The sequence below is a fragment of the Spinacia oleracea genome, chromosome 3 (assembly GCF_020520425.1).
Source record: "Spinacia oleracea cultivar Varoflay chromosome 3, BTI_SOV_V1, whole genome shotgun sequence".
NCBI lineage: Eukaryota > Viridiplantae > Streptophyta > Magnoliopsida > Caryophyllales > Amaranthaceae > Spinacia > Spinacia oleracea.
The window spans coordinates 14,374,144-14,446,232 of NC_079489.1; the positions used below are offsets into that span (position 1 = coordinate 14,374,144).

The 72,089-nt window shown below is 35.3% G+C and overlaps 3 protein-coding genes and 1 long non-coding RNA gene across 6 annotated transcripts in view; 2 read left to right on the plus strand and 2 right to left on the minus strand.

The window, feature by feature from the left end:
- LOC110798330 (WRKY transcription factor 23) overlaps positions 1-1,411 on the plus strand; it is a 2,480-nt gene extending 1,069 nt beyond the window's left edge. Inside the window, exons 2-3 of the mRNA XM_022003510.2 lie at positions 206-349; positions 448-1,411. Coding sequence (XP_021859202.1) covers positions 206-349; positions 448-1,036 — 733 coding nt within the window. The 3' untranslated portion in view covers positions 1,037-1,411. The remainder of the gene's footprint in view (positions 1-205; positions 350-447) is intronic.
- Positions 1,412-12,232: 10,821 nt separating this feature from the next.
- On the minus strand, positions 12,233-14,148 carry LOC130470670 (uncharacterized). Its single transcript, XR_008931390.1, has 3 exons — positions 13,540-14,148; positions 13,089-13,150; positions 12,233-12,458 (listed from the first exon to the last, which is right to left on the minus strand). It is a non-coding gene; the product is annotated as an uncharacterized lncRNA (long non-coding RNA).
- A 6,680-nt stretch (positions 14,149-20,828) lies between these two features.
- LOC110798333 (peroxidase 40) lies at positions 20,829-22,876 on the plus strand. The gene is made up of 4 exons (XM_022003512.2): positions 20,829-21,206; positions 21,316-21,507; positions 21,620-21,785; positions 22,255-22,876. The coding sequence occupies exons 1-4, from the start codon at positions 20,916-20,918 to the stop codon at positions 22,650-22,652; spliced, it is 1,047 nt and encodes a 348-aa protein (XP_021859204.1). The 5' UTR covers positions 20,829-20,915; the 3' UTR covers positions 22,653-22,876.
- A 770-nt stretch (positions 22,877-23,646) lies between these two features.
- Positions 23,647-41,673, minus strand: LOC110798328 (flowering time control protein FCA). 3 transcript variants are annotated; one of them, XM_022003505.2, is made up of 19 exons: positions 40,978-41,673; positions 38,692-38,762; positions 37,427-37,505; positions 33,399-33,481; positions 33,270-33,327; positions 32,895-32,956; positions 30,721-30,787; positions 29,570-29,649; positions 29,421-29,485; positions 28,622-28,678; positions 28,249-28,423; positions 27,463-27,543; positions 26,833-27,384; positions 26,232-26,426; positions 25,948-26,133; positions 25,809-25,847; positions 24,325-24,390; positions 24,191-24,242; positions 23,647-24,084 (listed from the first exon to the last, which is right to left on the minus strand). In XM_022003505.2, the coding sequence occupies exons 1-19, from the start codon at positions 41,390-41,392 to the stop codon at positions 24,077-24,079; spliced, it is 2,391 nt and encodes a 796-aa protein (XP_021859197.2). In that variant the 5' UTR covers positions 41,393-41,673; the 3' UTR covers positions 23,647-24,076. The 3 variants fall into 3 exon arrangements, with proteins under 3 accessions (XP_021859197.2, XP_021859196.2, XP_021859198.2); XM_022003504.2 differs by having other exon boundaries at positions 32,895-32,962; positions 40,978-41,662; XM_022003506.2 differs by having other exon boundaries at positions 24,191-24,233; positions 32,895-32,962; positions 40,978-41,647.
- Positions 41,674-72,089: the final 30,416 nt, after the last annotated feature.

Here is a 72,089-nt window from a genome sequence, read left to right on the forward strand (position 1 = left end):
TTAAAAAAATGATGAGATAATAATAAATTTGGTCAATGGGTTTTGGTATTTTGTTCTGAATTTATAGCCGATTCCTTAACTATTAAGGAGTTGGGATTAAATTTTATAAATAAATCAATTTATTTATTTTTGTAATTATTAAGCAGTATTTTTCTTTAATTTTTATTTTAATTGTGTGTTTGTGTACTATTGGGTATGAATCCAGGTTGAAGCCGAAAAAGAAGAACCAGAAGAGGCCGAAGGAGCCGAGATTTGCGTTCATGACAAAGAGCGAGGTTGATCACCTTGATGATGGCTACCGTTGGCGCAAGTACGGCCAAAAAGCCGTTAAGAACAGCCCTTTCCCACGGTACTCAATCTACGCGTCTTATTTTCTCTCTCCTAATAAGGAAATGCATAATAGTACTGTAAAAACTAATCATTTTGCATCATCAAAAACATTTATAGGAGTTACTATCGTTGCACCACGGCAGCATGCGGAGTGAAGAAGCGTGTGGAGCGTTCTTCCGATGATTCAACCATTGTGATGACCACCTACGAGGGACAACACACCCACCCGTGTCCGGTAATGACACGGGGAGGCCTTGGTATTGGCATCGGGATGGGGATGGGGATGGGGATGATACCGATGCCAAACCATCTGAATCAATGCAGCACCGCACCCACCACCCCATCTGCTTTTGGTGGAAGCGGTGCTGCATCTTCCACTCTTCTTTTCCCACACCCTCAACACTACCTCCATTCTAATAACATCTACACTCATCACCAACAACTACAACAACAACAACAACAACAACAACAACTACAACAACTTCCGAGTTACTTTCTTAACCCATCTCCAACTTCCTTGAGCTTCTCATCACCTAGTGGCGGTGGCGGTGGTGGTGGCGGGCAACAACCTAACCCGATATCTATCCAGAGAGAGATGCGTCCTCCTGGTTCATCCTCGTCGAACCAGGTTAGAGATGATGGACTTCTACAGGATATTGTGCCATCACAAATGAGAAATGATCAACCAACAACTAAAGAAGAATAGAAAATCTCGATTTTTTTTTAAAATATTTTCTCTATTCATATGATTATAATGTTGGGATTTTGTTACATAGTAATAGTATAGTAGTAGTATATCCTATTTTTGTGTCTTTATTATTTGCTTAATTAGTTTAAAGTAGGTATTAGCGCGCTAACTTTCCGAGGAGGAGGAGGAGGAAGGAAACCCAATCTAGCTTCATCATTTCTCAAGAGGCCCTCATCAGTAATCTTGGTTGTGGATTATAGTTGATCAGGGTATGTAATTTTTCAAGGTTTGGGTTCATGAATTTCCTATATTCTTTTCTTCTTTTATATTTTCTGTATATCAAGATTTTTCCTTAATTAAATCATAATTATATTATGGAGAATATTCAGTTAACTTTTGGATTATTTCCCTATATTTGGAACAATCATGTTGATACATTTTTCATTTTATCTATTTATGGCGTGCCATTTTTAGGGTTAGGGTTTTGGAATTGAGCATAGATATATTTGGGTGAGTGCAACTTTAAATTGATCAGATAATGAACTTCTCTTTTTGTGTGCCTGAATCTTTTAGTTGGAAAAATGAGGACACTTGTATGAATTGCCCCAAGCTTTGGAACTTGAACCCATGGCTTTTTATTTCTTTGTACAGAGTATGAAAGCTCAAGGAACCCTAGATGATAATGGCATTTTAGTCATTTTGTTAAAGGTAATGTGCAATAAATCAGTAATCAAATACAAAGTATATTTTCTATAATACATTAATAATCAGTATTAGTAATTGAGAAATGAGAATACATGGAAATCATGGTTTTTTTTTTTGTTAGCACCCGGTTCACCCTTAGGGCTAATCCGGATTCGGGGCGAGTTCTGGGTGGATATGTTTCAGTCCCCTCCCAATTGTTGTTGCGGGGGATCGAACACGAGTTCTCCCTACTAAGTTCAGCTGAACCAACAGGCAATTGGTAATCATGGTTTGTTAAGTGTTTGATATTTATACTTTTTAGCGTCCGTACAAATATTTTATCTAATTTTAGATGAAGATCCGTCGGTTTATTCTCTATAGAATTCGAATATTTCTTACCTTTCACTACTTTTTGGTAAGAGGTAGTACTCTGACCGTATAGTAATTAGATTTTGGGTAGTGAGTCTAGGTTGCATTAGTCCTTAATATGTGCAAATAGGTCTCAAACCACACATATCTCTTAAACGAGATGGAGTATGTTGAAATCAAAAGAGAATTAAAAACGAAGTATTAAGTAGGAGAATGTAGTAGTATTCAAGAGAACACCGTGTCTCCCTGTTCTATGGTACATACATTATTTCCTTCATAATAGTGATTAATTAACATTGATAAGATGTGAATTGGCCAAAATTAATGAAACATGCTTAATTATATAATCGTGTACGCTACCTACATATATAGTTTAATATACCAAACTATACGTATCGCGCCCAATGGTATGTATACACGTGGTGTTTTGATTATAAAGCTATGGAGCTATTCAAAATTTAATTTATGGTGTGATGTTTATCAATTAAATGCATTGCACTTTTTAGCTTGTTTCTTATTATTAAAGGAGGAATGGTCTTGCATTTAGGTTGAGATGTTTTAATTGCTTTCTGTTAGCTCGTTAGCTAGGTGTAGCCGGTTCTCTAATTATGAGTCATGTATGGGGCTATACAAAAAAAAAATGTGGGAGAGATTCGAACATGTAATATATGGGGGAGAGATCCGAACATGTAACATATCTTATACAGACTCTTACTCTTAACCACTCGGCTAAGGTATGGGGTTTATGAATATGGTATATACTCTATATACTAATGATAAAATATGAGAGTGATGGATAGCTCAGTTGGTTAGACCTTCCATCCCGGTTCCAGATAACCTGGGATCGATTCTCATCCCCGCCCTTGTGGCTCATTTGCACCAAAAAAAATAGATAAAATATTCGTGTTAAGTATATTTAGAACGATTGTGTAAATCTAAGGGGCGCGGTTGCTTTTTGATAGATCTTGCTCTTAGTACAACGTACATAGAATAAAAGTAGAGGAAAGGACCTTTTATTTATCAATCTTGAATAGAGAATTCATTTCACAACTCTTTTCAACCTTAGAAAAATCAGAAGTTGTGTTAGGTTTTTGTTAGTTGCTTTTCGTCCATTTATGTATTCATACCCAACTACTTAAAAAGCAATTTAATTAAACACCTTTTTGTTACAAGCCGAATATCTTAAACGGAGTATAGCACATTCACAAATACATGATAAATAATCTTCAATACTTTCAAATGAGATACTTATACAAGTGGGTTCAATTCGATTACTACAACAAAAAGAAATACGTAGTACAACTTTAATTTCAGTACTTTCTCCATTTTTTACAAGTATAGAGTTGCAAATTTTGCACAAGTTCAATTATTTAAGCGAAATTGTGAAACGATAAAACTATTCTAAATTCACATTTCTTGAAAATAGAAACGTAGTAAAAAGATATTTGTTGAACATATAGAAACAATTCAGGAAATTACAAAAATCACCGATAACTTAGAATAAAAGTACGAGTTCATATTGTCACTATATAAAAAAAATTATGAAAAAGTGTAATTTATGGGATTTAGGGAATGAGAACATATCCTCCTCTCTGGATTATAGGAACTAGAATGTTCAACTAATAGATCGAATATATAAAAGTGTAAGGAGGAAAATAAAAGGGTTATTTCGGCTGTTTTTCCTGTTACTTATTAAGGTGTTACGTAGTATGATCTAAAAACACTACAAGAAATTGTACTATTAACGATGGAAATCTCGTCGCGAAAAGCCAATAATAATTGATTAACGACGAGATTTCCTGTCGCGAATTCGTCATAAAAGAGGGTCGTCGTTAATGGAAAATTCCGTCGTTAATCCGTCATAAAAGACATTTGCGACGGTTGTTCCCGTCTTTGTTTGGTTGTTATCCCCGTCGCAAAAGGCTTTTGCGACGGGATTTTTAACTCGTCGTTATTAGGTTGTCATAAAAGATATAGAATTTTTGTAGTGAAACATCGAGATATGTATTAAGGAATATAAAGAAATGACTCGTTACCCGTTTCAAAAATTGAAATTGAACCTCCTTTTTTTTTGTTGCACATGAGCAAGCAATACAGGTTACAATGGTGGTGAGGGGGATACAAACCAGAGACCTCGATCATATATATATAGTCCCTCAGTTTTAACAACTACACCAAAACCTTATTATTAATTAAACATTGATTTTGACGGTGAAAGAAATGCAATGCTAACACCACAAGAACTTTGTACGTAGAAGATGATCTAACTAGTTATTAAGAAGTTAACTTAAAGTTATTAATTATGGATTTAAATAAACTTTTAAGTCTATCTCTAAAAAGGTAATGCTAATATTGGTGTTTTGGGGTCATGTCTATCTTTTCATTCATATAGTCGTCGTTGGAGACAGACTCTAACTTTTCAGACAAATGATTGTTGTTCGATCATCTAATATTCCATTCAATAACTAGCTGTACACGCTTCCTTTTTAAATGCCCACCATTTTCCCAATTATTCCATTTTTAAGTTTTCCACCTTTCAATTTTCTACTTGATCATTTTGAAATTACTTCCGTTTGAAAATATGTTTTCCGAGATTACTATACGCATAAAATCTCTGATGTCAATATTAAAAGTATAACTATACTATGATAAAATATAACTATTTAATTAGAAAACATAACAAATTAATTGATTAGAAGGTAAAACTTAGTATTTGATTGTAAACCTACTATAATTAATTGCACATAATAACATAACTATTTAATCGAACATAATGAATAACTTTTTTATTAGAATTTATATTTTAAAAAAAATTATTTGATAAGAAAGTAAAACTATACATCCCTCAAAATAATAATAATAATAAAACCGTCTCCTATGAATTTTATTTGACATCATAACAACATTATTTACTCCGTTTTCTCTATAACTCATACCATGCATATTCCCTCTAGCTAGCTCATAGTACTACGTATGAGGAGTGTCCATTTTGACTCATGTCTCGACTTTGATTCTTGTATACTCGTATTTCAAACTATGTACTCTCCCGTCAAAAAAAAAAAAAAAAACTATGTACTCTAGTACGTAGTAGTACAATTGTATATACAAAGTAATTAAAAATAAGAAAGTAATGTTTTTTTTAAAAAAAATTCAATAAAAATCTACAATAATAATTTTTTCTTTTCATCTGGCTAAGTCGAAAATATGTAAATTAATCACCTCAAGTGTTTTTAGTCATTCATTATATTATGTAATATCAATAATTTGACTTCTCGAAGGAAGTAGGTGCAATTTCACAATGGAAATACGCAGTGTCTTGTTCACCTAGGCACCTCTAGCCTCTAGAGGGTCATAGTGGTGGAGATTAAAACCCGCGTATATAGCTATATTGAGATTTTTCTTTCTAAAATCAATTATTTTAAATAACTCCAAGATAATTATTACCCTGTAGTTCAGTAGTTCATTTGGTTTATAAACTGAAACGGTAACACCCTGTGTCTCGTTTTACTTGTCCTATTTAATAAAAAAGCTCTCATAAAATTTGGTCAAAGGGGTGACTAATTGAGGCTTGGGGAATATTAAACATGTGCGATGCACGATTTTTTCTTAATTTTAAAATTTGGTCATATTCTAAGTAGTAAAGAAGAGATGAAGAAGAAATAAAAATGAAAGAATGGGTCATGATGAGTTTCAAGTATGATAAAAAGCGGAAATTTCATGAAATACCCGCGAGTTTTACCATAATTCACCAAACGCCCATCAAGTTACAATAATTCATAAAATACCCCAAGTACCCCTTCATGACGTCATCATCCCTAATTAACATCTAATTAACCCACCCATTTACCCATTTTCCCTAATTAACCCATTTTTTTCCTAATTAACCCATCTTCGATCTTCCTCTCCCTTCTACTCCACCGCCTCTTTTTCCTCTCCCTTCTTCCGCCACCACCTCGCCATTGTCTTCTCCTCCGCCGTAATTCCTGCTGAACTAGACCCCGCCGTAGTCGTCGAGTCAACCTGCCGCAGCACCGCCAATAGTGGCGGAACGACGTTAAAATTGCTTCACGCGAACACCAATCGCAGTTCAACAATGGCGGCAAAACAACCTCCACCACCATTAAAGTTAAACTCAAGAAGCGGCATCACAGAATGCTCCAACACCCAATGATTTGCTTCAAAAAATCAGAGGCATATTCGATTTTAATCAGCCTCTTGCTTTCCATTTTCCTTAAATTGATGAACTAGATAGAAAACAGGAAAGAGAAAATAGGAAAGAGGGGGAAATATATTTAAGTTATTATCAAATTAATTTCAGTTGAAAGAATCAAGAATGCTTGAATTGAAGAAATAACATCAATTCAAACAGAAATTCGAAGAAGCAGCATGAAAGAATGCTCCGAACGAAGTTAATCCAAATGCAAGAAACTCACTAAATTGGGAGTACCCCCAAATTCGCCAAATTCAAATAGCACCCCAGAAATTTAATTTTCAGATTAACTCACTGAATTGAGAGTATCAAAGTGCGAGAAAGTGGAGGGAAAGCGTTCAACTCCAACACCTAGTGATTTGCTTAAAAAAATCAGCGAATTGTAACATCATAATCGAAACCCTAATTCCATTCTCCATAATTTCATTTCGAAAATTCCAGCTAAATCTTCTCCCTCATTTTTCATTTTGAATTATGTTTGAAGAGTTCAGTCGTTCGATTCTCGTAGATCTTTGCAATGGCCGAGCTTACTGCAAGAATTAAGAACTTACTAGTGGAATTGAATCTTGTTGTCGGTAGAGTTGTCAAGGGAGATGATGGATTTTTGAGGGAGATTTCGCAATTGTTGATGGCGTTGATGGCATTGTTGATGGAGATGGACAGGTGAGAAGGAGAAGAGAATGATAGTGAGCAAGGTGGGCAGCCATGAAAAAGCCCTCTCCCTCGCTGGATAATCAAAATCCGGTGGAATCCTTGAGGTGGGTGGTGGGTTAATGGAAGGAGGAAGGGGATAGATAAAAGAAAAAGAAACGGGTGGGTTAATGGGTGGATTAATGGGGAATTAAGTGGGTAATTAGGAATTAGGGGAGTTAATTGGGGATTAGGTGGGTAATTAGATCGTAATTGGTCGATTATGAGGATGATGACATCATGAAGGGGTATTTGGGGTATTAAGTCATTTGTAAGGGGTAATTTATGAATTATTGAAACTTGATGGGCGTTTGGTGAATTATGGCCTAACTCGGGGGTATTTCATGAAATTTCCATAAAAAAATTGTAAAATGGAAATTAAGATGTACTGTACATGTGAAAATAATAAAATTAATATCTTGGGGAAAAAGACAGAAAGGGGAAAATTTGGGAAGAGAGTGAGGGGAAAGCGCATAATGATTTCTATTTTTCAAAAAAAAAAAAGCCGAAAAATGTTCCATTAACGATGGAAAATTCCGTCGCTAAAGGCCAATAGTGACGAGATTTCCTGTTGCAAACTCGTTATAAAAAAGGGGTCGTCATTGGTTAAACCCGTCGTTACCCCGTCGTAAAAGGATTTTGCGACGTGATTTTTGGTCTGTCATTATTGAGTTGTCATTAATTAATGACTCAAATTCTGGTAGTGTTAAATGGCATGACACGTGACATCATGACATACACGGAATTCCAGTAGTATAGATATCTTTTATACCGCTCGGGTGTATATGTGTTGATTTATTGAATGTACGACTCTCTTTCTCTTCTCCTCATCATTTATTTTAGCTCTCACCTCTTCGATTCCCAGTCTAATATACAAATCAAGAATCAAACTTCTAAATCATTTGACGACAGGTTTGAGAAAATCAAGCTCGAACTTGTTGGGATCACACAAATTAAATAAGCTAGGGTAGCTTAATGTTTAATTTTATTATAGTAACTTTTATTGAGAATAAGGCTCGATTTTCTTCGATTTATTTTGTTTATTTTAAGTTATTTTTACTGAGTAATTATTATTTTACTGATTAATCATTCATTGATATTACTGAATTTTACTGATTAAAACTTATTTTTACTGAAATTAACATAGTTTTGATGAACTTAAATTATTTTTACTGAATATTATTTTTTAAGGTGAGTAGAAAATGGCCTTAAGGATAACTTTTGTAAATATAAGGTACCATAGTAACTTTTATGTCTAATAAGTTGTGCCATACAATTGGTATCCCACGAAAAAGACAAAATTTCATCGGTATAAATCGGGGCATGCAAAAGCTTTTCCTTCGTTTTTAATGTGAAGACAACATAGTAGTAGTCCATTTGGAATGTTTATAGATCCCAAATCAAAGTGCATAAGTTGGTATTCCACGAAAAAAAACAAAAAAAAACTCATTGGTACGTAGTGAATTGTGATATTCTTTCCCAATTTTGCTAAATAAAAGATCATTGAAGTATATAGTTTTCTGTTGCAATAAATAGAGTGTATTCTCTCATTAGTCGTTAGAGATTGAATTGTATACTCCTCGACATATATAATAAACCATGCATGCACGATATTGGAAAATGTTTATTCCCCTTGAGAAAAGACATGCATTTAGGTCAATCCACTGTGGGAATTAGATCCTTTCTACTCCCATATAAGTGTATAGGTATATAAGTGGAAAATGTCGTAAAATTTCTGATAGGATACTAAGGGTATACTCGAAATTGTATACGAATACAATATATATACGGCAATTTTTGTGTAAGGTTGAACTAATTGGTTCCACTGGTTAACTAATTAGTTCCAGTGAGTAACTAATTGGTTTCAGTGCAAAACTAATTAGTTTTAGTCCTTAACTAATTGATTCCATTGCTTAACTTATATGACACCAAGATGGTCTTTTGTGTAAGACCGCCTTATATAAAAGTTTGTAATATTTATATGCGAAACATATAAGAATTAGCTCGTACCATTATTATTAAGTAAGTCGTATCATTATATTCAATACTCTATCCTTCGAATTCGTTGAAATTTACTACGAGAGTACTCTTTAATTTTAATACTCTGTTCGTTTCAAAATAATAGTACTCAGTATAAGATTCATTGTCACAACTCATGAGCCCATAGTAAAAGAAGGGCGGCCGTGGTAGACCTAAATGGTGAAGGACTTTGGGTAAAGCAACATGTACCATGCAGTTGGAACAGAAAGACTAGTTGTCTCCTATTCTCCTTGATTTTAATTTTAAGACCATTAATATAATTGGTCCCACGATATAATTACAGAATTTAAAATTAGTGAGTGAAGGATGCTGAAAAATATATCAAGACATATAAATATACAATATACTATTCTATTAGGAGACCGTGATTAAACAAGGCCTACAACAAATGTGCCAAAATATTGTCAAATCTATCAATTTTAATAATTATCTAAGTACACAAAATATGAATTTCAAATTGCACTAGACAATTTATATCAAATCATACCGACATCCTTCTCTTTTTGTGGAGGGATAGGTCCATAAATAACTAATTAATTAATTATGATTTATAATTATCTCGTTTATTATTGGTTGGCCAGGTAATTAGCCTACAAAATGTTTTTTCTAAGAATTTACTCATAGAGTCTTGGTAATTTTAGCCTACAAAATGGATCAATTACATAATCTTGAACATCACCAAAAAGCGAGTGAATATGTTTAAAGACTATATATATATAGATGGATTCTTTTGGATCAAAACACATGTATTTGTCCCCTTACTAAAGTGAGAACAACTTGTATCCGTACCCCCTTTTTCTCTAATTTGATTTGATATACATTATGAAGGGATATATGCATGATCATAACCTAGCTTGTTTTTTATAGAATGCGCTAAAGAGCATAACACAACTGGCAAATTTTTTTGGGTAAGAAAAACGACCCTCTTAGATCTATGTGTTACGTGTCACGATACGGAATATCGAGAAATATATGCGTTAGTGATTCGTATGATACTCTATAAGGAATCAAATGTTATAGAAAAAAAAAACTCATAACACTTCATTTTGATTGGAATATGTCACACTTAATTAAATTCTTCCTATAAAAAAGAATATCTTAAATTCAATTTGATCTTCAAAATACTATTACAAGTACATTTCAACATTATTAATGATGTAAAAACTGTTGAGAATATTCACAATAGCTGGAGATTATCAGTAATTGCTATACGGTTGCCATCAACTTTCTTTTCTTGTGTCTTTTTATTCTTTTGGGGCATTATAACACGTATTTTCATTCAAAATTAATTATACAAAAATTTCTAAATCTTTTTATATGGTGGATAATCGAATCCTTGAATTTTTTTGAAAAAGGGGACATTAAAATGATGATGAGTGGGAATAATTTTAATATTTTCCCAATTAAGTCAAAAAGTAAGATCCTATAAAAAATTAAAATGTGATCCTTTTTTTTATAAGCAATAGATTTGGATAATCAAAATAATTATAATTAATGAACATTAGGGAAAATATAAGTGGTGCTTTTCTCTCATGCATACTCTTTGCAATTACGTCCAATATGGTTTTATGCTCAATTCAGCTTATCAAGTTTAGATAATATCGTGTCGGCTTCATGGTCTTCAATAGAACATTATATTTCAGGTGCAATAATGATTACTACATTTCCTGTGACTTACTTACTAGTGTGTTCTGTTCACCCGATTTTCACTTATTTAGACTTATATTAATTAGTTAAGAATTGTGCTTGAGAAACTTAACCCTTATTTTTTATACACTTAATTATATGAACTCATTTTTCTTTGAAATAAGTGAAAAACAAGTGACATGCATAACACGTATAGGATACTGATACAAATTAAAAGAGTCTTCTGTGAATATGGAGAAATAAAAGAATAGAAAACAACGTTAGTAGTTACGGAGTATTAGTTAGTGATGCCATGTATATACACTTTAATTTGTAGAAAAATAATTGCGCGATTTGTGTACTATAAATAGTATTCTAATTGTGCCAAGCCTTAAATTTGTTAATTTTGTGATCCACCGTCACTCCTTCGACTCCGGCATGTTGACACACTTTCTATGGTTTAATATATAGGATACGTACGGCTACCCTATCACTTCTAATACGAAGTACTACTAGTACTTCTTTTATTTGAACTTTTTTGTTTGATTTTTCTAATAACCCTACTTTTAAGCTTAAATAATGATATTATCAATTTATCATAGACAATTTCATAGTGTTGGATATGGTTCTTTAAGTGTGTACGGATTATTAAAAGGTTTTCTCACTACAAGAAAGTATATTATTAACGACGGGAAATCCTGTTGCTAATGGTCAATAATCGTTGACTAATGACGGGATTTCCTGTCGCGAACTCATCATAAAAGGGGGTCGTCGTTAATGGAAATCCCGTCGTTAACCCGTCGTAAAAGACATTTACGACGGTTATTTCTATCTTTGTTTGGTTGTTAGCCCCGCCACAAAAGAATTTTGCTACGAGATTTTTGACCCGTCGTAATTAGGTTGTCATTAAAGATACAAATTCTTGTATTGTTTTATTGGAATTTTGCATGTTGTTTCTACTTTCTTTTTAATACTAGCAGTTATTATTACTATTATTATTATTGGAATTATTATTGGAATTCAATCCAGTGCATTTTCATTAATTGCTTCAAATGAATTAGTTAAACTAGATTAGATAAGATTAAGGCTGTGTTATATTCACCTGATTTCCACTTATTTTTCCTGAACTTATCTGAACTTAACTTAACTTATCTGAACTTATCTTGACTTAATAGAACTTATCAAAACTTATTTTAGTTATAAATTGTACTTGCCCAACCCTTATTTTTCCTGAACTTATCTTATCTGAACTTAACTGAACTTATATGAACTTAATTTTCCTAAAATAAGCGGAAATAAGGTGAACAAAACATGGCCTAAGTTATCATATTTTTATAATAGATTAGATTATTCTTATCGTCATACATCAGTATTTCACTATCTTGATTATTAACCACGGGGAAAATATCCACAAAGAGTTTTGTAACACCCCCGACTTCTAAACATCATTAATTAGGTTAATTATATTTAATTAGCAGCGGAAATCCTAATTTAGTCGGAGCGTCACTTGCCGTATCTCCCTCGTGGGAAATACAAGGCGACATAACCTTTTTACATTTACTGACTACTGTTGAGTAACAGTAATTATACTTCACTTCGATTAATCCTTTAAAAATTACATTGAAATCTAAGTAACCTTAATAAATATTTCTAACACGTTTAAACATTAATTTGAAGATCTAACTCAAATCGTGAAATCAAACTTAGAGTTTAATTAATACATCCCTTTATTACTAATGACATAGTTATCTTTACTAAACATCGATCGTGAATTTGATGGTTGCATCCTCACTCTAAGGCATCCCATGATCTTCTTCGTACCTAAAACAAAAGCAACATCGTGAGCCGAGGCCCAGTAACATACTACCCTAACAGCGTAAACTCATTTCAATTCATTTTATTTAATTTGCAATCAGGGAGAATAGAACATAGTAAAACATTGTCATAAATGCAATAAAACATCATTTATAACTTGATACTTTGATAGTTCCCATTATCTTTCATAAAACCTTCTTTTTACTTGGTAACTGACAAGTTAGCCTTGCGGGACGTCTCCCACCTTGCGATAGTCCTCAAGGAGCACTCTCCCTTGTTGGACATACGCCCGTACCTAAATAGTTTCTTTTTTTAGCTTGCGGTAACCCTCGAGGAGCACTCTCCCTTGTTGGGTGTCCCGCGGTACGGCGGTACGTGCACGACCTAGAAATAGTAACCCCACTAACTGCCAGAACCGGTTACACTTTTATTTATCATGTTTCGTATCTTATTCGTAACTCATCATTCTTATAAAATCATTCATAAGCACATTTGAATATCATCATGCATAAAACACACTTTATAAATACATTTCATATCCCACAATCCAATAAAAACATATCATTATAAACACATTTCATAATCTCATAAAACACATTTCATAAGGGGATCGTGGGTGTTAGCAATAGATGTTACCTCAACCGTAGTTTATACTTCATGTTCGATGGATCGTTCTTCCTGAACTCCGAGTCCAATTTCTTTCAAAATATTAAATAATTGAATTAGTTATTAATATGGTAATAATTTAACTTAGAAATTTCGAATAACGAATTTTCTAAAAAAATAAAGTTAGAGATATATAAATTCATAGTTTTAATGAAAATATAATTAAACACCAATTTTAGTAATATATAATTTATGGAAATTTCAATCGAAGTATATATAAATTCTAAATCAATTACACAAGATTTATTTAATTATGTCCTTGATAAATTTAGTACGGTAATTTATTTTTCTTAAACTCGATAATCAAATTTATTTATTTCCTGAAAATAATAACAATTCATTAGTAAATAATTTATATCATAAAATTTATTAAAACATGAATATTAAGGAATTGAAAATCTGAAATTCATGTTTGTCTTACCCAAAGACCAATTGATTGGCCCAACTTAAATATGGAGGAGTAAAAGAGGTTTCAATTTCAGAAACAAAGTTTCTGAAATTGAGCAGCAAGGGGAGCAGGGCACGAACGAAGCAGGGCACGACCAGGAGGAACACGGGGAGGAGGAAGAGAGGAGGGAGGCTGGGGGCTCAGCCTGGGCGGTGAAACCGCGCCGAGAGGCGACAGTGATGGTGGTTTGAGGCGGCAGAAACAGGCGAGGGAAGGGGGAGAGGGGCGCGAACAGGGGAGAAATCAGGGGAGGAGAGGGGTGATGGTGACCGGAGGTTTGGGCGGAGGTTCTGGGCGGACTGGGAGGCGGCGCAACAGGGAAGCGCCGGAGAGACGGTGGTGGTGGTGGTGGTGTGATTGTGGTGGCTGCAGCAGGGGAACGAAAAGAGGGAGGCAGGGGAAGGGGGTTGCGAAACAGGGGAGGAGCAAGGGTGGTGTTTCTCGGTTGGTTCTGGGAGGAGGGTGAGGCGGTGATTGGTTTGGTGCGGGTGCGGGTGGCTGGGAATGATGGAGGAAGCAGGTGGTCGTGGTGGTAAACGGTGGTGGTTGATGGTGGTGGTTCGACAGAGGAGAGAAAAAGAAGTGGAATTGGTCTCTTGTTTTTGCAATTAAAAATTCTGAAATTGTTGAATTTGTAAAGGATTGAAGTGGAAGAAGCAAACTTGATTTTTGTTTTGAATGGAGACTGAAATGAGGGAAGAAGGAAGGAAGGAAATTTCCTCCTTACTTTGTACGTGGGGAGCAAGGAAGAGAAGAAAGGAAATGGAATCTTGGTACTCCAAGGGCATTTTCGTAATTTCACATGGTTGACTAAAATTCAGAAATTGTGTTTCTATTTTCGGAAATTACTAAAAATAGAAATGTTTAATTAAAACAAAGTCTCGTGAAATATATCGTTAACGAAAAATAAATAAATTTTCGTTTATAAATTTATCGTTTAAAATAAATCGTAAAAACGTTTAAAATAACGAAAATTTTAAATTATTTCTAATAATTAAAACGAAATTATGTTAATAAAATATTATTAATTTTAATAAATCGAGTTTAAAAATTTCGGGGTATTACAAGTTTACTGGAAGACTCCTAGTACTGTATGTCTGTATCACCGATTCTTAAATAGACTTGGTCCACACTAAATATGTTGTGGATCATGCCTAAAATAAGGTCAACAACTTGTTCCTAATTTAGTTTCGCTTGTTTATTTGGATAATTATGAAAAAAAATATCAAATTGGTGCCGTCAATTCATGTTGTTCTTGAATAGTGTGATTTTAAGTTACGATTCACTTTTAAAAACACAAGGTTATTATAATTTTAGTGTTTAGTTTATTATAGTCATCATATGAACAACTAAGACCCCTACGTATATGGAAAAGGTGCTAGAGAAAATTATTGGTCTTGTGGTCCACACTAATATTATTGTGAACCAGGTACATGCAAGTATTATCCTTATTGCATTCAACCCTATGGGTATGTTTGGAGTGGGGCTTCTGGGGGTGGATTAGGGGGTAATAAAATTCAAACCTACCTTAATAAAAAAAAAAATTAAAGTAAATTGAAGTGGTTGCAAAGAGTGTGATGTACTGAAGAAGTGCTGATATGATGAGAAGTGGTGGTGTTGTGAGGAAAAGGAGGAAGGGCGAATCTATTACTCCAAAATAAAGGAAATTAACCCGGTAATGAGGGTTCCCCCTTTTCTTTCCTTCTTAAAAACATTAGCTTATTATCTTTATCACCACTCCATCCCTTTGTCATCACCTCCAATGACATTAATTTTTCTTAGTTTGATTTTTATTACTAATGCACTACCCTCAATCCAAACATGCCGTATGTGTTAATTATTGGTGGTGTAGCAAGTGGCCATACATGGAACTAAGCGTACACTCTTTGTATCTATTATCTCATAGAACGATTGTACCACATCAACTAACAAATCCTCTTAGTAAGCAAAAACAAAAGTTACCTATGCACACTGATTTGAGACTACAAAAATGCCCAATGAAATGTGTTTTGATATTATCCGGCCCAAAAAGACTCGATAAGACAACGAGAAAATAAGCCCAAACTACAAAACTAGATTTTCATTTTTAGGGGAAACTAATTCGGAGTATTAGGCATTGCAAATCCTTTGTACTCCTTCCGTTTTTTAGGAGTCATAATTACTTTCGGCCGTATTTATTAGGAGTTATAATTTTATTTTTGTTAACTTTTATACCCACTCACCAATTGTTTATAATTTTTTTACTTTTCTATAAACCCACTTGAATCATAAATAACTTTTACACCCCACTTGTATTTTTATACTCCGTATTTCGTTATTGTCAACTACCCCACTTGCATAATTTTTATATCAAACTAGTGTTGAAGCTCGTGCGATGCACGAGTTTTTCAATGTGTTATTAATATTTAAAATGTTTATGTAGAGCAACATCAGCACCAAGTCTTAAGACTTAAAATTTTGAAAAACTAAGACTCAACTTAAGACTCAATGTGTGAGTTAAATAATTAAAAACTTAAGATATTGTTTATTTTAGATGTTTTAAATGAGTTTGAGGGGTGAAGATCTAAATTTGGATGAGTTTGGAGAAGTCTTTACAAAATTTAATTAATTAAATATTAGTGGAAAGCTGACATGGCATATGAGAAAAGTCTTAAGATAACATTCCATTGATGTTGCTCTTAGCCATTCATAGGAAAACCGAGTTATGAAATTGTTAGTTCAATAATGGTAAAACTCGAGTTAGTTATTCATGTATTCTGTTTAATGCAAGTAGAATTCTAATGTAAATAAAATTCTATTACAAATTTCTTTCGTGGTTGCAAATTCAAGCTAATTATATAAATCCTATTCGTAAACTAATTAGACTCGTAATCACTTTTCAATTCCTTTACGCCCTAAGATAGAAATTGGGAAGTTATGGTCCTTAACTACTTATGGACTTGGCCTATATACTTGGCCCACGTGAGAAACCTAATGCTACCCAAAGTCAACAAACCCACACCCACGTGGCCCAATGCTTGGTGTCTTTGGGTTTTGGTTTTGGGGTTTAAGTTTATTCTATCACGAATATGCATATCTATGTAATTGTATAGAATGATTACGAATATGCGTATGTTGTTCTATCTATTCTTCTTCTTTGATTATTCTATTCACTCCCTATGATATTTTGCATTTGAGAAAACTCACTATTGTAATTCTATCTTATTTATTTATTATTTAAAAGGGGATAATTGTATCTTTTTCCGTGTTCTATCTAATTTTCTTCTTTGACTATTATATCCACTCCATATGGTATTTATCTATTTATCTTTTTTGATTATTCTATCCACCCCATTTATGGTATTTTGCATTTGAAAAAACTCAATCTTGTAATCCTATCTTATTTTTTAAAAGGGGATAATTGTATTTTTTTCTGTGTTTATTCTATTTTTCTTCTTTGACTATTCTATCCACTCCATATGTTAATCGTATCTATTTTTATTGTAATTTGAACCTTTAGAATACTCGCTATTGTAACTTGTACTCTTACGTAATTTGAACTTTTTGTAATTGGTTAAACCTTATGGATATACATGCACACAAAAGTGAAAAAAAATAAACAATTAAAACTATGTGTTTTGGTATCATGTTAAAAAGAAAATTAAAGAACACACCTAGCTATGGAGTATTGGAGTACGTATCTCATTCCTACAAATAAAACCTGCAAAAATCAATACAATATATAATCGACCGAGTATAGTTAGTGAACATATTATAGTTAGTAATATAAAAGAAATGAAAGATTAGATGGAAGTCTCAAAGGACTATATAAACCAACATACATAATTAAATTATATAAACAAACAAAAGAGATGATGTTGTTAATCAACTATACATTTATATATCATCTTGTTAATTTGATACAAAGTACAATCCCGTTAAATAGCCTTTTGTAAAATTATGTTGGAGCTTTGGAGGTGTAGGTTGATACACACCACTGCTTTTAAGCAATACGTGATAAACCAGTACTATATTTCTCTCAAAACTCTATCTATCGATTTTTTTATCTTAAAATATTATGAAATAAATTTTATCTTTTTACCATATTTATCTATTTACTATTTTTTGAAAAAATAATTGATATTCGATTTTATGACTGGACTTTCTTACGTGGCGCTCCGAAATCTCTTTAAAAAACTCCCCTTTATATATATATATATATTAGATTCAACTATAATTCCTTAGTACTTGTATGTGCCGGTCAACATGTGACTCCTAAAAAAATAAAATACCGAGGGAGTATCTTTGATAGTGCAATTATGCAACCTTAAAAATAAACATCGTTAGAGGGAGTTGGTGTGGAACTCTCCTTGTGATTTAAAGTATCATGTTGCGTTATGATTGAAAGTGACGCAAATGTTGACCTATGCAGTTAGGCTGGCTGACTAACTTAAGATACGTGTATTTTCATTATATACCTTCTTTTTAAATCTTAAAAACTTATGCAACTTTAAAATAGTTTCAAGTGTATACACATCGATCTTCAAGTCCCTTTAATCCTTGCTCTAATTTCATTAGATTATGTGAATATTATGATACGGCTTACTCATAATACAGGTACTTGATATTTATATATATAATAATAACGTATAATAGTACAATCACGAGTATATCCTTAGTATCCTCTATTACACCCAGCCCCGATCCTGACATTTTGAGGGCCCTAGCAAAAATAAAAGGTCAGCGCCCCTTCCGAAATGATACATCTTTAACTGAAAAATATCATAATTTTTTTGGTCAATCCATTATATGGTTGAATTCAAATCAATAAAAAAATTACTATATCTCATTTCCAGGATCCTAAAATTCATAATCCTACTCTAGTCGATCTCTTGAAATATTTCAATAAAATAAATACTTACTTAATTACAAGATAACTAATACGGAGTATGCATAAAGATATTTTTTTTTATTTTAAAATAAAGGTTCATTTTGGACATATAAAAGTATCAGTTTGTCATCATTAAAATTTAATATCTATTTTAAAACTTATAGACCCATACTCCATCAAATAAGCATTTTTTTCGCCCACATATAGTTATATCAATTAGAACTGAGTACTAAAAGTCAAATACTACGTACATAAACTCAACGTAAAACTAAATTATCTTGTAAAGAATTAAATGACAGAGCTAATACAAATAAAGGGTTTAAATAATTGAGACACTATATGTACAAAGTATTATAAATGAGAAAATTAGTTTCTAAAAGATAAATTTAAATAAAAAAATTACAGTACAAGCTAACAAACACAAAAATATTGACAAAGTTAAAAAAAAAAAAGTGTTGAACGAATAAAGGAAGATGGAAGTCAACAAGAAAACGAGAGAACGAATACAAAAATAATAAAGTCGTGAGTAGAGTCGAACACTAGATGTATGGCAGATATCAAAGCTTTAACACCTACTTTCTACCAACGAGTCAAGGAAATGACATGTGCATTTAATGTGTTGTTTATTACTAGTATTAATTTACTGGACAAACTATTATTTTGGGCCCCCTTCCGCCTTGGGCCCTAGGCGGTCGCACCCCTCGCCTACCCCCTAGGGCCAGGCCTAATTACACCACCTCAATCTGTGCAGGGGAACCATGTGCATATTGGACCTTAAAAACTCAAAACCTGAACTGACAAACCTTTCGTAAAAATATCAGCGATTTGTAACTCAATATGGACATAACGTACAACTAAATCACCATGAACATCACGCTCCAGAACGAAATGATAATCTATTTTGATATGTTTGTTTCGATCATGCTGAACCGGATTCACCGCAAGATAGGATGCAAAAACTTTATCACAAAGAGCTTCACGGGTGCGCGGATGACGATTCTAAACTCGGCTAACAAGGAGCGTATCTAGAGAGTATCTTGTACCGTGTATGCAACAACGCGTTCTGCTTATATGGAAGATTTGGAGACAATGGGTTGCTTCTTCGAGCGCTAGGAAATTAGGTTGCCACCAAGAAAAATTGTGTAACCAGTTGTGGAATGACAACTTTTGGGACAATCTTCCCAATCCGCATCTGAATAGGCAATCATGATTGACATGTCTGGCCCGGGGGAAGCCACATACCGTAGTCTGAAGTACCCTGCAAATACCTGTATATACGCTTAACAACCAACAAGTGATATGTGTGCAATGATGCATAAATTGGGAAACTAAATGCACATCATATGTAATATGAGGTCTTGTCATAGTCAAGTATTGTAAAGCCCCAACTATACTGCGATACTTGGTAGGATTGGATAATAAATCACCACCTGTAATAGAAAGTGTAGTACGACTAGGAAGAGGGACACAAACATGTTTAGCAGTGTGCAAATGGAATTTAAGAAGTAGATCATGAACATATTTTTTCTGAGACAAAATAAACCCTTGGAAGTACGCAACGCCTGCACTCCTAAGAAGTAGTGCAGATCACCTATTACTAGGGATATGGATTTGGTGATCAAAGGAGTCGAGTTTCCTGTGATAATGATGTCGTCGACATAAAGAAGAAGATACACAATGAATTTGTCACGACGAAAAATGAACATAAAATTATCCGATTGACAACAAAAGAAGCCCTATTGTAATAAAAAAAAAAAGAAACTTTTGAAGCGAAGATACCAAGCTCTAGGAGCCTGGTTCAGACCATAGATTGCTTTCCTAAGACGACAAATATGATTAGGAAAATCAGGATAAATGAAACCTGTATGTTGTTTCATATACACCCCGTCAATAAATCACCATGTAAGAAATTAAAGTCTAATTGATGAATGACCCAATTAGAGGAAAGAACTAAAGACAAGACCAACCGAATAGCCGTTGATTTCACAACAGAGCTAAAAATCTCAGAATAATCTATACTGTCCGAACCCACGAGCAACCAGACGAACCTTAGGCCTAATACTAGTACCTAGAGACTCATATATAATAATAACGTATAATAGTACAATTACGAATAAGCCCTTAGTATCCTCTATTACATTATCCTAAAATTACATCTTTTTCCCCTCTTCATACGAAAGATGTTAACATTGCTGATATAACTTACCGCGTAAAGAAGATGTACGTAATGCACCATTTCGATTATACATATGCACATGTGTTAGGTTTATACCCAAAAACTCATTTGCATCACTAACATTGTCACAATGTCACCTGAACAATAACCTCTTGACTATTTCCTCTGCATTTTAACCACTATTCCACCTCAAAACACACACATACACGCCTACAACACACCGCCTTACTATAAATATACACACACATTATGCATACTAATCACCTTCATCTAACAACATACAAAGGGAACTGAGTAATCAAAATGTTTCTGAAAATGTCCATGTTTAATGTTTTGGTGCTAGAGATACTACTACTTGTAGTAGTAGCTGATGCTGCAAGAACACCGAAAGTGTTGAATGAAACATGTATTGAAGATGGAAGTGTAGGCTATGTAGGGGGTTCTCCTAGTGGTGTGTTGCGAACATATGCATATCAAGATAGTTGCCCTGATGCTGAATCCATTATTTTCTCCTGGGTTGAAAATGCTGTTCTTAATGATCCTAGGATGGCGGCTTCTTTGCTTCGCCTCCATTTCCATGACTGCTTTGTTAATGTAAGTCTCCTCTCTGATCTCTAGCTCTTACTAAGAGTAACAAATATTATTGTACAAATTTGATGTAACACCATATGTGTTTTAATATCTTTCTTTTGTATGTGTTTAGGGATGTGATGCCTCGGTATTGTTAGACGACACTAGTAACTTCGTTGGGGAGAAAACCGCGGCACCAAATGTGAATTCTCTACGAGGATTTGAAGTGATTGATTCTATAAAATCGGAGTTGGAGTCTTATTGCCCAGGAGTTGTTTCTTGTGCAGATATTTTAGCTGTTGCAGCTAGAGATTCTGTTCTTATGGTAATGTCTTTATTAAGTTTTTTTTTTTTTTCATGTTATGTACTCCGTAAATAAATAGTTTTAGAAGTTATTGGGCTTAATTTGTCTGACATTATAGTGCAATTTTTTTTAGTCTAATGGTCCAGGGTGGGAGGTCCAAACAGGAAGGAGGGACAGTTTAACTGCCAGCAAGGCAGCAGCAAATACCAACATTCCAGGCCCAAACTCAACAGCCCAAACTTTGGTGAACATGTTTCAAAATGTGGGCTTAGGCCTTTCTGACATGGTAGCTCTTTCAGGTAAATTATGACTTAACTAATTGGCTTAATTTGCATAAATAAAACAAAGGTTTAATTTACATCAATTAATTTTAATAAGGAAAATTTGTCATAAAGGCCCTTTAAAAACACCAAAAATGTGACAAATGACATTTTCTAAAAAAAGTTGTGACATAGGGGCCAATTCGTTTTCTTTGTTGTGAATAAGACCAAAAGCTATTTTTCGGTAGTCAACGCCAGTTTTCCGGTGTTGACCGGCATGTGTTTTTTTTTATAAAAAAAAAAAAATCAATCCCTCCAATTAACCCCTTTATTTGACCCAACTAACTTACTGGGGATAAAAAAAAATCGATTCTCTCTCCTCAAGGATCTGCTGCACCGCCATTTTCTTATTTCGATGTATATTCTTCAAATGTGTAGATTTTTTCTTGAATGTACGAAAGTATAAACAAACGGCCTAATAATTTAAGATGGCATTTTTTTTTGTAAGGTGCTCATACTCTTGGAAAAGCACGGTGTTCGACCTTTAATTCTCGGCTTCAAACTAGAAAAGGGGACATCAATGTTGATTTCCTGCAATCACTGCAACAGCTTTGCTTAGTATCCAACAGCAACACCAATGTTGTAGCTGATCTAGACCTAGTAACTCCAGCTACATTTGACAATCAATACTATGTTAACCTTTTATCTGGAGAAGGATTACTGCCTTCAGACCAAGTCCTTGTAGGCGGCGATGTTGATCAAACGAGTGCAATTGTCCGATCATATGCCGAGGATGAAGGTGCATTCTTTGTGGACTTCATTGCAGCAATGATCAAGATGGGAAGCATAGGAGTTCTTACTGAGAATAATGGTGAAATTCGCCATAATTGCCGTGTTGTTAATTGATGATGCTTTAATTAATCAGTTTGCCTGCTTAAATAAGTAGTTACAGTTGCAGCAGGCGTTCTTGTGGAGTAGTTTAATTAGTGTTATGATATGAACTTAGAAAGAGTTGAAGTTGTATTTCTAATTTAAGTGTTGAATTACTCATCCTATGTATGGCTAAGAAATTGATGAGCTCTGATTTAAGAATTTGAATTGCATCCCGTAAAAAATCATGTTAAATATCACACATTTCTCTTAAACAATGATATTTCATTATCGTTAATTACCCCACTGCTTTTAAAGAGGCTCCCCCAACAAGAGGGTAAGGCCCTAAGGGGAGACTGGACGTACACAACCTTAATCAAATACGACGTATGTTATTTTAAATTTACCCTATAAGCAATAACAAGTCGACCATTTTCTACCTCAAGGAAAGGAAGCAAAGAAGTTTTGAGAGCCATTTTATTACCTAGTTTACTTCATTACCTAAATTATGTTTTGATAAACTACGTAAAAGGCTATGATTATTATTTCCAAACGAATCGGAAATTTTAGAATAAAACCTTATGTTCGTTTTCCTACTCCGTATAATATAAAAATTTAAAGAAAGATGAAGAATATATATAGGGTTGTAAATAGCAATAAGATGTTTGTCAAAAGGTTTGTTTCATCTTTTCAGAAGTTTGTTGACAAACCTTTTATTGCGAGAAAAAGTTACTAAAATTACAAACAGGTTCATCTTTTTCATTTGATAAATGTTTTAGGCCCACTAAAATAAATGATAAAAAAAAAACTGATTTTGTTTTTTTATACTAGTATAAAAATAAAATTATAAAATTTACTAATGGCCCTATACAAAAACCTTTATGATGTGGCATGTGAACAAACGTCTTGAAGTTTGTGCTATTGCTATTGCCATTGCCCTGACCAATACACGGCCACAACATCATTTTGGGGCACAAAGAGTATGCAGAATCAGCAGAAATCATGTAGCTTGTATGCATAGTAAAATTAATTGAGAAGTCAATGTTCACTAATCTATTTTATTTATCTCCCCTGGTATAAGTGATGTTGAATAAATATATGGTACATATTTTCGCTGTTACACCGGTGATTTCCCACTCCATGTTGGGATTAGAGCACCTAATCTCATGAATCTATAAGTAACAAAAAAGATAAAAATAAACGGGCGAATGAGTGACTTACTACATATTCTACAACACGAAAGCTCTATCTAATTGCTAATTAATGACCGCCTCAATACCAACAGGCTTACACTGGTGCGATCAGGAGACCTACCGGAGACACTAAACATGATGAGGCTGAAAAAATTAACAGGACATGACCAAAACGCCCAACATTTACTGTACATACACAGCGCACAGGTAATTCTGATTAAACCAATACTCGACTAGACCATTATTCGGCTGGGCTGGATTGTGAATTCAGGTACCTACATCAATTTGTACCCAAGGAAACAAAACAAGCCAATAAATCAGCATATCAATTTTTTACCCCCACCTTCTAACTTGACCTTTTTCGGACAGATTTCAACTAACCTCCAGAGTTGCTCTTCCAAGCCCAATCCTGTGTAGCCTGTGGCTGTGCCCCCTTCAAAATACGATCCACAACATGAAAAACCATATCTGAAGTACAAATTCATTTCAAATGAGATGACAGGAACAGCAAGTACCTGTTGGAAGCGAGCAATATCATTGCCTGAACTAGGAGGTGCTTGTAATTGTGGATAAGAAGCCTCCTGCAGAATGAAAGACGGCATATCAGCTTCATCATATCTCATTTTACACAAGCACAGTCGCACAGATGCATATACACAATCAGGTGTTAGGCCTCAAAGATTCCAGTAAAAACCGAAACGAGGGGAGTTATGACCTGAGGTGGAACAAAGAGTAGAAAAGAAGGGAGCCGAGCCGTTGCAAAAAAAAAAAAAAAAAAAAAAACACCTAAATTTAGCAAGTTGAATTTTTAAACAGTACATATTACTCTAAGTGATACCCTTGACAAAGAATTCAAAGTAAACTTACAATAATATAGTGAAGATGTAAAATCCTATATAATGAACAATAGTCGTGGACCTCGTGGTATTTTAACTCTTAATCCTTGAAACTACAATTAAATGTGACCCATTATCTAGGACAAAGAGAGCATTTATTCAAGACAAGAAAAGAACACTACATCCCAGAGGGTTAAAAGATGGTGACATATCTGCCTAGGAATTCCAATAGAGATGACTTCCCACTACATAAGTTATTACTAGTTAGTAGTTACTACCCATTCCTTATCTATACCCTTCTCTGCATCAATTGTAACAATTTGTTAAAATACAAAGTCTCCACAAACACACTAACTACTGCAAATTCTGATTCACATTTCCTTAAATCAACAAAATTCTCTTGTTGTCACATTAATCTGCACTAATTATGCCATGTTTAACACATAAAAAATTACATAGCTGAACCAAACATAATATCACTTTAAATGACCGGGAAATAGATAATCTCAGAACTTCCAGTCTTGGAAACCTAAAATTGTGGATATTGGGTCAACACAGCCAAGCTACAACTTCTATTTCAAAATTGTGGATATTGGGAGGCACAGTTGAATCCTTCCATGGTTGACCATGAAAAATTATAAAACTTAAGGTTAATTAACTAGAGTGTTGATAAACCAGAATGAAGAAATAAGCTCATCTATAAGGCATGTGAAACTTGCACATTAATTTAATGTCTGTTTTCAACTAAAATGAAAAAGGCAACTCATACACTTTTCATATTTAGGATCGGAAATATTCTAGATCAGATGTATCTGTATAAAATTCAACGACCCGCTACGTGAAGTACAATTAGATTAAAACTACATGGTCGACTACTCCGACCTGATAGAGAGCCTGATTATGCATTCCAGCGAATTTAACCTCCAAATCACCCAGATAATGCCCATCACTTACAATTGATTTTGTACATGAGCTGTCATTTGTAACAAGTACAATAACTCAAGTAACACTGATTGCTTGTTATAGAACAGGTCCTAAATCAGGACAAACATATCAAACAGTGCCTATTGATAAACTGAGTTATACCACCCTAATATTCGCTAGAAACCTGAGAAAAGAGAGTGTGACTTTGAAATTCTTAAATAATAAATAGAGCAACCTACCTGAGCAGTCATGTTGCCCACACCTCGAGGAGCCTGGTACTGTAATCAGAGAGAAAAGGAGACAACAAAAACACAAGTAAGCAAACGCATATTACATTGTAAAGACTATCTGCAATAGAAAACATGGACAATGACTAACCATTGATGACAAAGGCGGATTCTGAAACTGCTCAGTGTGGCGATATTGTGTCTGAAACTGCGGTGGTTGTGTTTGAGTTACCTGCTGATTAGGAATAGCCTGCAGACTTGGCTGGTTTAAGGGTGGTTGAACAGCTGGTTTCTGTTGTTGTTGCTCATATAACGCCAATTCCTCGGGTTTCACCCACTACAAAATTTTAGTGTACAATTTAGCTTGTTATGAAATTGATAAATGAAACAGAATTAAGACAACACATCTAAGAAGCAAAAGAAATATCATCTTACCCTGCTTTCACGAGTTACGCTGTTATAATAGTATTTGTGCCCATCAGGGGAGGTGTGCTCTGTCCAGTTACATTTAACTGGAGCTGGTCTAGCAGCAGCAGCAGCACTTCCAATAGGTGTAGAAGGTGACTCAGACGGTAGTGCAACAGCAGGTGCACTAGCAGCTGTTGTTGGTGTGGCACCAGTCCATTGTGACTGCAAAAGAACAACAATGCCTCTAAGACTTTAAGTGCATGCAACATCTACTACTCATTGCATGACAATCGGGGACAAAAGATAACAAAGCTCAAAAGACAATCTACACGATGACCTCAGAACAGACAGTTAAAACTTCAAACCACAACCTCAATACACAAACCCATAAAGGCGGATAAAAAAAATACAAAATTAATCCTCTGCCATACCCACTTGTCTGCAGAAAAGGGAGGGGAAAACATGATAACATAAAATCAAGTTACAGAAACAAAACACTAGACCTACAATGATTCACTGTAACAAAAACAATCACGCAGCTGAGAGGCCTGAGACAATCATACAAACAAGACTGCAAGAATGCTATAATAACAAATTATAAGAAGGCAATGGAAGAATTATCTCCTACCTGTTGCCTAGAAGCCTGAAAATTCTGCTGTAATGGTTGGTTCTGCATTGAGGGTTGCATCATTTGCACCTGTTGTTGAAGTTGTGAGAATGCCAGCTGAGACGACTGAAAGCTAGCTTGCAGAGTCTGTCTTTGCTGTGACAACATCTGTGTTATCTGAGAAGGAGATTGTTGATAGGGAAGAGGTTGCTGTGGAGTCGAAGTCGGCATGTGAGTATTAGTCATTGAAGATGGAGCATTAGGCCTGTGTTGTAAGGCCATAGCTGCTGTGGCACTCGGCTGAACATTAAATTGAGGAGGCACAGGGCCAGTCGAACTATTAAGTTGTTGTGATGGAAATGGCTGGCTGTATGGGGCCTGAACACCAGTTTGGGGATTATGAGGCCTCATCGAGGCCTGAGAAGTAGGTGCCTGAGTATATGTTCCTGCACCTTGATGTAGTTGTAAGGGGGGTGGAAAGTGCTGAGGTGACTCAAGAGGCTTCTGCAGAGGTGATATATGCTGAGATTGCTGACTACTTGGAGGCACTTGTGAAAAATATTGTTTGAAATTCTACAGTACACTTAAGTTAATTAATACACATAAAGAAAAGGGGACAAGATGTACAAATTTGAAGGACAAAAACCCTACATGTGGAGATGTAGCAGCGGCAGAAACAGTTCCTCCAACAGAACCTTCTGTAAGGTTGCCTTGGGCACCAAGATGAGAACCCTGGCAATTGGAGCAAAATAAGTAACTTCTCCACAATTGACATATTTTCGTTGTTATAGAAAATAAATATTTCATACAAAAACCCTCAAATCGTACACCCGGACTTTCTAATACACAAGAACACGAAATTTAGCGCAACTTAATTAGAGCTTTCATCATATAATATACTGTATGTAGCTATCTTTTGAAGCAGAAAAAGCGACTTTATTAAGACCCTCATACCAGACTTCTTACTTTGAGAAGTATCATTTGATATGTAGATGCAACTAGCATGATTCAATTGGAAATATTTTCAAAAATACAAACTACGGTGAAGCCTGGTGTAACCTTATCGAACCCAATCTGAATTAAATATGTCTACCAATTTAACTGAGAAGTATATATACATAACACCATTTCATATCTATCCCAAGCTTTTCTTTATAATTCAAGTTTCCTTCTTCTTCACAGGAATTTGTTATAAAAGAGTATACTCCAGTACATTATTTCACTAATTCACTCTATGTTACTCGGACTCCGGTACCAATGTCGGTCACGGATACGTGTCCAAGTGTCTGAGTCGGCTATTCTGAGAAAATTTTCATGATTTTGGTCCAAAATGAAGTGTCCAGTACTCCAGTGTCCATACCCATGTCCGAGTGTCGAGGATCTGACATGGGTACTTAAGGTAAAATGAAAAGTCTAAGTAACATAGATTTCACTTACAGGAGTTGATGAAATTGCTGTGTCACCAGACCTAGGAGGAAACTGATTGCCAAACCCATGGATACCAGCACTAGGAGATGGACCCAGATTCTGCGGACTCATAGGCTGCCATGCATTTGGTGGTCCCTGACCACCAATAGGACCAGGAATATTGGGATTAGAGGCTGCCGCTGGCCTGAGAAAAAAAAAAGGCAGGTATCAACTGGAAGATTGTCACATTAACTGAAGTAATGTTTACATAAAGGTCATCCGACCAATTTAAGTTATCATTTGTTTAATCAATTTTTTAAATTAGTAACAAAACAAACCTTGAACTCCCCCCGCCCCGACCCTCAAAGAAGAAGAAATTTCTCAAAATAGAAGTGCACAGTACCTGATCCCTGATGTTGGGGAAGGAGCGAAACCTGGCCCTCCAAAAGCAGGACCAGCCCTAAGAAAAGCAAAAAAAATAAAGTTCATATACACCACCTTGATAACCCCCTTTCTCAACCAAGAAATACATCATCTGTAGTGAAGGACTGAATGGTGAATCAGTTGCAGGCTAGCAGCCTAGTGTTCAACATCTATCCAAAGCATTGGCAGTTTCACACACAACAAATTCATACCTGAATCCTACATTCCAGTTACTAACATGACCAGAAACCAAGTTAATGCACTAAACCAAAGGGTCTATGTTAGATATGAACTCCCAAAGCAGGGAGAAGTACACCATCTTCATCGGAATAATGGGAACAAGATGCAAGATTATCAATCTCTAATTGACAGTTAAACAGGAATAGATTGTATAGAGGGGCATTATCTGCACGTCCCATTAAGATGCCGGCTACAGAAAGACAGACATAATGTTCAGCAGACTATAAGCTAACATTGAATTGGATATCATCAAAAAAGTGCCAAAGACGCCAAATAAGAAAATTGTAACAAGTCCAATGAATAAACAGCTAGCAAACTCTACCCAAAACAAAAGAAAATTACATGACACATGGAAAGTCAAAGGGAGTGGAACCTATAAAGAAAACAGAATTATATAGTTGTGTATTACAAATTGGGATTATTTGTTACAGTTTGTATCAATTAACTCGCCATTGGATCATCAAATCCATTTAAAACTGTTTTAGAAGATGAAACAAACCAGACACAAATTTAAGCGCCAAGTATAAGTGAAACCAAACCTTGGTTCTCCAGCCCTAGGTCTCTTTGGATCAGCAAACCGAACAATCAGAGGTTGATCACAACCCTGCAAGCAAATAGTGTTCATTGAAGTAGGGGCGAATCATACTACCAATGGGAAGAAGTTGACCACAATGAAAAACATACTTACTCTCATTGTAAATATTCCGTTTAGAGCATTTATAGCTGCCATTGCTGAATCCTTACTGGAGAACTTGACAAAACCACATCCTTCACAAAATAGAGATAACATAAATCAGTGAGAAAGAAAAAACTGGTAACAAGAGGTGAAAACTGAGTCACTGACTGAAACCCCAAAAAATTGGTGACAACTGACAAAGGAAAACTGACTTGGGCATGTAGAAGGTTGTCAAACTTTCTTCTACGGAGTTATCTATCTTCACCCTACCTCCTTTAATAATTGTTCGTTTTTTGTAAGCACTGGCTCTTACTAAATGCCCATTTACCCGTTAAATGCAAAATATCAGAATATTCAACATCGCCCTTCATTTCATGCTTCTTTACATGATAAATGTTTCATAAAGAAATACACAACAGATGACTTAATCAGTCAACCTATCTATTAACTGTAACCTTAGTACGAGTGTGAACTTAAACTCGCTACATTGCCTACATACTAATTCAAGGTGGAGAGGGAGACAAGGGAGTACTTCAAGATAGGGATTTCTTAATTTTCATAAAACGAGAATGACAGACATTACAGAACAAAAAGTCAAGACATTAAGAAAAATTAAATTCTTCATTTCCCTCCGGGCAATAAAACTAAATACAATTCATCAATGCTTTAACAAATATAATAACTGAATATTAATTCCATAGATGCACTACGGTCAAGGGATATCTAAACACACTGAGTTACTCCCAAATCCCAACTAATAAACCTATTTCCCCTCGTTCTTAATTATTGCAACACTTCTATTTTGGGAAGTTTCACAATTATTGCAGCAATTCAGTATTGGGATGTGCTCACTCACTATTAAGTTACAAGTAAACCCTTCCCCAGCCTACATGTTTATTTGCATTTCTCTTTTCTAATCACATGGTCTTTTGGTCCATAAGTACCCCTTTGCTTTTTCTCAACTCTGCGCCAGACTATAAACTTGCAATAAATCAAGAGCCAGGGAGGTATTGAACATACAATTTGGAAACGGGCACATCATTTTTTATGGGGACAAAAAGAAGCGTAAAACGTAAAAATGCTAGTAAATCTTGTCTTTCTTCTCTAGCTTTTTTTGTTCCAGAAAAGTAATTCATCAAACTAAGGAGCATAAGTCAACAAACCTCTACTCTGTTTCCTTTCATCACGCATGAGGTATACATCTTCCATACGACCATATGGTGCAAATATCTGTTTAAAGGGAAAATCCAACTTAATAAGTATTAACACACACTGTAGCGAAAATAGAGGATACATTTTATGAAACTAACATGGCCTAAAATAGGGGGAAGAAAAAGAAAGGTGACCATCATAGACTCATAGTACAAAAGACAAAGGTATGTATATGAAACAATGGCAGACTGGGAAACAGAAGTGCAGAACCTTATGGTAGGTAAGACAAGGCCCTACACCCCAGGCAATAATCTCAAACTCATGCCTCTAACCTCCAAGAGGACGTATTAACGTCTAACATGTATTGGTCACACTTGGCTTATAACAGCTATTAAAAACAACATTTTTGCACTAAGAAAGTTTTTGGTTTCGGTAGTACTTGAAAGCTTCTGGTGTTACTAGAAAGTCTTCTAGTGATACAAAATTATACAATAATACAGAGGTACCAGAAAATGTTTTGGTAGCACTAATGTAAAAATAAAAAATAAATAAAAAATTGTCCCATATCTTGGTAGTGCATTGTTATGACGGTTTCTGATAGCTACGAAACCTTTAAGTGGTACTGAAAATTGTTCTGGTAAAAGTGTAGAACCAGGAAGGATTCTGGTACCTCGACTGGTAAGCGAAATGACGGAAGACCAATGTGCATTGGTCGTACTATATAAAGGCTTTTAATGGTACTAGAAAGTGTTCAGGTAGTATTATGAAGTGCTGTAGTGGACAGTGGTACTATGAAATATTTGGTAGAGCTGTCAAAGAAAAAGTTGGTTTAACATGTGCATATGATGGTTTTTGTTCGGGCAGTGTAAAGAAGTATTCTAATAGTGCCTTAACTGGAAAGTGAAATGACTAGCCCCTGTTTAATGACGCAAAATAACCAGTTTGTCTCTGTTTCTGACCTAGCGACCTCTCATTGTTATAAGTTCAATTCTAGATCATAAAAATCGATTTCGTCGAAGCAACTATTTAAGTGAAGCAGAATATTTCACAATTATCGATTGACAGGTTCTTCGATTCTTAACCTCGAACGTGCAACAGTTTAAAGAATGAACCATGATGGTTGAGGCCGTAAATGTAGTCATGAATGAGGGGGGGAACTATTTTCTTCTTACAAAGACAAGAACACTAACTGCAGTTTCCAAGAGGTTATGAGAAAGGAAAATATTACTATCCATGACCAATCCAAAACTCAATCTGATGGAGCTAACCCGATCTACCATTATGCTAAACAAGTTGCAAGGTAAGAAAAATGCTGCCAAAGTGGATAACTTTTTTTTCCACTTAAAACAGGTCTGTATACTGAAAATAGCTATTTTCCTATAGGCTGGAGCAATCATTGAAACAGGGAGCTACTAAGGAGAAGCCTTTTTGAAAAGGAAAAAAAAAACTAAAAGATCTTGTGATAGGTACAAGTAACAATAATATCCAATCAATAGATGGAATTAATGTTAAAAATGTCAAAATGCTTTGACTAGAAGGCTTTGCTTAGCTTTTCCATCATCAATCCTTTGACTTTCCCTTTTCCCCAATCCCCCTCCTATCATCACTACAGCTCAGAAGCTGACACCATTAAACAAAAAATTGAACTCCAGCAAAACTCTTACAGACTTACTAATTGATCACTGACGATTGATTAATTCAACTAAAATTAAAATTGGAAAGAGGTAAAATTGAGAAATTACACCATTCATTCATCATTATCATTACCCCATTGCCTCAAAGAGCTCTTGCAACAAGCGGGGTAAGGGGGGGTCGGGCGTACGCAACCTTACCCCTGCAATTGCAGAGAGGTTGTTTCCAATTGACCCAAAAGCGATAAGGTGAAGTCGAGACAACCATCTTCTACTTCATGGAAAAAAAGTGAAGAGGTTTTAAGAGCCATTTTGATTAAGTCCATTATCCCAAAGCCTAAAGAACAAATGAATCTTTGGCTCCATCAGTAATGGACACATAAAATAAATTTAAAAAGGAAAAAAAAAGTAAATGGAGAGAAACGGGACTCATGAACAAGCAGGAGACAAGAGCAATTAGGTAAACTAAAAATAAGTAAACCCAATCAGCTAGATAAGCAAAACAAACTATAGAATACAAGCACTGAAAAAAGATAGTGTTATCTAAAAGATACCTCCTCCACTTCCTTCTCCGTAACAAGCTTGTTCAGTGACCCCACAAACAACTTGTACTCAACTGCACCTAACATATATGACAACATATTGAGCTTTAATCAAAATCAAACAATATGAAGAATAGTGTCTAGTTAACCAGTTAATTAATATCACCCTTTCAAGTCTTCTCCACCAACCCCTATCTTTCCTAAAACCCAGCAACAGAAAATATACATAATTTATTTAAATAGAAGAAAAGAAGGCATAAGAACACAGGAGAGAATTGGTGATTTGAAGAGAGACAAATTAGTAGCTAAAGTTTTGGTTGATCACACAGAAAAAGGAAAGAAAAAATGTGAAGAAACTTAATGCATGGAACCCTGGAGATTACGCACCATTACCAAGACGTTCACGTTCTCCATCAGCATATCTTACTTGTACCGGAGCAAGTCCCTAAAGATGACAAATATGAATAATTAACACAATCCAAAATGTCAAACTGCTCCACAGGCAAGATAACTCACCCCAGGCAAAGTATATTGGTTGTGCAAAGCTCTAATTGCCCTGTCTGCTTCTTCAGAAGTAGCATATTTAATAAAGCAACACCCTGCAGAAGTCAAGAAATTCCTCATACAATGATTCATTGAGCTAGATTATACATCCAGCAGTGCAATATTAAACAGTAAGAAATAACAAAAAGGGAAAAATAGCACATAATACACATATGGTACAACATGGTGGCTGCAACCTTGGTAAAATACACTGTTAACAAGCCAAAACTGCCTAGACAACTGCTAACAAACAATAAATTAGCAAGCCATAAAGTTCACAAGTGAACATTTGACACTGGTAACTTTCCCTTTCAAGTATAATTAGCAAGAACTTCTCCCCCTTTCATGATCGGAGCGGGAAAAAAAGGCTCTTAATGTTCACAAAGAAAGCATTACATGGGAATAAGTGTTAATCTTGCTCCTGTACAAGTTTATGTTAGACAACATATCTTAGACATAGCAACCAATATTCACCTTGCAACAACTCTATGTTACTACATAGATGACTCAAGAACATAATCCGTGTATCGCAATTTAAAAGTAGCAAGTCTGTCAATGAAAGCATCTAATCTGAGAAACAAAATCTCCAGCCACCTCTTAAAATTGCCACATCTATTCTAGATCAGTAACGAGCAGAACCGCAGACATATAGGTAAAACATTTGAGAAGTTGTACACCAACTCCAGAATATGTGCCTAACAATCTGGATACTGTCCAGGATTCCAGGATTAACACTTCACGTTAAAAAGGCACAAACCATTGGTTCACCGCAAATATGAAAGAAGTAGAAGGGTTTCCATATAATAGATAGCATAAAAATCGGCTCTCGCTCTCCACTCCGGTATCTGACAACCAATAATAAGGTGCTCCGATTCACAAATGACAGCCCAACTAAAACTGCTAGTCGATAAAATCATAACAATATCTCTGCATAGCTTACAGCTATCAAGCTACACAGAATTCACAATAGCATCTGGATCAAGAATAATGTAATATATAATAAGTTCATCCTGTTCTGTAAGATTACAAATACGAGAACTCGCTGATAACTGATTAAAAACTAAGAAACGAGGTTCCAGACACATCAATGAAGGACATAGATACATCATGTGATGCCAGGCAGCCCAGACTTTCAGCGCTGTGTGTCATTCAACGCATAGAACACAAAGAAAAAGAATATTAAAAAACCACAAGAATTCTAATGACAATACCCTAAACCACTGATAGCAAGCAAGTCATGCCATATACCCCTGCTAGCCTACACATTTGCGTATGTAGAATGATGTCACAAAGCTCAGTTAAAGAAGACTAGAAAGAAAACCAACAGTGAATACAAGTCTTTTCTAAGACACGATCATAAAAATTACATACAAGACTACCACAATATGGTAGCAACCAAGGAAGAACAATAGTGATTATATGATCCAGAAGCATTCATAAAATCTCTGGAATGACATTAGCTAAAGATGACAATAACCATATAGCAAGGACAACTGTTGCATCAAACGGGTCAAGTGACGATTCCTCTGGCTCACCAAATGTAGTTACCAATGTCATTAAATAACAACCTAACTAGAGAAAAGATCAAGCTACGCAATAATTGATCCAGCTTGTCACATATAGGCATATAGCCAACGATAATTTGACAATGTTTGCTGATATCATTTGAAATCGTAAAAGTAATTGGACGAACAGCCCTCGAGATCACAAAGTAGATAGGTGCTGTGATTTTTAAAAAAATCAGAATCGCGCATAATTACAAACCTGGAAAATATGACTTCATGTGAATTACCGAAAGCCAGCATAAAACATCACTGAGAACACTTGCTTCCAGAGGCTTACTACTATACCAAATATTTTTATGAGAATACAGAACTAAACCAAGCAATCGTATACAGCTAATCAGCTATATTGAATTATTATATCACATTGTCATCAATTCTAACTAGTTTAAGAAATAGTGTCAAAATAAATTGTGCAACAATATAAGAAATCCTTGAAAACAAAGGTTCCCAAAAGTCCAAAAGATTTAGATGCATCCTGACTGCGAAAAACTAAAGAATGATAGCAACCATACCATACACAATCGTGGTAAATGCTGAGGGGTAACATAACTCGCCACAAGACATACCATATTAATCATTCAAAAAACCTAGGTGAATCACAAAGACAAGGAGCCCATATGAAAGCAAAGCTATGAGGTACCAGAGGTCCAGAGCCAGCTTTCTTAAATATGTAAAGCTGTGATATAAGAAATTTTGGTCCACATTACCAAAGTATATGACTAGTATGTAATCACAAAATAGTCATCTCCGCAATATCTTTAGTCCAAACTTAAATGTTCAATCACCCATCCACTTGCTAGTGTCTAGCAGTATCCAACAGACGTAGTTTCAAGGTAAGATGAAGATCAAATATAAGAGGCCAATCACAACAATTAGCCACATCTCAGATCATCAGATAATCAGCACTTATTGCCAAGCATACAGTAAGCTTCTAAAAGAAAACATCACTTCAAAATTCAACAACACAAGATCGAGATTCATAATCAGACAAGAGTGTTGAATTCGGTATTGAGATAAAAATAGCTAAATTCACAAAATGGCTTGATTTCCTATGGTTAAATGAATGGACGGTCAGGAGAGCATAGAAATTGGGTTGACAACCCCAACTAAGACAGATTATTTCCGAGATGTTAATGAACTAAAATCAGACAAATTTCCCACTATCAAAACTAGACAATACTATCTCTTCAGCAGATGAGTAAACCAAACAAGAAGATAGAGCTTATTGCCCCATCTTTCCCTATAATTTAAGCCATTGTCTCCATAAATTTTGAAACAACGAACCAACCCAGAAACAGATACTAAAGATACTGAATACCAGGAGAAAACACTAACTAAACCAGCTACAGATAAATGTTAAAACTGTACGAAAATAGAAGGGTAAAAGAAGAAAGGGTTGATCCAAATTTTGTGAAAAATCAAGCATCCAGTGCTGCAAAATAAAGAACTATGATACCACCACTCAGCAACCAAATCCTAAAAGATCAACAATTCTAAGTAAATCTAGCTAAAAAGAGCTCATTATAATTAAATTAAAATTAGCCCCACAAAAGTCAAGACGGCACTTTCCTTGGCCAATTCATCGAGTTGAAAGCTTTTGTATCCAACAAAAGAGACTTGGACTCCACTGTGGTTTACTCGGAAATGAATATATATCAAATCTAAATTCCGGCATCCTACTGAAACGGTAAAGTGTGGAAACAACATACATTCTGGTGCCATGTACAAGACTTTGTAAACTAAATTAATACGAAAACAAGAACTTAAACCACTAATTCCCTATTGAAAAGGGGGGAAAAGCATCACCGTATAAAGCTATTAGACCAATGACAAGAGACCTGAGAGGTGCAAAAGGTTAATCATCAAACATCCCAAAACCGTCTCATCCATCAACATTCAGACTACTAGAAAGAGATTCTAGGGATTCAAGTTTGTGCAAGATGCCATGGTAAATAAATCTGACCAATAAGAATCCCTTTAGATTAAATGTCTCAAACACCCATTCAAATAATATTCCAAATTTTTTGATGGAGTTTCTGTACAACAGTTTCAGAACAAGACATCCTGACATACAATTAGCTTATTGTTCTGCAGAAGACATTCCCATTACAAATAACTTGTTGGGTAATGCCTTCCTCACTGCTAAAGCCACAAGCACCAGAGCAGGAGTTTGAGGCTTTGAGCTCCAATTTCTAGACTGATCTACACAGACAATTTTAAGTAGGTCTATATACATCCCTTGCATCTTCGTGATTGAAAGTGCAGACTTAAAAGAAAGGTCGCACCCAAAATCAACAGGCCCGGAATTGTTGCGAAAACTAACTGAGACGAAACATAGCTTACACTTGCTCCCATCAACCGCACATCACAGGAGCAAACCTGAAAAGAGAAAGGCATCTAAACAGTAATTATTTAAAATAACTCCAAAACAAATACCTTGTTGTTGTCCCGTTCTCTTGTCTTTTATTAGAGCAACCTCCAAAACCTTTCCTTGTTCTTCAAACAATGGTCGAATCTGATAAGAATAATCATGACACATCAACAATATGCCAGATATTGTAAAGATTCAGTAAGGGAAGTAGGCAACTAGTTGAATCCTATGATAGTCGGACTTTGTCCACTCTGGCACTTGCCTCGGACACGGGTGCGTTCAAAGGTCCAACTTGGTTAAATTGTGAAATTTTGCAATTTATCCCAAAATGAAACATTGGAGGGTCCACACCCATGTCGTAGTGTCGAGGACCCTACTGTCCGACACGGATACTTCAAGTGAAATGAAGAGTCTGAGTAACATAAATTGAATCCACTCACGAGTTTAGACTATACAATCACTGATATCTACCAAATGCCTCCTAGCAGTGCTTCTGTTCTTATTTTTATATATTATTAGTAAGAATAGAGCCAAAGATTCATTTGTTCTTTTGACTTTGGGATATAACGGACTAGATCAAAACGGCCCTTAAAACCTTTTCGCTTCTTTTCCATGTAGTAGAAAATGGCCGTCCTGGCGTCATGTTATCGCTTATGGAGTTATGGGTTAATTGGAAACAGCCTCCCTGCAATTGCAATGATAAGGTTGCGTACGTCCGACCCCCCTACCCCACTTGTTGCGGGAGCCTCTTTGAAGGCATTGGGGTAACGATAATGAAAATACAGTAAGAAACGCTTTGCTATTTGTGTTCTAGAAAACATTTCTGCAGGCCTTTCTGAATTCCATAACAATCTCTCCACAAATTTGAATGGTAGACTTGCAGGTCTTGCTGCAGATTAGAGCAACGTAGTCTGCTGCTCATTGAAGACCTTAATTATCAACTGCATACACTAATAGGTAAGTCTGTTGCTCACTACCAGAACCCTCACATGGGGGTTGGAGGTTTTAGGAAGAGCATCCAACCTTTTGGGCTTGGGAAAAAAGGCACCCAGAAGAAGCGAGAATTTATCTAGACCCTCCCACTCATGCCCAAAATACATATGCCTTGACCAAAGTTAGGGATATTGCTTAGACAAAAGTCCAACTATCAGCACAGGCCAGAAAACTAGATGAAACTGAAATACACTTTTCCCATAAATTTGCTTACAAACCAACAGAAATTTCTCTTCCACAAACAACCAAATCAATACCAGATACTTTTTCCTCTGTAACTTTGGAACAAAGAATCACAAGGAAATACGTATTAAGAAGAAGATTTAGACTAGCTTACCTCTTGTTCTGTCACTGTTCTGGGTACAGAGCCCACAAAGAGCTTAACAAAACTTTTCCCATCAAAATGCTCTGGAAGTGAAAATCACAAGTCAGATAGTTAACTGGGAAATAAAGATGCATGCAGTGACAACAAAACTACATATATGACAACAGTATGCAGTCCACTCAAGCTACTAATTTTACTCTAAAATTTGCCAAATTAGGAACCTAGAGTACTTACCTCATTACAAAGATAACAGTACAGTATGAGTCGTGAACTCGAGACAAATATTACAAGTAATAACTTATCAATGAGTCTGAATCAATCAGTTGAACAGCAGATTACTACTGATCCAAACTGAATTCCAAAGCAAATTTGGTGAATTAAGTGGTTAAACTATTGCCCATTGGTTAAACTATACAGAAATCGATACTCAACTTAACAATCCATGAGTAGTAATTAAGTGGTTAATGATTAAATAGTAAGACCTAATATACTGCATTTCATAAGAATAAGTGACTTCTGCTCCTTGGCATTCCATATACAATATTGATCCACGTTCTGCACAGCATAAATAAAGATGGTTCCCAATCTATATGGCACATAGGTACTTGAATGTGGTTCAGCTCAAAATAAGTTCAGTAGCGAAGGACGTCTATTGGCTTGCAGACTCAATCGGCCTAAGCTAAAGCTCAAGTCCTCAACCCAAGCAAGCCCATGATCAATTAAAGCTGGTGGAAGACTCACTATGTAGTGAAGATCTAAAGGAGGACTACAGCTAGTAGACTCCAATATCAGAAGCTTAAGCACAACCCAGGCAAGCCCATGATCTATTTGAGATCACTGAAGAGTGAAGGGTGACTACACATAAAAGATAACTCGGACATATAGGCTCATGGAGCTTACTTAGTTTTAAAAAAGCGCATCACGGATACGTCTTGGCGTGAGGCGCCTTGGGCGCATGGGCACACCTATGTTCAACAAGCACCAAGAGTATGCCAAATTTGTATGCAAGCAACAATGCCTTGCGCAGTTCTTCGCTTTTGCCAATGTGTGTTGGTTAATGGTTATAAATATCAAATGTTTTGTGAGCGATAAAATTTTCAAACAATAAAATAAAAATTTGTTCTTTTTTCTCAATTATAATTTGATCCCCCTCTTATCCTCCTACTCTGTTGATTTTCGTTCTCTATTTTAAAGTTCCCTCCCCTCATCCCCACAAGGGTAGTAGTAGCATGTTACTATGTTATTAGTTTGTGACATAGAATGTTACGGATTGTTTAAAAGCATCTGTATTTGTTTCAGTGTCCGCTTGTAAGTTGTTTGCATGTTGTGTGTTTTCGGGATTAGATTAGCGGACCCTACTAATCCCTCGATCCTGATGATTTCCTTCATTGGATCACCGAATCCTAAGAATCCAACATGAGAAAATTAAAGGCCAGACCTTAACTACAAGAACAACTTTACATACAACATAAGTCCAAAAGTTCCTAAAGGAGGGAGCATTTCGTTTGAAGCACCATTTGGATGGAAGATTTGGATTTTGGTATTGACAAATGTGACCAACTGACGGTACGCCCTCTATGTACCGAGCAAGCAAAGAAAGAATTGAATCTTTTTATGCACAAACAAAGAAAGAAAGTCATACGCTTCCAAGGAAAACTCGGTTTGGTTATGAGGAAGAAGATTATTGTGTTGATGTGTTTTTGAGGCGGACAAGTTTTAGCTCCGGTCATGCTAACGGTAGGTACCTTCCAAAAAACCAAGATTAAAGGGTCCAATCAGCCTATACTTCCCTCCTAATCCTGAAGATGCAATCAAAGGTTGGAGATCTTCATGATGATAATCTCCAAAAGAAGGGAATGATAATCTCAATACAAAGGGTCAATTCCTTCGGATAACATTGACTTGTTCATCATTCAGTGTCATCTCTATTCAAAACCCTCTTATTCCTAGGCTTAATCATCTGTTTACTCTCTAATACTCAAGACAATCCCAGATGCAGCCAACCAACAAAAAAAAACATGCATACAGCCACATGACAATAACAAAACTACAGAATCATTAAGTTTTGTCTATCCTAGTAGCAAGCAAAACTATAAAGCTCAATTTCAGAACAGGTGCTATTCTAGTTCCTCCAATTAAAGAACATATGCACAATTTACACCCTACACTCGGTGCATTATTAAAAGAACATTAACGGAGATCATAATGCAAGATAATATACCAATTGGAACATACAAACTTAAATTAGAGTGAATTCAACTCAATTTTTGAAAATTGGGGAGAGAGAAACGTAATTACCAGGTGAGCTACCACGGCCAGAGAAAGGGAACCCTCGTTTCTGACCAGTAACAGAAGGAGGTGGTGGCGGCATAGGCCGGGGAGGACCCGGTAAATCGTTCACAAAACCTCCTTCAGGAGCTCCGACTTCTCCGCCCATTGGCCAGAAACCACCGGGAGGCCCACCTGCAGGGGGGTAGAAACCTCCATTGTCGCCAACGGGGGGTTGGCGAGGAGGGCTTTCAAAGGCACGGCGGCCACTTGAAAATCCGCCGCGGTAATTTCCAGGGCTACGGTTCTGTTCATCCGGAGGACCGTCGGTAAATCGAGAAGGTCGGCGTGGCTGGGGGTGGAAGTCGCGGTCGCGGTCGCGGTCACGGTCACGGTAATCTCGGTCGCGGTCGCGATCACGGTCACCTCTGTGGCGTTCCATCATTGGGGAGTGGTGGTGGTGGTGGTCGGAGGATCGGAAACCCTAACCCTAAGGAAAGTTCGCCGGAGAAAGAGAGGAGCTGCAGGAGAGTGTTTCTCGCGGGAGGTGAGTATGTGCGTTTGATGGGAGAGAATCCGACAAATTGTACGAGTATGTCATACGATCTGACTGTAGCACTAGTTATCTCTTAGCTCTAAGCACACCCATAGTAATTTAACAAGGTCCAATGGTTCATTGCTAATGGGAGGTTAATGAGTTTGTACTTTGTAGTTGGTACTATCAAAGTCTCTCAAGTTTGGACTTCTTCAAAGCTTATTTATATTCGCAAACTACTGAATTAGTATTGAAGCCCGTGCGATGCATGGGTTTGCCAATTTTCGTACATATTTGTCTTATTATATCATCTCATACAAATAGTTTTTAAAAAAAAATTATTATACCTATAATTGAAAGTTAAAATCAAAAGGTCTTGCGCGCACAAGGTGTACAATAAATTTATTGTACACCAAGATAACTTTTACCCATTTTTTTTATAACTTTAACCTAGTTTTGATTAATTTTTATATTAATAAAAAACAGTTGATAGAAAAATATTTTAAAGGGTTAAATGATTAATTTTATACATTATTATTGATTTTGAAAAAATAAGTTTTACTAAAATGAAAAAAAATATCACTAAAAAATAGATAACTTTTACCTATATAAGCTTAACTTTTAAACATTTTGAGTTAACTTTTACTTCGGTGTACAATAAATATTGTACACCCTTTGTAAATAAGAATTTGTGAGTTAAAATAGGCCCCTTTTCAAGTTGTAGTATAAAATACTCCCTCCGTCTCTTTTTGTTTTTTACGTATTCCATTTCGGGTGTCTCATTTTGTTCTTTACATTTCTTTTTATATTATCACATAATACATTAATATTCTATCAGAATTTGTGCCCAAATATTATTTTAACCAATTAAATCCATTGGACATTAAATATTTCTCATTTTTCCAATGTCAGATTTTTTTATAAAAGTGAAAACATTATAAATAAACGTAATTTTTATTGTTTAAATAAAAAAAGTAGAGTAATCTCAATGCACATTAAATGGTCGTTAAATCGCGTGAATAACATCAAACGTAAAGAACAAAAAGAGACGGAGGGAGTAGTTAGTTCAATAATGGTAAAACTCGAGTTAGTTATTTGTGTGTTAATGTGTTTGTGATATAGCACTGGTTTATAAAAGAGGAGTATACTTTTATAAATTTACCCATAATATAGGTTTAATGCAAGTAAAATTCTATTATGGTATGAATTAATTCAAATATCAAAGGTTTAATGTAAATAAACTCTATTATATATTTCTTTCATGGTTGCACCCAAAAATATTTTTTTATCTAAAATTCTATAATGGCGCCCTTTTATTTGGGTTTTGGTTCATAATAACGTCTAATTTGGTCATCCTTGAACAACCCACGAGTCCTAAACAAATCTGAATTCAACCTAAGAACAAAGTACTCATCTTGCACCCCCTACGCCTATCTCAAACAATAGAATCACATCTACCGTATATTTATCTTTTTTATCTTTATCGTAATGAGGTAGATTTCACAACTACCAGTTTAAATATTTATTTTTTTCAAGAAATTTAATTTCGATTTTTATTTTAATGCTTAATGTGAATACAACTATGAGATATATTTTTTACAAAAATTTCAATAATTATCTTAATTTTTTTTACTTTTATTTTATTATTCTATCTATTTTTCTTCTTTGACTATTCTATCCACTCTCTATGATATTTTACATTTGTGAAAACTTACTATTTGAAATTCTATCTTATTTTTTTAAAAGGGGATAATTGTATCTTTATATTCCTAGCAGTAGTAGTAATTATCATATTCAGATTTATAATAAATTGATCCAAATATGAAAGATTGACAAAATATAAGGGGTTTGAGGATAAGTAATATATTAGGTAATCATATTCGTTGCGTCAAACGACAAGTTTCTAACTATTAACTAGTTTTTGGGCCCGTTCAATGAACGGACTGGTTATATGTTGGTAATGTAATGGAGTTTAGAAATTATGTTGCTTTGAAGCAGGTGTTAGAAATTGTTTAAACCAAATGACAATGAAGTCTTGTCTTTTTAATCATTATATTTTTCTACTTATGTTCATCTCCCCTGAAAAAATATATCCACTTTAAATCACCTATTACCACTAATAACATATCTTTTATACAAAAATCAAACAAAACTGTTACAGTGTACGACTACACTCATGATATCCAATTAAGGGAAGGCCAAATTCTAACTATTGAACTATATTGACAAAACTTTTCTTGTTGGAGAACTAAAACTAATTATAAGTTCTCTAACAACAAAAATAACTAAATAAAACCACCTAAAAGCTCAAAATATTGATGACGATTTACCTACCTTTAATCATTTGCATGGAGACCATACATTATAAGATTCTCCTTCTCTACAACATGAATTGCAACTAATTAAGCAGGAAAAATAAACAATATACTTCCAATATGCTTAAGAAATCAAGAACAACGTGATTAGAGAGAGGGGGGAGGTGTTACTACAACTTGAATTGCATGCATGAAAATAAACAATCAAAATGTTGAATTAAAACACCCTATAACCTCCTACCGTTTCAAAAAGGATCAGTAAAAAATTCTATTAGTTGGAGGTTAAATTTTGAATGAACGCTACAGGAGAATGAGAGAAGATTTGGGGATCGAATTAAATTAAAATTGAAAATAATTAAGGTTGGAGAGTTAATGGGGAGATGGAGAACGGGGAAGATGGAGTAGGGGACGGTTGTTTAGGCATAATCAAGTTAAGTTTCGATCCTAATTTGTGGTACTCTCTCCGTCTCATTTCTATAGTCCTTTTTTTATTTTGAGCGTCCCAAAATTTAGAAAAATCAAGAACAATGTGCTTAGAGAGAGGGGAGGGGGAGGTGGTACTGATATATGCGTTTTATATAGAGTTTTTATCCCCGTCCCTTAGTACTTTTTGATCTCAAATGAGCTCTTCGGAGCGATTTTTAGTACTAATGTGCTCCTTGTAGTGTGTTTGTAGTTTCAGGTTCATCATTGTAGGAATTAACATATTTTTGTGCATTTCCTACTTATTTGAATCAATACAAGAGATTATATACTTTCGAGAGCGCAAACATTGAGTTGGAAGAATTTTCATGCAAAGCGAATAGTGAAAGAAGTAGAAAACTGAATGTCGTCCACTCTTTTGATCATAACTCGAGTTATACAACTCTAAATGCAGCGATTCAAATTGGGTTGGATTCTAGACTTCAAGAGCTTTCCAACGAATGGTCACTCGCCTAATTCCGACTTATAACGAAGGAGATATGGTATTTTTAAGATACGAGATCGTGCAGTTTGACGAGCAGATCGCCCGATCGGGCGGCACATTGCCCGATCGGGCGACGACAACCCCTGAGCACGGATTTTTGCTTTGTTTCCGGTTTTTTTCTTCTACTTTTGGGCAAGACTATAAATATAGCCCTTAGACATATTATTTGGGATCTTATTTTTCTAGTACCTTAGTTTATTGCTTAGTTTTTATTCTTTCTCTAAACTTTTGTTAATTACTTTTATTATTGCTTTCAAGTTTCAAACCAAGGTCGAGCGGAAGGCATAGAAGACTTGGACCCGGAGGGGTTCAACGATTATTGAGACCCTCGATCTCCACTCCTTTAAGCACTGGGGACATTGCTGAGTTTGGCTTTGGGGAGGTATGTGTTATTGCTTTCTAGATTAGTTTATCGCTTTTGAAAAAAAAAATACAAAAATACGTTCCGATGAATACAATATCATGCTTCCCTGTGCCCCTTTTATTGAAAATTGTTTTGATTCTTGGTATTTGATGACGAGCAATGTGGATGTGTTAGCCATGATTTGATATTCGATTGTTTTGATGCCTTAACATGAGTCAACTCTGACTAACTATTTGTGGACTTGGTGCTTGGCTAGTTGACTTGGTTAGGATGTGTGATAGCTTCCTGGTGTGTCATTGATTTTGAGTATTGGTTTGCAACTGTTAGTAGTGTTTTATGACTCATATACATGCACATTGTGGAGGACGAAGGCATTTTTCTGTTTAGGTAGCCTTTAGATGAATCTAGATACATTTGTTCCCTCCTTTTCTACCCATGTTATTGCTTGTGCCCCTTTATTCGGTGACTAGCCATATTACAAGCCCATGAAAGCCCCATTGGTTACTAGTCCCAAGCCTAGCTTGGGGAAGCTAATAGTAAGTGAGGTGAGGGAGTTGTAGTGTGCTACATTTTGAGCACAAAGTGAGTGTTGAAAAGGAAATAAGGGAGTTCTTCTTATCTTGTTTGTTGTTTGAAAAAGAGAAAAAAAAAATAATGAAGAGTGAAAGAGATGAGAAGAATAGAAAATATGAAGGTTTCCAAAGGAAAAAAAAAAGGAAATTGAAAAAAATAAAAAGAAAAAGAAAAAAATTCATTACTCTCAGAAAAATTCAAAGCATTGTTTCACTCAAGTATTGTAATTTCTTATCTTTATGAGTGATTGATTTTAATTGTGAAAGAAAGGCAAGAAAGTATAGTGTGGTTTGTTTGTTGTTTCATCATGTGTTGAGTGGGAGAGTGGTGGTCATCATTTGTGGTTGATCATGGTTTTGCTAGGATTTATGCTCCCCAAAGCCAAGGCTTTAAGCTCACATTTTACCCAAATTTACCGCACCCCTACCTAAGCCTATCATTACAAGCTTTGAAGACCTTCCGACCTTTGTGCATAGAGTCATATTAATGTGAAAGTAGTTGTTTATCAATGCAAGTTATGACATGACATATTCCGAGTCGACTATTAGGTTGAGTGTATGTTTTTCTAGACACACGAGTGTTGTGAGTTTTGGGAGGGCATTGTACACTTATATGTTGGGAGGAGAGCGAACGGGTACATCTTTTATCCGCCACATAAATGAGTGACGAGTGTGTGAGCACTAGTCTTGAATTCCATTGTGCATTTGTGGTTCGCTTTGCGTGACGATTGTTAGGGAGGATTTGTGGTTGGTGGATTTGATTGGTTGACATTGATGCATGCTCGTTAGATTTTGCCTTGAATTATGTCTTTCGTTTTGAAATATGTTAGGGGTGAAGTTGATCTCGTATTCATCGATGATTTCCTTGCTTAGGGACAAGCAAGGATCTAGCTTGGGGGAGTTTGATATATGCGTTTTATATAGAGTTTTTACCCCCGTCCCTTAGTACTTTTTGATCTCAAATGAGCTCTTCGGAGCGATTTTTAGTACTAATGTGCTCCTTGTAGTGTGTTTGTAGTTTCAGGTTCATCATTGTAGGAATTAACATATTTTTGTGCATTTCCTACTTATCTATTAATTAATATATACTAAAAGAGATACCAGGAATGACACGTGTCAATTCCTGGTGTAAAATTTTCCCGCCTAAAAATGTTTTCCTAAACTATATATTTTATTTTATTCTCTACCCTTTTATAAACTATCTATGTATGGAAAAAAAATATTAGATTATAATTTATGGCAATAATAGATACCACGTAATAATAATTTTGTTAAATACTTTTTTTTTATAACATTTTAGTCAAATCGGTACATTAATAATGGAAACTATATTCACTCGATATGTTGGTCAAAGTAGCATATTACACATATATAATATGCATATTAGATAATATAAATATAAATAAGTATGTTTAATTTTTTTTTATAATTATGCAGTAGTTTGGCTATATTTAGTTAAATATTTTGTAAAAAAAATTATCATAATCCGTGCGTGCACGGGATCTAATCTAGTTTGAATCAATACAAGAGATTATATACTTTCGAGAGCGCAAACATTGAGTTGGAAGAATTTTCATGCAAAGCGAATAGTGAAAGAAGTAGAAAACTGAATGTCGTCCACTCTTTTGATCATAACTCGAGTTATACAACTCTAAATGCAGCGATTCAAATTGGGTTGGATTCTAGACTTCAAGTGCTTTCCAACGAGTGGTCACTCGCCTAATTCCGACTTATAACGAAGGAGATATGGTGTTTTTAAGATACGAGATCGTGCAGTTTGACGAGTAGATCGCCCGATCGGGCGGCACATTGCCCGATCGGGCGACGACAACCCCTGGGCGCGGATTTTTGCTTTGTTTCCGGTTTTTTTCTTCTACTTTTGGGCAAGACTATAAATATAGCCCTTAGACATATTATTTGGGATCTTATTTTTCTAGTACCTTAGTTTATTGCTTAGTTTTTATTCTTTCTCTAAACTTTTGTTAATTACTTTTATTATTGCTTTCAAGTTTCAAACTTTAAATTTCATCCTTTGTTCTTCAATTTGGTATTTATTATTTCTTTCCTTCTTTATTCAATTTTAATTATGTTTTCATTAATCATGTTTGCTTTGTTTAAATTAAATATTTGTGAGTAGTTTATATTCTAGGGTTTTGGGAATCCATGGATTAATATGAAGGGATGATTGAATGTTGTTGATTGTTGGTATTGTGGTTAATTCCTATTGATTGATTTTATTTACTATGCGATTAGATTTGCGCAGGTCTAATTGTATTAGTCTAGCAATATCAAGTTAAGATTCGAGAGATGCAATTTGATGTTTAGGCTTGTGTCAATAGGTAGAACTGGGATTAATACGTAGCGAGAGCCCGTTAATTCTAAGTCTATGATTAGTATCGATTCGAGAGAGCATGCTAATCTAATTAACTGTTCTATTGATTATTAATATTGTTTATCATCCCGGATTGTTGTTCATTGGTGAACCTATGCCCTAGACCTCTTAATATCTTATTTATTCCTCTTTTATTATTGTCTTAGTTTTAATATACAAATCAACCAACTTTCTTGTTTCCCAATAGTTTAGACCTTAGTTTTAATAGTAGAAAGAACGCTTGTTTCCCTGTGGATACGATCCTGACTTCCCTTGCTACCTTGTTAGTGGAATTAGGTTTATTTTTGACTAGGTGATACGACTTTAGCCTGTCAGGTACTACAACTTGAATTGCATGTATGAAAATAAACAATCGAAATGTTGAATTAAAACACACTATAATCTCCTACCGTTTTAAAACGGACCAGTCAAAAAGTCTATTAGTGGGAGGTTAAATTTTGAATGAATGCTACATGAGAAGGGTAGAATATTTGAGAATTGAATTAAGTTGACATTGAAAATAATTAAGGTTAGAGAGTTAATGGGAAGTTGAAGAATGGGAAAGATGAAGTAGGGGACGGTAGTTTAGGCATAATCAAGTTTAGTATTAATCCTAATTTTTGGTAATCCCTCCGTCTCATTTTTATAGTTCTATTTCTATTTTGAGAGTCCCAAAATTATAGTCATGTTTCTATTTTTGGCCATTAGGTTTTTCACTTTTCCATGTACTATATTAATTTAAAATGCATTGAAAACCCAACAAAACTTCCCCATTATATTTCAGTTCTTCATGTACTATATTCCCTTTTTCTATGTACTATATTCCACTTTCTCATACAAATCAATTATCAATGTACTATATTCCAATTTCCCGTGTACGATATTGCATTTTTCTTAAAACTCGTGTTTTTAGTCAACGGGGATATAAATATGGGCGGATGGAGTACATTTCTAATAAATTAAAGAGATGGGGATTAGTAGTCTACTACGTGAAAACTAATGGCAATAAAGTGGAATAATGAATGACCATTATTTTTTTTATAACAAAAAGTAAATAGAAATATTAATAAGGTTTGGACACGTGTCTTCAAGATGGTGTTGCTTATGTGTCATTCAAATGATGATGGTTATGTTTTTTAAATACTAGGTATTGATTTTGTGGAACTTTAGTATTAGTAGTAAATAACACGAAAGTATCTTTTATTAATAGCACAACATAGACACATGTGGGCTTGCAACCCCGATTATGTCACGTTTATCATTGTATATCCTCTATTTGGTGTAATTTTCACACATAAAATATGGTTCATTGTGTTAACGTAAATGGTGCCGTGTCGATTGTATATCATAAACGTTAAAACATATGTAAATGTGTAAAACTATACAATGAACTCGAACCCTTTACAGAAAATGGCGAAAAAAATTCCCTATGTACAAACTACAGAAGCATCATGATCACATAATTAAGATATTGTTGCTACATAAAATTAGCATCTTGAGAAGTTGAAGTTGCAACTTGCACTTAACCTTGACAGCTTAGGCATACGTGAAACCACATAAACGAATTGTTTGATTTAGTTGGGAGTTTTGTAGATTTTTTTTGTTTTGTGTGTATATATATACAAAAAGGTAGAAGAGAAATAGGATAAATTTTAGTTGGAATGTATGTTTATCGTATTAAGTGGTCAATCATGCCAAGACCTCTAATATTATTTATTTAATTAGATAATAACTTAATGTATGTGATAACTTAATGTATATATATATATATATATATATATATATATATATATATATATATATATATATATATATATATATATATATATATATATATATATATATACTTCTTTACAATATATATATATATGTATATATATATATATATATATATATATATATATATATATATATACTTCTTTACAATATATATATATATATGTATATATATATATATATACCTCTAATATATATATATACTTCTTTACAATTGGTGTACAATAATTTACTATACATTGGCTCAATTAAACGGGCTTGGAGGTTTTTGGGCTGGACTCACACGTGCGAGTGCAACGCGCAAAAATCACACTTACCCAGGGGGTAAGTCTAATCAATATACCCTGCTTTCTGATCTGCTCTTATACACTCCCCACTGCCATGTCATCTCTAAATTTTCAATTGAAATTTCGAGCCTAGTTTGAATTTGAAAATAATATTGAGTTTTTTATTATTTTAATTTCCTGATGTCAATGGTTCCAAGGGAGAGGGTTAGGAGAGAGAAAACTTGAAGACGAGAGAGTGAAGGAGAGATCGAGAAAACTTGAAGAAAAGAGAATGGTTGAAGAGAGAGAAAATTCTAGAGAAGGATAAGCCACCTACACCACTACCTCATTAACGAACCCCAATCGCCACCACCAGTCACACTATACAAATCAGCCAAAACCACCTCAACAACTCTAACCCTGACACCAACTTCTGTGACGCGGTATGGATACACCTTTAAATGGTTGAATTCGTCTATAAAAACTCCATATCTGAGTTTTCATGGACGAATTTCTCCATAAAATTTCAAAAAGAACATAAAAATTTGGGGTTATCATAAACCTTGTTGAGAGCTTCTCTCTAGAAAGAATCCCAGCGAACTTAATGTTAGCTCAGCCGCCACCCCTTATTCTCAGCCAAACTTGTAAATTATAAGCCAAATATTTGCAAATTAAGAACCCCTAAACTCAGTAGCCACCACACTTCAACTAAATTGTCCAAGTTTAAGTCTAATTCTTGCTAAATTATGCAATTTTAGCCCCGTAGTGGTTGTGGTTGGTCGTCACTTTCATCCTCAGCCAGATCCGGCGCGAGCCAAGCCTATGCAATGGTAATGATTGTTATTTTAGCTGTTATGGGTAAGCATGTTTGGATGGTAGCCACAAAAAAGGAGAATGTTTGGGTAAGATGGGTTTACTCAGTTTATCTCAAAGGGGAAAATTGGTGGGATTATTCCCCCAAGGGTACTGATAGCTGGTATTGGAAGTCCATATGTCATGTGAAATAAATAATGAAGTTGCATCTGTCTGAGGTTCAGTTGTGCTCTATACCTAAATATTCAATCAAAATGGCTTACTGCAAGCTGGTTTCCCCTACTATTGATAGGGTGTACTGGGCTAATGCTGTGTGGGGTCGTTTAGCTCAACCTAAACACAGATTCATCACTTGGTTAGCCGTCTTAGAAAGACTAAACACAAAGGACAGATTGAAGCAGTTTGGGGTCTCTGTGGATGACGTGTGTCTACTATGTGGTTTAGAAATTGAGAATCATAGTCATTTGTTTTTTGGTTGCTAGTACAGTTCAAGATGTTGGAACCAGATTGCTGGTTTTTTACACATAAGTCCAAACATCAAAAGCTTGCCTCGGCTGATCAGATGGATCCATAGGAGGAATATCACTAAGTTTAGAAAAGGGGTGTTTTACACCTTTGTCTGGTGCATAGTGTATTACATTTGGAAAGAAAGAAACAATGCTTTGTGGAATAGTCAGATTAGCTGCATTGATAGATTGTGCAACCTTGTAAAGCATACTGCTAGGCTGCTAGCAATAGGATACAGTTAGTCTTACCTAGAGCAATAAGCTCAAGGGATCACAGTTGGTTTCTCACCCTTGTAGAAGGGTAGCTTGTTTGGCTTTGTGCCTGTTTTGGGTGTTTCAGTGGAGGTGTGTTCTACTTGACTCTTGATCTATAATTGTTGTGCATAATATATATAATACTTGCTTATCAAAAAAAAAATGATTGTTATTTTGTTGAATTATTTTAGTCTGTGGATTCACTAGTTTATTTGCTTCAAATTAAGTTTAGCTGATATGGATATTACATTCAAAGCTCTTAAGGCTAGTTTTAAGCTAATATTATACTGCAATGATCTTTCGATTACTTTGCGATTTTTTTTTTTGGGTAAAGTAGGATTTTATTAATCACCAACTAAACCGATTGAAGAATATTGAGTTTACTATGGTGATTGATTGTGAAGGAAATATCATGTATGTGAACCTATTGAGGAAATATCAGGTTTTGAGTAAGCTCTTTAAAGTGCTTTAACCAGTTTGATGTTTTCATTGAATTGATTGAGTAGATATGGAGTTGTTGATTTGGATGGTGTTGTGTGTTTATTTTCTTGATAGAAAATGGAAGGATTTAGTTGATGGATGGGTTAAGTGAAACGTGCATGGTGAGGTCCAATCCTCCAAATAATCTTATTAGTTGAGATGACTGCAAATTACTGCCTTCAGTGGACGGAGACTTGCCTCTGCAAACTGTTTTGAGGAATCACCAAAACGGCAATCACAATCAGGTATATGGAGTATGTTAAAATGTTTCTTTTGCAATGAAGAATATTTGTTTTGGTTCTACTACGAGGAGTTCCACCGCCTTCGGCGAGTGGACTAATCTCCCGCGGGAGTTTGCATGGGTACCTCGATGGGCAGGATCCCTCCCAGTTGAGATTTTTTCCATTCCCAAGGCTCGAACCCGATGAAGGAAATAATGCCCTTGGTCCAAGTATGCATTCTATGTTAATTCTAATAAATGCGGTTCAGTATTAATTAACAAGTTAATAATTCAGTGAGATCAAGTGAGCTGAATGCCTAGCTAGAGGCCGCTTCAGTTCAAGTGGAATTAATGATATTAATCCACAACTTACTCTTGACTGAACCCGTAGGGTCACACAAATAGTACGTAAACGGATCAAGTATTTAATGGCATTAAATACTCCATCTATGGATATTCGGAATCGACGGATCTTGGTTTCAGTGGGAGCTGAGATCGTCACAGGCAAGAAATGAATACTCCGGAAACGATGATATTGCCGGAAACGGAAATATGGATCGTATCGGAAATATAAATATTATCCAAGTCGTAGATGTTGCCGGAAACGGAAACATGGTACGTATCGGAAAATATTATCGGAAATGGAAATATTGCCAGAATCGGAAATATTGCCGGAAACGGAAATATTGTCAGAATCGGAAATATTATCGGAATCGGAAAATAATTCCGGAAACGGAAATATTAAATATTTGTTCGAAACGGAAATTGATTCCGGAATTGGAAATATTAAATATTGTTCGTATCGGAAATGAATTCCGGAATCGGGAATTTAATCGGAAGCGTATCGTACGAATTAGCATCGGACGAGGCCCGCTAGACGAAGGCCCAGCACGAAGCCAGGCCGTCGCCCAGCGAGCCAACGCGCACCAGCGCACGCCAAGCCTCGACCAGGCCCAGCGCAAGGCCAGGCCCAGCCAAGGCCTTGGGCGCGCGCGCGGGAGCACGGCAGTGGGCCGAGCACTGTGCGCCTAGCGTGGGCCGCAAGGCTTGCGCGGGTGTACGATGCTCGTGCAATGCTTGTGCGGGAATCCTGAAGCAATCAGGATTCGAAGTATGATTAAATCCTAAAACTATTAGATAATGATTATTTAATTAGAGTCCTAGTAGGGTTATAATTAAATAAATTAGTATCCTAATAGGATTCCAAAACCCTTTCCATAACTCTATAAATAAGTGCCTAGGGTCACATATTTTCATAGATTATTCAAGTATTCAAAGTGAGTTTTTGAGAGAAAATTCAGACACATTTCTTGACTATAAGTGCCGAAAATCTTTAGTACCTTAAGGGCGATTCTAGTTGGTCAATCTTAAGGCGGATCCGGACGTGCTGTGGACTATCTACGGAGGGACGACACTTGGAGTCCTAAAGACTTGTTCTTGTTTGGTTCGGGCGCAGCTAGGGAAGGCACGCAACAAAGAGTATGCATCTAAACTATGCTATATGATTATGTGTAAATAATATGTATTCCTTGCTAAATTGTTTTTCCGCATGATTTATGAATTGTCATATGTATCATAACTTAACAGTGGTATCACGAGCCTCTTATTATTTTCATAATCTAAATTGCATGAACATGGTTAAATATTACAAATTTGCAAGAATTAAAAGGGGTGATTAATTTTCCTAATTGTTAATTAATTGCAAATTGCGTTTATTTAATTATACGTACGCAGTTTTTCGGCAGTTTCTTCGTTACTCATCCAAATCGAGTGATTTTTGTGTCAATTCCGCAAGTAAAAGGCATTCTAAAATTTTGACAAAAATAGTAGTTTTCTGCCGAACCCAGAATTCTCAAATTCGAAGCCTAACTATGACTTTTCGAAGGTTTTAGTTTTTCGAATGCAAAATTTCGTAAATTTAAGATGTTAAATTAAATATTTGCGATTCTTGTTGATAAATCTTGAATTTTTGATTGACATACTGTATATGTTTAACAAGTTTGAATGCCTAGCCTTGTTAATTATGCAATCTAATTTGTAATTATGATTAATTTGTTGAAAATTAGAATAATTTAGAATTAATTTGATTTTCATAATTAATTATAATTTAATTAGAAACCTATGATTAAAAACCACCATAAAAATTGTAAATTTATGATAAATTTTAAATTTTTATGAACTAGGCTTGAATCCATGATAATCGGAAATCAATTGAATAATAAATTTTCGATTTTTCGCCCTAAAATTGTGAAATTAATATTAATTTATTAATTTGTCATTAATTTTAAATATAAATTTTAAATTTTTATGCGATTCGTTCATATAACTTGCACGCACAAAGCAATGGACGCTTCGTGTTACCCTTAAGGGGTGTTGTATAGTGCGGGCATGCGACGACGAGCAAGGGAGCTCGTCGCCCGTGCGGCACGAATGCAATGAGCAGGGGCATGGTGCACGAGCACAAGGCAGCAGCCCTGCCTTGTGTCGTGGGCCACGAGCTATGGATGAATGGGCATGGGCGAAGGCAAGGCATGGCAGTCGCGTGTGGGCAGCAAGCGAGCTGCGCCACAACGCGCACTGCCTCGCGCGCAGCGAGCGCAAGCTCGCGTGCCACGAGCGCTGCGCCCAGCGTTGATCGCGCGCAATTGCTCGCGCACAGCGAGCGATGGCTCGCGTGCATCAAGCGCTGGAGCGCGCGCAGCAAGCGCTGGAGAGCGCGCACAGCGAGCGATGGCTCGCGTGCGTCGAGCGCTGGCGCGCGCGCAGCGATCACCACTTGTGCGATGGCTTGCGATGGGAAGATGCAGCAGCTATGCGACGAGCGCATGGGCTGCGCGCACATGGCCAGCGATGGCTGTGTGCGTGTGGCCCATGGGCGTGCGATGCGTAGGGTGTTTGCATTGCGATTAGATCGTTTTGAATGTTTAATTTGAAATTTTCAGTTTACGTAATTTTAATTAATTTTAAAAATTAATAATTTAAATTATTTTCTTGGATTTTAATTTTGAATATTGTAATTATAATAAATTTTATTTATTCTAATTATTTTACTAAAATTAAAATCATGAATTAATTTAAATACGACTGAAATTAAATTAAACTTTTTGGATTCAATTATAAATTCATATGAGCTTTAAATTTTAATTAAATTTGTATGTTTCCGGTTAGACTAGAAATACATTTTTATGTTTAAAATTAGTAAAGCATACGAATTTATTGGTTTAAGTGGGAGCCCTTTTAGTCATAAACTCTTGATTAGGTCTACAAATCCTTAAGGTTAAAACAACTTGATTAGAATTAATAAGGACTGAATAATTGGTAGATTATTGGTGCCCTTGATTAATTGCTGCAAATGTTTACGTGATGCATAAATGTTTTACTAACCAGCTATGTGGGCCATTCATGTTAATGAATGGGTGAATGGTATATATTGTATATGTACTGTTTTGCAGGTTTTGAAGTGACTAGTATGGCCCAAATAGGATAGAAAATATGGTCTGCGTACCATTAATTTGAATGTAATTGGTCTAAAGTACCAAAGTTGTTTTTCAATTCAAATATGGTCTGCGTACCATCAAATAGTTGTAATTAGTTTTAATTATAGCTTATCCTATTTGAAGAAAATGGTGCCTCCCACGGAGATTTTCAAGACGGACTTTGAAGTTAAAGCTTCAAGATGAAGTCGGGCCATACTAGATCACATTTATCTTATGCATGTTTTAAGTTATTTATTGCTTTTAAATATGTCTTAAAATGCATGAGATCAAAAGCTTGATTATGTTGCATGATTAAGGATTTTAGTTCACTTAAAATCTAACCAACATAGTAAGAGCCTTAAGTTCCAAACTTAAAAATTGAGTTAAAAGGTGCCATGCCAAAATATACACTTGCTTGGATATCCTTTACATCAATCTAGTAATAGTTTTCGCTCAGCGAGGTGTTACTTATTGGTCCTAAAGGGGCAAGGTACACAAATAATTGTGAGTACATGTTAGTTTTGGTGAAACTCAACGATATAAGTAAGGAGTCCTTTTATGTCGTGGCAAAATCGATAGGTTTACCTAATAAGTTCTTAGACGTACCTATCAACCAAGAATAGTTTCTAGACTATTAGCAAAAGGCTTTTGCTTACCTAAGATGTTTTAGGATTAAGTCGACAAACTGTGCTTAATTCTTCAATGATTTTAGGATCTTGGAATCATTTTATTCACACCTGCCGGAACAATAAATTCGAATAAAATGCTAATAACTTGTTGAAATTGCATGATTGCTTTAATTTTCAAGTTATTACTCATGATAAATGTTTAGACTTTGCATGCTTCAATGTATGTTTTAATTATTGTTTATAATTAAATATCTTGCACTGCAGTAAATCCTTTTAGAAAGGTAACAGTAAATTTCCTCGATTGGTAGTGAATCCAAGAACGATTCACGGAAATGAGAGAAAATGAGCAATTTAAAATGTACGTTTCTTATAGCGACTTTTATGGTTGTTTTCGAGTATCAAAATCGAATGGCAAACCAATTGGTGCTTGTGAATTCAAAATACACTGTAATTTTGAGATCATAAAGCATTGAGCTTAAACGCTCAGCTTTACCAATGGTTAACAACCTAAACATCTTTGTCCATTTAATTCTCGAATGAGTCTAGTCCCTAGACATTCGAATAGATCGATGCTTAGAGAACTTTAGAAGCTTCTGGTAAGATCATCTAGTTGAAGCAAAATATTCAACATAAATTAAAATGGTAAAAACCTTGTTGGTGACATTGGACATGTCTAACAAAGTATAAAAGTCAACACTAAAGAAATCCATTCTTAAGACTATAAGAAAGGGTACAAGAAATAGGAAAACGAGGAACAAATGAAAGGAATTTACGATTCCGTTTCTACCTATAAGTTTATGTTTAAAGAGAAGTGACCTAGCAATCAAACTTCCTTGGTATCATATACCGCTTGAGGTTTTTACTTCGGTAATAACTCAAACAATGGAAGCTAGGATACACTAATGACCTACAAGTGGGAAATGAAGCATGGTAATGCTACATTAGTTGTAGGGTCATCTAGTTTGTTTTAAGTCCTTTCAAAGGCTGGAACTTAATGGCTATTTTGTTCCATAATCAACATACCTAAATTTCTGTTTTCAAACACAGAAAGACTCACATTCAAGAAAAACAAAAACAATGTTTGTTTGTTTATTTGAATGAAATGGTCAATTACAGGTTGAGTCAATATGCTTGATTAAAACAAACAACTCTTTAAAGAACTTTACTAGGTTCAAATCAACCCCTTGATTTGAGTTCCACTAATATTTAGCATTGTTGCTTAGACCATATCAACAAATTAACATTCAAAAGCTCTATTTTGATGGACTTTTGAAAGTTCATTGATTTCTAGATCAATTTAAGACAACTAGTCTTACTTGTTGAAAGTAACAAAAGATATGAACTATTGTTAGAACGCCTAGACAATAGAGTTCAAAGCTAAAGAAAGATTTTATGACTTTATTATTTCACATGGATTTGAGTGAATATAGGTTTATTTACTCAAAGTGATATAAGTTTGAATCTGTTTGACTAGTTCAAAGATTCAGAAGTATAAAATCCACTTGGCAAGAAATCATAAAGATCTAGGTTAGATCATGTTGATGATTACTTGAGACCAAATATGATCATCAATGATTGTGTGTTTTATTTCACAATCTAGGTCCATAAGATATGGCATATCTTAGTTGGAATAATCGAAGTCAATTAGTGCTTGATTCGATTAATGGTGAATCATAAAGACTTTTCCTATAATTTCTAAAATAAAATGCTCAACTACCACCAAACTAAACCAAATTCGTCAAAGCTATTGAAAAGTAATTTCAGAACAACTTTTCATAAAATATATCTAGAGAGTTGCAAAACTCAGTGGGAGCTTAGTGTTTGTCATTCGACAAACTAAGGCCCAAGTATAGATATATGTTTCATTGTGATTTATTCAAATGAGACACAAGGGTATTGTTTCTACCACGAATTTTTGAGAACATAATGTTTGTTTGCTCGAAATGATGTCCTTTTGGAGATTCGTTTCCAAAATGACAAGTGGGAGAAAACAAAAAAAAAAAAAAGAAAAAAAAAAAAGACCTCGAAAGTCTTCGAGGCGAACAACAAACATAAACGGACATTCCAGAGGCTTTTCGAAGTTCTTTAGAAAATCCGAACACGTATTCTTTAAGGACTTTAGAAGTAGCTTTAAAGAATAGACATCTCTTAGAAGACTTTACAAGTGCTTCAAGGAGAACAGAATATTCAAAGGACTTTTAAGTGGCTATTGACATTCTGTTGTTTGATGTTCTATACCCTTGTAGGCATAGAGTTCAAGTCACTGAAACTATGAGATTCTTCTATTAGATAGTGAAGAAGGAGTTCAGGTCACTAAAACTATGCAATTCTTCTATTAGATAGTGAAGAAACCTACAACTTGCAGTCAAACTATTATCATGTAGATTAATGAGTTTTTGACTTGTAAGAAAGCTATGACGAAACCCAGATTCCCTAAAATGGTTAGAGGCCATATATAGACTCAAATGTTTTAAATGGTTAGAGGCCATAAAACATACTCAATGTTTTGATGACAAAATTGAAAATTTGTTGATTTGCAAGAATAGTTTCACACCTATTGGTTGCAAAGTTTATTTTAAGGATAAAAACCATCAAACATGAAATTGTGTTCACACACAAAGCTAGATTAGTTGCTAAAGGTTACAAGCAAATTCACGATGTGGATTGTGTTGAAACCTCATGCATAATCGTAATGCTCAAGTCTATAATTCAAGCAATGATTGCATATTGGTACATATAGCAATTGGATGACAAAACGTATTCCTCAATCAAATGTTGGAATAAACTATGTACATGGTATGTCATAGGATTTGTGGATCCAAATAAATGCTTGAAAAGGAATGCTAACTTATGAAATCTAAGTACAGATTTAAGCAAGCAATTGGGAATTGGAACTGTATTTTAGTGAAGCTAATAAGCATTTTAGTTTCATAAAATGTACATGATTCTTATAGATGTATAAGAAGTTTAATGGGAGTACATAAAAACTTAATTGGTCCTATGTGTATCACACACATATCTCTCTATTGTGAAATAACATTCAAATGCTAATAACTTAGGTTTGAAATTATTCATCAATGATGGACCAAGGCGAAACTTAGTACATACTGGGTACTAAGATCTATTTACAAAGATCTTATAATATTGTTTTGGATTAAGTAATGGCATTTACTAAATCAAACACGAAATACTCCATTGGAGATATTCGACCCATGTGAATAAATCTAAGTAAAAGAATGTTTGAACTATGTATAAGCATTTACTAAGTTAAAACATCAAAGGATCTAAGTGAGATTCTTAACCTATATTATATGTCAAAGAATTTAGATGGATTCAGTATCTACTGAAATTGAATGAGCTAAAGTTACATGAATAGAATTCAATTGGGAATTATTCTGCAAAAGAATTTATCATGTATGATATAATATGAGGATCGCCAAAAATGTATCGTATGACTTTAGGCATGACGAACATATACCAATCTCTATTGATCTAAGTGAAGATCAACTAGATTGAGATCAAGAACACTTATGGTACTTGAAAAGGTACATAGGAATAGTTCTTGATTCAAGGAAATAAAGATATGCTAAATATTGATGCTACACGCATAAACACTGGCAAAGGATCAAGCAAGACCCTTTGGAGTTAACCATTGACAAGGACGAGCTATAGAGCATCGTGTTTTGAAATGACAACATGGATTGGAGACCATGAGTTGTTGCGTGGGAAATTAAATATTAATTTCTATGTTCTAAGATACAACTGGAAAGTCTTCCACATATCTGTGAACTGCTTGGATAAGTAAATCCAAACAAAGCATCACTAGCAACCTAAACAATTGAAGTAAAAGTATTTATTGCCTAAGAAGCAATAAAACAGGGTTGTTTGTTTATGTTAAAGAGTTCTTCACTGAACTTGGGTAAATCATATGTCTTCTGACTTGATGGTTCTTCATTGCAAGATGCGTAGAACTACTCTTGTAGCTAGAAGGAATAGATCACAAAATAAACACACTCAAAAGATCTTATCATCATATCTCGAAGAACATTCGATGAAAGGATATTAAGATTGGCAAAGCATGACAACTAAACCTATGCAACAAGTGAGAAACAACACTCACATTGTGGCACTGGAAATCAAGCATAGCTTTGAATTCCATGAACTGTTTTAAAGATGGGTTTGAGGCCCATGGTTATAAAACATTGGGGTTGAACATTTATCATATATGAAATGTGTTTTCATATTCCATTTAATCTTGGTTTAGTATTAAATGATGAGTCCCTTCAATTTGACAATATATTCAAGATAGACTGTCAGGACCAGTCCTGTGACTAAGAAATGTCTATCAAGTGAACTTGAATGTCAAAGGTTGAAAATGTTCCCTAGTCGGAGTTTTCTATAAAATTGGACGCATAGAAAACGTTAGACGACAAGAATGCAAGATGACTAGTAGTTCTGTTTCTTGAACTATGTGGACATGGCAATGTCATAATCATTTGCATAGATACTTACTTTGGGAAGACTAGTATCGGACAAGACCTATGAAACTTTACTGTAAGAGATGAAAATCTGTCATAAGTAAATTTCATTAAAATTATTAGACACTAAATCCTCAATACCTGAGTGATTTGAGATTACTTGTTTGAGAACTGGTTACTTTGACGTTGACCAACCGTCGCACCGTAAAAGGAGGCTATAAAGGCAACGCTCAGGTAATCACCTATCAAACGAAGTCTAATCTCAAGATCGCAAGATTGGGATTGTCCTCCCATAAATCGGGATGAGATGCTTAAAAGTTGTACAAGGCCACTCGGAGAGCTAGAAACTGTGAAATGCATGGCCGTGCTCAGATGAATCATAGGCTATGATTATCTGTTTATTTGATCAGTTGAACTCTGAAACCGAGGAACACCTCTGGACATAATAAGGATGACAACTCTTACCTTATGTTCAAAAGCAAGCATCGAGCGACAAAGGAATTAGGAAATGCACACTTGTCCCTAAGGACAAGTGGGAGACTGAAGGAAATAATGCCCTTGGTCCAAGTATGCATTCTATGTTAAGTCTAATAAATGCGGTTCAGTATTAATTAACAAGTTAATAATTCAGTGAGATCAAGTGAGCTGAATGCCTAGCTAGAGGCCGCTTCAGTTCAAGTGGAATTAATGATATTAATCCACAGCTTACTCTTGACTGAACCCGTAGGGTCACACAAATAGTACGTAAACGGATCAAGTATTTAATGTCATTAAATACTCCATCTATGGATATTCGGAATCGACGGATCTTGGTTTCAGTGGGAGCTGAGATCGTCACAGGCAAGAAATGAATACTCCGGAAACGATGATATTGCCGGAAACGGAAATATGGATCGTATCGGAAATATAAATATTATCCAAGTCGTAGATGTTGCCGGAAACGGAAACATGGTACGTATCGGAAAATATTATCGGAAATGGAAATATTGCCAGAATCGGAAATATTGCCGGAAACGGAAATATTGTCAGAATCGGAAATATTATCGGAATCGGAAAATAATTCCGGAAACGGAAATATTAAATATTTGTTCGAAACGGAAATTGATTCCGGAATTGGAAATATTAAATATTGTTCGTATCGGAAATGAATTCCGGAATCGGGAATTTAATCGGAAGCGTATCGTACGAATTAGCATCGGACGAGGCCCGCTAGACGAAGGCCCAGCACGAAGCCAGGCCGTCGCCCAGCGAGCCAACGCGCACCAGCGCACGCCAAGCCTCGACCAGGCCCAGCGCAAGGCCAGGCCCAGCCAAGGCCTTGGGCGCGCGCGCGGGAGCACGGCAGTGGGCCAAGCGCTGTGCGCCTAGCGTGGGCCGCAAGGCTTGCGCGGGTGTACGGTGCTCGTGCAATGCTTGTGCGGGAATCCTGAAGCAATCAGGATTCGAAGTATGATTAAATCCTAAAACTATTAGATAATGATTATTTAATTAGAGTCCTAGTAGGGTTATAATTAAATAAATTAGTATCCTAATAGGATTCCAAAACCCTTTCCATAACTCTATAAATAAGTGCCTAGGGTCACATATTTTCATAGATTATTCAAGTATTCAAAGTGAGTTTTTGAGAGAAAATTCAGACACATTTCTTGACTATAAGTGCCGAAAATCTTTAGTACCTTAAGGGCGATTCTAGTTGGTCAATCTTAAGGCGGATCCGGACGTGCTGTGGACTATCTACGGAGGGACGACACTTGGAGTCCTAAAGACTTGTTCTTGTTCGGTTCGGGCGCAGCTAGGGAAGGCACGCAACAAAGAGTATGCATCTAAACTATGCTATATGATTATGTGTAAATAATATGTATTCCTGGCTAAATGGTTTTTCCGCATGATTTATGAATTGTCATATGTATCATAACTTAACACCCGAGACTTTGATTAAAGAGCAAAAGGCCCTTAACCAATCATGCCAACCTCAATTGGTTCTTGCAATGAAGAATATGAATATGCTGAAAAGCTTTCTTTTGCTTTTATTGTTCTCCAATCTCTCTTTTATTAATCTTACTCTGATTTTGGTTGAAGTTATGTGAATGGGAGATTCTACATGTACAATGGGTAATTGGTAAAGTAATTCAGAATACCCATTATATTGTGTTCGTGTAATTTCCTTGTGATGAAAATGGGTTCGTTCAATTGGTTTACACTGTTTCTTACTACTCGTCAATTTTTATGGGTTTAATTAGTATTGGCCTATTGGGTGCATTTATTTTACTTGGATGATACTTACAAAGAAAGCTTAGTGGTGGTTGGAGGATATAAACAAGGAATGAAATGAAGCTTCTTTAAACACTATATATTACCAGTAATTATGCGTCTGATTGTGATCATTTTAGTCTTACGGATGTGAGTTATGTTATTGTACCTTGAAAACCTCGTAGTCAATTGTTAGTCTCGAGTTTCCTGCATTGTTCTTGTATTCGTTATATGTATTGCGATGATAAGTTGTTTTTGTCGATTTATTTTCTTATGACTTATGAGGAAGCAGAAGAATTCTCAATGTTGAGCTGGGTTCAGGTTTGTGTTGTTGGTTCTATTCTTTTCTTATTCTTTTTCTCGCCATGGAACCATCTGATTCCTTAATTTCCTTAGCAAGGTAAAAAAGAGAAACCCTTTTCACCATATTTCTCAATTATATTGCAGCAAACTTATGTAGTACTATCCTTGTAATGATTTCCTCGCTCTATACTTGTTTAGAAAATGTGAGGGTGGCTTAATTTCGGAGGATGTGCAGCAGTTCATCTGGGATGTCCAAGTGATTCAAAACATTCAAATGGGATGTCAAGATGGATTCTTTGACAAAGAAACACCCATAAGTGAACTTGAATATTGAAGTCGCATAGGATCCATAATCCAGGTCATTGAAAGGATTGGACGACTAATGACTAATATTATATTGCAAGTAGATTTATAATTCAGTTTCTTGAACTAGATGGACATGTAACGTCAGAAATCTTTTGCATAGATACTTATTGGATCTTGTACCGGATTGACCATGAGAATACTTTGAGAGATTAAAGTCATGTCATAAGTAGTTCTCATTGATGGTGATTAGAACCATTCCTCAAAACATGAGTAATTATGATGGCTCGTTTGAAGATTAGTTCGCTTTCATGCTCGCTAAACGTCGCACCGTAAAAGGAGACTATAAAAGCAGTTATTGGGCGTACTATGAATCAAAGTGACTATTCAATTCATAGATTACAAGACTGGATTGTCCTCCTATCTTTGATAGGATATGGTGTTGTTGTGTAACAAGGCCTCTCGAAGAGTTAGGTACTATGAAAATGCATAGCCGTGCTCAGTATGGTTAAGGCTTAACCTTCTGTAAAAGTTTAACAGGTGAACTCAGTAATTCGAGAAACACTTCTGGACCTAATAAGGATGGCTTGGATCTTACCTTATGTTCAGCAAGTAACACTAAGAGACAAAGGAATGTAAATGCACACTTGTCTAAAGGATAAGTGGGAGACTTAAGGAAATGTGTCCTTCACCCAATGTGCATTGGTCTAATACCAAAGGTTCAGATTAATTACGAACAATTAATTCAGTGAGATCAAGTGATCGGAATAGCTGGCTGGAGAAATGCTTCCGATCAGTCAGTTCTAATCCTAATTAGGCTCACAACTTACTCTTGACTGAAACCTATAAGGTCACAACATTGGCATGTAACAAATCATCGGGTTAAATGAATAAGAAATTCATTTAATATCTTTTCAGGAAATTAGTTCGAAAAACATAATTATACGATTTAACATTGGATCTAAAATCGTATATCGTGTTGCGTATATTCGTAAGCTAGGCAAAACGAATAATTGTATCGTACGACAATGGATCGTCAAGTACGAAATGATAAATAAATTATTTAATAGAAAACACGAAAGCAAAATCACAAGCCAAGCACACGAGGCGCTGGCCCATGGCCTTGGCCGTATAGGCGCACGAACAAGGAAGCAACATCAGCAGCAGCAGCAGCGACGACCCAAGGCCCAACTGCTCGCTGCGCTGTGTGCGAGTGTGTGTGCGAGTGGTCGTGGGCCTTGCTGGCCGGTTGAGCTTGTTGCTTGCCCGGTTGGCTTGGCTCATGTGATAGGTTATAATAATAACCTACTCCACATGTTTTCTTAATGCTAAGAAATCCAATATTCTAACCTAAGACAAGAGAAACCCTAATTCTCTCTATTAGAGTATTCATCCCAAAAGCTAAAATATCTTGAAGGATATTTAAGCCATCAATCTCAAGACGTCTGAACTTGTCGGTGAACCAAGTAGATGAACGAAATTTGGAATTTTTGTTCGTGTTCGTCCTCGTTGAAGTAAGGGAAAACACATTACAAACGTAAGTAATGCTTAATATGTACTTTATACATGCTTCCTAGCTTTGGGGTTACTCCGCTATCATGTTATGTATTTAACTGTAAACCCCTACAATATAAGTATCTTATAAAGATTTATGTTGTAGTATTTTATATTATAACAATTTATTATAAATATGTTTACAATAAAATATATTGTTAATATTTTAATGTAAATGATTGTAAGATCACTTTTATATAAAGTTTAATCTAAAATTAACGTTTTGCTACATAAACACTAGATCACACCTTGGTGATGGGGTTGGTTTGGAGTTTAGATTCGGCTGAAAACGAAAATAAACATAGATAGTTGCCTAATATTAAATAATAAATAGAGAATTGATGTTGGTGGACGAGAATAAAGATAACAGTACGTGTACCTAACTTGGTGATGGCGTGTTTTGATTTATTGGCTTTGAAAACATTCTCCCCATCCTTATATTTACACTCTTTTTTTAAAAAAATAATTACCAATATTATAGCTAATAATAAAATCGATTTTAATAATAAATTTATATCAATATAATACAAAATGTTATCGAAAAGATAATATATATTATTAACGAAATATAGGATGTCAGATTGTCAGTGGTGAGAAATTGCAATAGACCCCCACCGCATCCACCCCCAGGTGAATGGGGATGGAGAAAAAATTGGTGGATGGCGGAGATAAAGAATGTATTTACCGCGGGTGACGGGGCAATGATAGATTTTAGATTGGACTCGTGCGCGTCACTGATCTTTCATCTAAGGAATTATGTATATATCAACATTTTTTGTTGGGGCAATACTTCAAAAAAAAAAAAAAAACCTACATGGATGAAATTAATATCATTTACGTACCCATATCTGTTTTACTATTTAGATAAATAAGACAGAGAATGGGGCTATAACATGTCTATCCATGATTTAAATTAGAAAAATATTTGTAAACTCTATTCTGATGATAATTGTCTATAATTATAGTTTAGATTCATGCAAAAATAATATTAAGATTATAACCATGCATTGCACGGGTACTATACTAGTTCAAATTCTAAAAAGAAAGAACATAACTCTTTTCACGACCAAAAAGAAAAAAAATCTCTTTTCATTGATAATTAAATTGACTTAATTAAAAAAAGAGTAAAGAATAGCTAATTAGTTAGTTGCATTGTCTTATTAACACAAGATTGAATTAATAGTAAAAAAAAAATCTCTCAACATTGAATAATAATTAGGGAAATATCTTAAATTAAGGTAGTGGTAATAAAATAATATTCTATTTACCTACTCTAAGTAAAATAATTATACACAGAGAAGATAACTACGGAGTATATAAATTTACGTTGACCAATCAAGGGAATTAAGATCATCAAAACTTGAGGGTGCCTAGGGGTGCAAACTAGCCGAGCCGAGCTTTACCCTGTTCATGTTCATGTTCATTTAACTTATGCGAGCTCGAGCCTGAGCCCGAGCTTTTAACCGAGCTCAAAAATCTGTTCAAGCTCGGTTCATTTAAAAGATTTTGTGCTCGCGAACTGTTCGCGAACGGCTCATTTATTAATCGAGCCGAGTTTATAAACGAGCTTTTTTCATGAACAAGCTTTAGAGTATAACCCCTTGAAAAGCTAACAAATTATAATCATATCTAATAATAAAGATTAAAGTACATTACTTTATTTGATAAACAAACTAATAATTTAGAAAGAGTCAAAGAGTACTAATTTAGCAATTAAAATTTTATTTCAAAATATTTTTATTCTATTATAGATTTCAAAAGTAAAAAACATGATTTTTATTTATATTTGAAAAACGTATATACGGTAAAATATGATACATAACATAACTAGACGAACTTGTTCACGAACATAAATGAACGAGTTGTTCATGAACTTAAATGAACAAGCATACCTATATATGTTCATGTTCAAGCTCGTTTATTAAGCGAGCTTCAAAAGTTGTTCAAGCTCGGCTCGTTTAATAAATGAACGAATATGAACGAGCTTTAAACGAGCCCGAGCCCGAGTAGCTTATTGACCGGCTTGGCTCATTTGCAACCCCGAGGATGCCTTATACTTCGTCTTTAACATAAATAGTACAATTAGAAAGTCTAAGGCAACAAGAGGAGTACCTCGCACGCATCGCGTGCTTACAAAACTAGTAGTGACTAGATTTAAAGCCCGTGCGATGCACGGGATAATTTTTTTTTTTATGAGATTTTTTTTTCAACTTTAAGCGATAGTTAGAACATTTTTTTTATAATCAATGAGCATGACAGTTTTAACGGGTCTTTGTTTATCTATAGAATTTTTTTATCTAAAATTTTAGGCCGTAATAAAAAAAAAATTATCTAAAATTCTATCAGGTTCGCATTCCCTTGTTCATTCATTATTACAGCCTAAGTTAATTAATGGATACGGAGTATAATATACGAAGTAGGACTCATTACGTTTAACTAATTTGTTATTGGTGAAAATCTTATTTTCTAATAATATCCAATTATCGAAGTAAAATCTTTTTTAAAAATTCTTGATGCACTTATGGAATTTTTCCGATGATATTGGGGCGATCTGGATTGTGTCCTTCTACACGTGGGCTTGCAACCCCGATTGTGTTAACGTTTATCATCTAAATTGTAGTTCGTTGTATCGGATAAAAGACAATCTTTTTTCCTCTACTATAAATTGTTGCATCAATCTCCCTGAACGTGGTATTCATTGCTAATACTCTTCAAACTACAATAGTGATCATTACTTTAAAATAGCGTTACAACAAACTGAACAATCCAACTCAATTTGAGTTTCATGACAGTAACAAAGGTAGAGTTACATTAAAGGTTAATAGTGCGGAGTAAAAAAATAGAAAATAATTGTTGCAGCAGAAAGCCTCTACCTTTCATCTTGTTTTTTCACTCAAAAGTTAGTAGATCAAGCTTGGATTTGTAATTAGAGTTTAAAGTTTGTGCTTCACTTTTTCTTGTGTGCAATCTATATACTTCGTATGTAATACTCCATTCTTTTGCGCTGAAACACAATAAAGAATTAATGTATACGGAGTAGTATTAAATGAACACACATAAACCGATAGAACAAAAACAATTATGCTTGTACAAAATTCTTGCAATAACATAAACAATGAATAAACAATGAAGCACGTGCAAAATTATTTTCTATGGAACATAAACAATGAAGCCCAACATAAACAATTATGCGGTACACCGTGACCATCGGCTGGCCCGTATTTCTGAAACGAAATAAAGAATAGACGTACGGATTAATTGACGACAAATAAACAATAAAAATCAAAGTAAAAATTTGAAAACGAAATAGTATTTATGGAATTCAACTGTAAAGAAAATGATGAAGAGTTCATGTAACCGCCCTGATTTTTGAGCAGCTCTTAATATGAAACTAAGAGTAATTATCGTCTTAAAACGTGTCATTAATTTTTTTTAAGTGTAATAGCTCGTATTTTAAGCAACTTTTAATCTCGTGCTAATTATGTTTATCGCCTAAAACCGCCTGACAGGCTAAATCGCACTCCTATCAAAGATAAACCTAACGTTCACCAACTAAAAATATAGCAAGGGAAGCAGGGATCGTATCCACAGGGAAACAATGTTCTTTCTACTATTAATTAACTAATCTAGACTACTGGTAACAAAGAATTGGATTGGTTTGTATATTAAGCTAAGGCAAATAATCAAACTGGAATATAACAATATTAAGGGAATCTAGGGCAGCGGTTCACCATAAATGCAGACCGGGATTGGACAACGGACAATAACAATTAATTAACAATCATAACTAGGAAAACATGCATCTCTCGAATCTTATGAATTCCTTAGGATAGAACAACTAGCGGGCTCTCGCTACGTACTAGAAATAATTCCTATCTAATAGCCACAGACCAAAAACATCAGATTTATACCTCTCGGCGCATAATCTAAGGTTAATCAAACTCAAATCAAAATAGTCCGGCCGAACAGAATTGACGAGCAATAATAATAAGCTATAGAAATTATAATCAATCAATCAAATAATCAAGTCCACATATAATCCCAATCATGCATTCATGGATCCCCTAAACCCTAGAAATTAAACTACTCACTCATGATAGCTAATAACAAAGCGATTAACATAATGGAAAACATGATCAAAGCAATAGAATAAATTAAAGTAAGAAGCAGTACCTAATTCTCGAACAATGGAAATTGAAAGCTTGTGTTTTTATATAAATCGAACTAAGTGTTTGAATTAAAGTAGAGAGGAAATAAAACTTAGAAAAATAAACTAAGGGTTTAGTGCTGCAAAATAAGATGTCCCTAAAAAATAAAACAAGTTTGCTTAAATAGTTTTGCCAAAATAAGGCCTAAAAACGGAAGTAAAAACGCGAAAAACTGCTGTAGGTTGGCGTCGCCCGATCGGGCGACGCTTCGCCCGATCGGGCGAATCACTCGATAGTCGGCCCGATCGGTCCAAAATCCGCCCGATCGGGCGGATTGCGAAATCTCCACAAAGCCTCCAGATTGACCGCCCGATCCGGATCGGGCGAGCTGCGCCCGATCGGGCGCGCGTTGATGAACTTGGCTTGCTTATAATTCCGCCCGATGGTTGCATTTCGCCCTCAGCTTCCAGGGCGATTTGCAATCTTCAATGTATCTCGCCCGTATCGCCAAGTCTAACTCCCGGGGCTCAACCATAAGCATCTAAGGCTCCCGAAAGTCGACGATGGAAGTCCCGAACTTCTCGGACTCATCTAGTGGCCTTGATCAACAATGAAACGGGTCTAAAACGACCAATTTCTCATAATCAAACCTGAAACTCAAGGCACACTCAATAGCACACATTAGTACTAGAAACGGCTCCTAAGAGCACGTTTGATACATAAAAGTACTAAGGGACGGGGGTAAAAACTCTATATAAAACGCATATATCAAACTCCCCCAAGCTAGATCTTTGCTTGTCCCTAAGCAAAGAAATCATCGATGAATACATAAATCAACTTCACCCCAAACACATCTTAAAACAATGGATACGATTCAAGGCAAAATCCAACAAGCATGCATCAATGTCAACCAATCAAATTCATTCAACCGCCAATCCACCTCAACGATCGTCACGCAAAGCGAACCACAAGTGTACAATGGAATTCAAGACTAGTGCTCACACACTCGTCACTCATTTATGTGGCGGATAAAAAATGTACCCGTTCGCTCCCCTCCCAACATATATGTGTACAATGCCCTCCCAACTCACAACACTCGTGTGTCTAGAAAAACATGCACTCAACCTAGTAGTCGACTCGGAATGTGTCATGTCATAACTTGCATTGATAAACAACTACTTTCACATTAATATGACTCTATGCACAAAGGTCGGAAGGTCTTCAAAGCTTGTAATGATAGGCTTAGGTAGAGGTGCGGTAAATTTGGGTAAAACGTGAGCTTAAAGCCTTGGCTTTGGGGAGCATAAATCCTAGCAAAACCATGGTCAACCACAAATGACGACCACAACCACAACTTCCCACTCAACACATGATGAAACAACAAACAAACCACACTATACTTTATTGCCTTTCTTTCACAATTAAAATCAATCACTCATAAAGATAAGAAATTACAATACTTGAGTGTAACAATGCTTTGAATTTTTCTGAGAGTAATGATTTTTTTTTCTTTTTATTTTTTTTCAATTTCCTTTATTTTTTTTCCTTTGGAAACCTTCATATTTTCTATTCTTCTCATCTCTTTCACTCTTCATTATTTTTTTCTCTTTTTCAAACAACAACAGGATAAGAAGAACTCCCTTATTTCCTTTTCAACACTCACTTTGTGCTCAAAACTAAGCACACTACAACTCCCTCACCTCACTTACTATTAGCTCCCCCAAGCTAGGCTTGGGACTAGTAACCAATGGGGCTTTCATGGGCTTGTAATATGGCTAGTCACCGAATAAAGGGGCACAAGCAACAACATGGGTAGAAAAGGAGGGAACAAATGTATCTAGATTCATCTGAAGGCTACCTAAACAGAAAAATGCCTTCGTCCTCCACAATGTGCATGTATATGAGTCATAAAACATTACTAATACTTGCAAACCAATACTCAAAATCAATGGCACACCAGGAAGCTATCACACATCCTAACCAAGTCAACTAGTCAAGCACCAAGTCCACAAGTAGTTGGTCAGAGTTGACTCATGTCAAGGCATCAAAGTAATCGGATCTCAAATCATGGTTAACAAATCAACAATGCTCGTCATCAAAAACCAAGAATCAAAACAGTTTACAATCAAGGGGCACAGGGAAGCATGGTTTTGTATTCATCGGAACGTATTTTTGTATTTTTTTTTCCAAAGCAATAAACTAATCTAGAAAGCATTAAACACACCAAAATAAACACACCAAAATAAAGAAAGGCAATAATAAAAGAAAGACATACCTACAATGTACAAGTAGTGTGAAACCCCCCCAAACCAAATCAGACAATGTCCTCATTGGCTCAAGGGTATCGAACCTCATCATCAACATCATCTCGGCATCACTGATGGCCTTGGCCATCATCACCATCATCATCACCATCATCACGGCCAGCATGCCCACTAGGACCCGCTCCCCACCCTCCGTACTAGGTGGGTGTGAAGGTGCCCATAGAACCCGGAGCTCCATATCCCTCCGCGGGATAGGTAAACCAGGTAGGGTGCTCGTAATCTGGGGCAATATAGCCC

What these genes read in the sequence shown, in the direction of transcription:
- LOC110798333 (XM_022003512.2), top strand. Translation starts at nt 20,916, where the DNA reads ATGTTTCTGAAAATGTCCATGTTTAATGTTTTGGTGCTAGAGATACTA. An exon ending in CTAGAGATTCTGTTCTTATG is followed by an intron (nt 21,508 to 21,619) that starts GTAATGTCTTTA and finishes AATTTTTTTTAG; the next exon opens with TCTAATGGTCCAGGGTGGGA. An exon ending in TGACATGGTAGCTCTTTCAG is followed by an intron (nt 21,786 to 22,254) that starts GTAAATTATGAC and finishes TTTTTTTGTAAG; the next exon opens with GTGCTCATACTCTTGGAAAA.
- LOC110798328 (XM_022003504.2), bottom strand. Translation starts at nt 41,392, where the DNA reads ATGATGGAACGCCACAGAGGTGACCGTGATCGCGACCGCGACCGAGAT. An exon ending in CCGCTGCTACATCTCCACAT is followed by an intron (nt 27,385 to 27,462) that starts GTAGGGTTTTTG and finishes AGTGTACTGTAG; the next exon opens with AATTTCAAACAATATTTTTC. An exon ending in GCGTAACTCGTGAAAGCAGG is followed by an intron (nt 26,134 to 26,231) that starts GTAAGATGATAT and finishes AAAATTTTGTAG; the next exon opens with TGGGTGAAACCCGAGGAATT.